This window comes from Phoenix dactylifera, chromosome 15 (genome assembly GCF_051530095.1).
Source record: "Phoenix dactylifera cultivar Ajwa chromosome 15, Ajwa_hap1_PhDact_Kaust_v1.1, whole genome shotgun sequence".
In the NCBI taxonomy this organism is placed as follows: domain Eukaryota; kingdom Viridiplantae; phylum Streptophyta; class Magnoliopsida; order Arecales; family Arecaceae; genus Phoenix; species Phoenix dactylifera.
In genome coordinates, this window is record NC_143204.1 from 11,983,021 (window position 1) to 12,055,109 (window position 72,089).

General features: G+C 39.5%; 2 protein-coding genes across 3 annotated transcripts; both read left to right on the plus strand.

Moving 5' to 3' along the window:
* Nucleotides 1–21,856: 21,856 nt before the first annotated feature.
* Nucleotides 21,857–25,878, plus strand: LOC148699868 (uncharacterized). The gene is made up of 2 exons (XM_088711502.2): nucleotides 21,857–21,990; nucleotides 22,766–25,878. The coding sequence occupies exon 2, from the start codon at nucleotides 23,798–23,800 to the stop codon at nucleotides 24,941–24,943; it is 1,146 nt and encodes a 381-aa protein (XP_088567628.1). The 5' UTR covers nucleotides 21,857–21,990; nucleotides 22,766–23,797; the 3' UTR covers nucleotides 24,944–25,878.
* Nucleotides 25,879–35,821: 9,943 nt separating this feature from the next.
* LOC120103777 (pfkB-like carbohydrate kinase family protein) lies at nucleotides 35,822–48,872 on the plus strand. Of its 2 annotated transcripts, none has more exons than XM_008780248.5 (9): nucleotides 35,822–36,067; nucleotides 36,156–36,281; nucleotides 36,459–36,561; nucleotides 36,649–36,696; nucleotides 38,262–38,359; nucleotides 38,495–38,609; nucleotides 47,167–47,249; nucleotides 47,369–47,936; nucleotides 48,469–48,872. In XM_008780248.5, the coding sequence occupies exons 1-9, from the start codon at nucleotides 35,984–35,986 to the stop codon at nucleotides 48,516–48,518; spliced, it is 1,275 nt and encodes a 424-aa protein (XP_008778470.1). In that variant the 5' UTR covers nucleotides 35,822–35,983; the 3' UTR covers nucleotides 48,519–48,872. The 2 variants fall into 2 exon arrangements, with proteins under 2 accessions (XP_008778470.1, XP_038974844.1); XM_039118916.2 differs by having other exon boundaries at nucleotides 35,843–36,067; nucleotides 48,454–48,872.
* The last annotated feature ends 23,217 nt before the right edge of the window (nucleotides 48,873–72,089 follow it).

Genomic DNA, 72,089 nt, shown 5'->3' on the forward strand with positions numbered 1-72,089 from the left:
TTGATGAACATACATCAGCATCCTCTTGTCCTCTGCTCCCTTCATCTCATTAAATTCGAAAGTGATTGTTTTGGTAAGCACTCTACCATTTGATTTGGAAACAAATTTTGAAGGTATAAGGAAATTTATCCATATAAGTTTGGGGGGACACGACTTTTTCCATGAATAAAAATTTTGTACATTTGATTGGAGGGATAGGTGCAAGAAATAAGTTTTTGCATTTAATGTTCTGGGTTTTGCAATGGTTTAGATTTTAATATAAGGACGAAATTATCCTCACGTTTTTATCTACTTAGAGAGTGGATAAGAACAAAAAAAGTAATTAGATGCAGATAGCTTTCCTCTATTCTATGGTATAAGGCAATGTCTGGTAGGTGGTATAACAATGGAATAACATACTTATTCCATGGTTATACCACCAAGCACCATTTTTTGGATGGCGGAATAGCCTTATACCGTGATAAGGGATAAGTAGGAGAGAGAGGATATAATTCTATTCTACTATTTTGGAGGAATAGACTTATATTGCAGAATAGGAGAAGCTATCCTCTCTAATTAAATTTTTACCATTATTCAATCCCTAAATATACAAAAAAAAGTAGGAGTGTTGTTTTATCCTCATGATAAAATCCAAATCATCATGAAATCAAATGTGTCCATGCACTTATTCTTTGCACTTATCCCTCTAAATAAATATACAAAATTTTTATTCTAGGGAACAAGTCCTATCTCTCCAAACTTGTACTAATAAGCTTCTCCTGTCCCTTCAAAATTTATTTTGTTAAAAAAATGTTACCTAGACCTATTCCATCAAAACTGTAGAATAAAATTATACCCTCTACCTCTTACTTATCCATGTCAAGATATGACATTATTCCGAGGTGTTCAAAATAGTGTTTGGTAGGATAAAAGTACAAAATAGGAGGAGGCTTCATACTGCCTGTCAAATAGGGTCTAAGCTTTTTTTCCTTCAACTTTTAGGGCTTGGTTGGATATTTCTATAGGAATAGAATGAAAATCCTATAGGAGTCAAGCCTGTTAGCCCAGCTAACTCACATCTTCTAAGGGATTGCCTAAATCCAGCTTTTGGGCTGCATGAAGTAAAAAAGAACAATGAAGCCTTTTTTTTCTTCTTCCCACAGGGTTGGGAGGTGTTTAGTTGATAGAGTAAATGAACGGCCTAATCCACAAATTTTACAAGAGTTTCAGACCAATCTCATAGGAAAATCCAAGCAGGCTCTTAGTTTTCTTGTTTGCTTTAAAAAAAAAAAAAAATCTCCTTGAACTTGTGCATCAATAGACGTCAATTTGGAAGTGTCACCAAAAGCCTAAATTTAGAGACTCTTTTGAACCTAAGAAATTAGATTATGAACTTTTCTACCACAGGTTTTATTTCTAATGCCTGCAACACAATCTGAAAAATCCTAAAATACCTAAACATGATTTGATCTTTAAAAAAAAAAATTGAAAAACATGATGTGAACTCATCATTCTGTCCAATAAAATTTAAGATGATATATCCATCATTCTATCGAGCAACTGACAACATACATTAATCAGATCAGTTAAAAAATCCAAGGGAAGGAGCTCTTCATATAGTCTTATAGATTGGGGAAACAAGGTCAAAATTTAGCAATGGTTTATACTAAATTTAGCTCGACAAACTGAATCTAAAAGGTATAAGAGGTATCTAATTTATGCATTTCCTTCTGTTGATTTTCTTTTTCAATGCAATACCATAGGTCAATGTCGAGCTAAAACAAACATAAGAGCCTAACCTTTGGTCTCTGGTAGGCATTTTGTAGTTTGATTGTGGCTGCTCTCTCTCTTCCCATCTCTATCTTTTTGCAATCATTCCTTAGGGAAAGCTCTATTTCAATTTTTTATTTCCATTATCTTTAGTTGTAAAAATTCGCTATGCATTTAATTTTGACCTCAATACACTAGATCTAATGATACAAGAAGTCAGCAATTATGCACAATATAACCACTATCTAGAAACACTATACTTGCACACTCCACTTCTGTATTTTAATCACCAATCTGCATAAGCATGGAAGTGATATGGACGAACATAAAGGTAACAAATGTTTCCATTCTTAAAATAGATGCATAGTGTTGGATAGCATGTCAAGGACATATATAATGGATGCGAGTATGGCATAAGATTACAGAAGGTACCATATTGATATGGTTGATTAACTTATTCAATCAGAGTTTAAACATGAAGAGGCTGCAGTAACATTTTATTAGGATAAAGATGTACAAGATTTCATTTGCTATTGTTGAAATGAACCTATCAACCATATGAGGAGTTATGGGGAGGCCATGATCAAAATATTGAAATGTGACAATGATTTATGGTAATGTATATTGCTTTGAAGTCCTAGATATTTGAAAAAATGAATTAAGAGAACCTGGTTCAGTAGAATAGTCAAACTTCGATAGGATCTGCTAGCAACAATTACTAATAATACAACAATTGCTAGATGGACCAGAGTTTGTTGATTATACAAATGATAAAATCCAAAAAAGCAAGCAGTCCATGATGGCATTGGCTTAAGTTTTATATACATTGTCTTTTATTTTGTTTTAAATCTTGTCATCTTGCCTCTTTGTTTACTCTTTCCAAGCCTAGAAGAATCTTCAAAAGAACTTGTTTAAACTTTTCACGTTACCTTCTCAATTTAGAATTACAGCTTTACTGCAAAGTCCATTTCGAAGGAAAGAGACCTCCATGATCCATTTCATTGTTAAAATCAAAAAAATATGCACAATATCTCTAGTTTATATCTTGGATACCAAATAAATTTGACAGAAAATCAAATAATTGGAGTACATTTTGGTATTAAAATTGAGGCAAAAGTAAAAGTCTACCAATCAGTACTGGAAAAGAACATCCTTGTGCACAAACAGTGCAGTTTTTGCATATAATTCAGTTCTGAAACTACTCTATATACCTGGCCATGGATGGTAGTTAGTTTGCTGAAGATGTATCTGTCTCTCCTCCTTTCATTGAAGGAGGTCTTTGTAATTTTTTTCGTTCTTTAATATATTAGGCAGGCTTCAGCCCTGCTGTTCCCCTTATTAAAAAGAAAAAGGACACTACTCTAAAGAGAATTGACAAAATTTTCTATTAACAACTTTAAAGCCAAAATGGATATTTATATTCTGATAAGTCTCTTGGAAACAAGGTATGTTCAGGTCCAGACTCCAAATTAATAATCCTCTATATAAGTTATGCCAACTAAATCACCAAATAAAGTCTAAACATCAAACTAAAACTTTGGTCACATGAACTGGATATTTTGTAACTTTATCTTTCCTTGCCATGATACAGACAATTGTAGTTGTCAGCTCATTGAAAAGCTTAAAAATCATGAGAAGTACAAAAAAGAAATCTGCATAACAAAAGCAAGATTCTTTCCCTTTTTGTATCTTAAAAAAGTATTAATAAATTAAGAAAAAAATTATTATATAAGGGTCCAGATCTTCTTTAAGTCGCTCATTATATTTGTGTAAATAAAAAACAGTACAATATGAACCATGTTACCAAGCCCTGCCCCAGCTTCTGATATGAAATTGAATGGATGCTAAATCATTTCAACGCTCTTTATGAATAAATATTACATTCCATATGCATAGAATATAGCATAGAAATGCAAAGATAAGGGAAAATAAAAGAAAATAAAGAGGTTTCATGCGTATATATTGCTAAGTGCCCTGTTAAATTGTCATACATAGGCCCTTAGCTGATGATTGGCTTTGGCCCACAAGTATGACAAAGAGCAAATGTAACCAAATATGTGGAGCTTAAAAAAAAAAGGAGTATGGTGTCATTGTTATCTGGTCAAAGATGCCACTTGATCATGGAGCCAAAGCATTCTACCAATCATATAAGTCGATTCCTGATTAAAAATAATTTATTTGTTTTACTATTGATGTCGACAAATAAAAGTAGGCTGTATCAGGGGAATCTGACAAGGCTTGCAGTGTCTCAAAGTAGATCTTTGTCAATCAACTACATCATCCAAACTTCTCCTACCATTATATTGTATGGTTTCATCACTATGCCAGCCCATGTTCATCTTCGTAACCCTGCGTTCTAGTAAGAGCTTGGATAACAACTAGCACTGATGAACTAACAAGATCATCGTTGTCCTTGCCTGTGGGATACTTATCCTCAAATTTGTAATATGAGCAATTCCCCAGATATCGATTTCAGTCTAAAATTTGATTAGCTTAACACATTCTCTTAAACATCACAGAAATTAGCATTATGCAATTTGTCTTTCAAAGAAGCGGCTGACGAAGAATAAGAGGCCTTACAATAAATAGAGGAACACTATATTATGATGCAGTAGCTAATAATCAGTTGCATATTTCTTGTTTAGTTCAGCAATTAGCATGGGCCCTCCCAAATTATAGAACAATATTCATCTGATCTAAATATATGCATGAGTGGAGCACATATACTAATCTCTAGTTTGTAATGATATGCATGATAAACGATAAACATCAAATCACATAGTTAACTTAAGTTTGGAGTTCAAAATTTCAATCAGATGACACACTCAACAGCTCATTTATGGACAACAGATTAAATTGAAATCATTTTGAAACCTGATATTGGTTAACAAAGTCTTTGAGAATTGAGTCAGCCTGTACTTCGTATCATTCTCTTAATCTGAGTTTGACTCCACCAGAACCTACTTTATGGTAAAAGTCCATCCATTTTCCAAGGAAATGTGAGCAGATAGATTGAACAAGGCTTGTAGGCGATGATTCTAGTTAGCATTATGCCATCAATCATGGACAACGATACAGTTTGTTGTTGAGATGTCATAAATGTGAGCTAGCTAAGACTGAATCATCCCAAAGAAGTTACTGTGAATAGTATCCACATTTGCTCATGAGTGTTCATACACCAACAGCCAGAGCTGAAAAGTATAATTGACTACCTATTCCAACAGGGCATTCTTTGGTTTAATTTGGCATTGTTTAAGTTCATATGATTGAGATATCTTATAAGTTTTGGGATAGTTTAACATATTTTTTACTTTTTGTATGAAACAAAAGGTTCCTGCTTATAGCACACTAGACTAGAACATTTTCGACTAATACTACCTTCTAAACGCTCTAATATAAATTTACTCACAATTCTAGATATTAGTTAGCAAAAAATATCAATAATGGAATATGATCTAACAAATAATTTGTATACATTTCTTTTATTTTTGCTAGAAAGGCCACAGGCTAAGCTTTTATGTTAATGGTCATTTGAAACAAAATAGAGCTGGGGTTAATGAAAACATGGTCCTTCAAATGTTAGAATCTCTATACCTATTAAATAGATAGGAGAGAGAAAGCACTACCCCTACTAAAATTGAGAAAAAATCCTAAAATCATAGAAATATTAACCATGCCCCATCATGAAAAGCCATTTACTTATCAAAATTTAATTTCAGGATTTCAAATTGATTGGACTCTTCTTAATAGGTTGTTTTTCTTTCAATTGAAAATTATTTCTAAGTATGCCATATGATCCAGGAGGATCACTAGATTTGATGTAGACTACTTTGACCACGACGGGTAGGATTGAACATTATCCGAGAGTGAGATTTGCCATATCATAAAGCCAAATCGTGAGTCAAACTGTCAGAGACCATAACTTAGCCATATGATGTACACTTGAGTTGAGCGAGATGAGAAAATTTTTTCTTCTATCCGATTTGATCACCATATATTCTATTAAAATGAGAAGGTTTATTATGGTCAAGTTTTTAATCATTCTGGTTTTCTCTTTTCTTTTCTCTTTTTTACTACAGTTGTACTAAGATCTGATCCTAGAGGTGGTATGGTACGTCAACTGCAAGTTGTTCAATGAGGAGCTAAGGAAGGAGAAGGTAGCAATGAGGAGAGGGCATTGGAGACAAGAACATCAGGGTGGTGCAAGGGTTGACGAGGAGGGAGATGGGGTGGCTGCCATTCCATCTGGTTGAGGATTCATCGTCCATTGTTTGATCAAAGCGCGAGAGGAGCCATGTGCTAATGTTGTGGAGTCGAGACATTATCTTTGGCCCCTAATGAAAGCTAGTGACCATGGCCCGCCATGGGTGGATGGTGAGATCCTAAAACTAGGGGTGGCAAAATATGACCTGACCCGCCAACCCGACCCGTGTTCGACCCGCCATAAACAGGTTTGGATTTGGCCTAAACAGGTTCAGGTCGTAAACAGGTCGACCCGTTTAACCTGTTTATTAATTGGGTCGGATACGGGTTTTAGATGTCTGACCCGTTTAAACTGTTTAACCCGTTTAACTGTTGGGCATGTTAAACGGGTTAAACAGGTTAAACGGGTTAAACAGATCTAAACAGGTTAAACGGGTCTAAACAGGTCTAAACAGGTCGGGTTGGGCAGGTTAAACAGGTTGGGTTGGACAGATTAAACAGGTCTAGACAGATTAAACAGGTCTAAACAGGTTAAACGGGTCAGGTTGGGCAAACAGGTTAAACAGGTCGGGTCGGATTGGGTAAACAGGTTACCTGTTTATTAAACAGGTTAAACGGGTCGGGTCGGGTTACCTGTTTAATAAACAGGTCAGGTTCAGGTTTGTAATTCCTGACCCATTTAATAAACAGGTCGGGTTCAGATTTATAGTTTTCTGACCCGACCTGTATTTGACCCGATCTGTTTATGTCTGACCCGACCCGATTGCCACCCCTACCTAAAACTGCACAATGAGCTTGCTATGTAGTACTATAATAGGTAGTAGTAGATAGTAGTTTTCTCTTTGCTTTCAGATTTTTTTTATTTTATATATCTCTTATTTATCAATATATTTTTATGCTTCTTTTTTTATATTTTCATGTAAATTACCAAAAAAAATTACAATTATTCTATCATTCAACATATCTCAAATAATATTTCTAACAAAAAAAATAATTAATAATAATGAAACCTTTATTTTTTTTGATTCCCCCATATATGGCAGGGTTATTTCACTAGTAACATTGATCCAAAAATCTCAACTAGATGAAAATTTTTTTCCTTCCACCCAATTTGATCATCATATATTTCCATTAAAATGGAAAGGTTTATTACAGTCAGGCTTTTGTTCATTCCAATTTTCTTTTCTCTTTTATTTTCTCTTTTTTATTGCAGTTGTACTAAGATCTTATCGTAGAGGGGGTATGGTATGTCAACTGCAAGTTGTTCAGTGAAGAGCTAGGAAAGGAGAAGGCAGTGATGGAGGAGAGTGCATTGGAGATAAGACAGCAGGGGTGGTGCAAGGGTTGAATAGGAGGGCGAGGGGGTGGCTGCCATTTCATCTGGATAACGATTCACCATCCATTATTTGATGGAAGCGCAAGAGGAGCCATGAGCTGCTAGTGTGGAATTGGGACTTTGTCTTTGACCCTTAATGAAAGCTAGTGACCATGGTCTGCCACTAGATGGTGAGACTCTTAAACTGCAGAATGAGCTTGCTATATAGTTCTATAGTAGGTAGTAGTAGATAGTAGCTTTCTCTCATTTTTGCTTTCAAATATTTTTAATTTTATATATCCCTTATTTATCAATATATTTTTATGTTTCTTATTTAATAGTTTTATGTAAATTACCAAAGAATTTTACAATTATTTTATCATTCGATGTATCTCAAATAATATTTCTAATAAAATATTAGTTAATAATTTTGAAACCTTTAATTTTTTTGATTCTCTCATGTGTGGCGAGGTTATTAACATTGATCCAAAAATCTTAACTAGCTACTAAATGAACAACTCTTGGAAGGCTGGTCAACTGGCTGATCGACTTCCCTCGACCCATATATTTGAAGCTCGTACATAGTAGAAGGCTGCGTACAGATCGTTTTCAGTGACTCAAAAGATATCTAGCAAAGGAATCACAAGAGCACAATGAACAACGTCTTTGTCATTCCTTTCGAGGTATCTACCCTCTCTCCTGCCAGTTTGAGGATCAAATTCAGCATCAAACTTTAGCTTAATATAGGGTTGGAGACGTTCATGAAAAAAGTGATTGTTTTCTTTTTTTATTTCTTTTTTTATTTTGATATAAAGGGAGGGTATGAAAATCCACCCATGAAAAGAGTGGATTGTTTTTAGGCAGTAAACTGACAATGCCCTTGGAAGCCAACCTAACTTAACTTCAGAAATACTCATAGCAATCAAGTAAAAAAATTATTTGTCAAGTTTAAGTCTGTTCTAACCACTTGGGTATTGTTGAAGTGCTGATGTCCAAACACTTTGTTCTTTCATGCTTCCGAATATCCCATGCAACAGCATACCATATGACAATTCTGATGCATGGCCCATCCATTTTGTTGTCCATAGTTGACTTAACGACACTTCAGTCAATGAAGAAAATGCAGATGCAAGCATCCGATTAAGAGTTCTAAAAAGAATCCAGCACTGTGTGCGTGTTAAATACTCAATTGGCAAAGAGTGTTGCAATGGATTCTCTTGGAGGGAGAGGTCTTGAAATTTTAAGAACCAGTACATCTACAGCAAGAAGAATTAGAGTTTGACATCCATCTCAATGATGCCATTGTAAGTTAAAGCACAGAGAAGAAAGGAAAAATTACATGGATACCCCACAACTTTTGATCAATCTTAGAGATATTTCCTCAATTTTAAAAATTTTCAAAGGACCTCTTAAGTTTGCAATTGATCCTTCAACTCCCTAAACAGTGGACGATGTTAGTCTGTCATTTTAATTGATGAAAATGCCTTCTTCCTACTTTAGCCTATTCCAACATCTTTTTAAGATTTGGGTAGGTGGATGAATAATCCAGATTATCCACTTTGAAATCTGTGTGCTAGGTGATCCAATGGTGATTCGCATGAAAAAAGGTGAGTCCTGACACTACTATGCGATGGGTTATTCCTACCATTGAAGCCAGAGTCTAGGCGTGGGCCTGCTTACTAATACTTACAACTAGAGTTTCGAATGAAAAAGATCAAAAGGTGCTCCGTTTCATTGGTAGAACCAACACCAATATTATGTTGACTCTCTCTCGTCCAATAACAATTTCCTAGAGTAAATTTCTTCAAATTCTCTCCACAATGGATCCTTTTATGATTCGTAAGGCAATTTAATTATTGTTGCTGGAATTTGGACCCGGAGGCGGCCGTCGGCTAAGAAGGAGGGAGCTCCGGCAAGAGATGGCGGGTGGCGGTCCGTCGGCGGGCGGCATCCTTCGGAGGATCTGCAAAAAGCTGGTGGCCGGGGTTTCCGGCAGAGCGCGGCCACTCGTCCCGAATCCCGACGGGGCCTTAGACCGGAACAGGAGATGAGCTTTAATGGATAAGCCCGCCCACGGAGCTCTATCTCCCCACCATAGGACCAAAAAAAGAAAGGCCCTCCGATGCTTAAGTCAGAGGGGGCAAGTGTATGAAGGAAGAGAAAATATATCCCATGGTTTCAAAATTTCCCCTTTCTAAGAGGGAGAGGTTTTCCTTTTATAGGAGGGATACAGAGTTACCTGTGATGTGACCGGGCGAATTAAATGAGTTACTGTCATGATTGAGTGTGGTCATCTGAATTAATGTGTTGCCCTGGCGGACGGGATTGGAGCAAATGAGTTGTTGTGGGTGACCGGACGTAGTTGAGTGAGTCGATAAGTTGCCGTGGATGACCTGATATTTTGAGTAACCCGGAGATCCGTGGAGACCATGCGCATTAATTGTTGACAGTCGTAGCAGGGTATGGTCCCTGATTGATGTGTCGTGGCGTGGCCGGCAAGCAAAGCACGGTACGGTGAGACTGCTATAGGGCGTGGCCGTAGCATGTGGACGACGAGCCCGGTCTTCTGAGCTCGGTCTTCTGAGCACGGCCTGCATGAGCTCGGCTCGGCCTGCATGAGCTCGGTTCGATCTTCTGAGCTCGGCTCGGCCTGCATGACCTCGGCTCGGCCTTCTGAGCTCAGCGTGCATGAGCTCGGCTCGGTCTTCTGAGCTCGGCTCGGCCTGCATGAGCTCGGCTCGATCTTCCGAGCTCGGCTCGGCCTGCATGAGCTCAGCTCGGTCTTCCGAGCTCGGCTCGGCCTTCTGAGCTCGGCTTGCATGAGCTCGGCTCGGTCCTCTGAGCTCGGCTTGCATGAGCTCGGCTCGATCTTCTGAGCTCGGCTCGGCCTGCATGAGTTTGGTCTTCTGAGCTCGGCTCGGCCTGCATGAGCTCGGCTCGGTCTTCTGAGCTCGGCTCGACCTGCATGAGCTCGGCTCGGTCTTCTGAGCTCGGCTTGGCCTGCATGAGCTTGACTCGGTCTTCTGAGCTCGGCTCGGCCTGCATGAGCTCGGCTCGGCCTTCTGAGCTCGGCTTGCATGAGCTCGACTCGGTCTTCTGAGCTCGGCTCGGCCTGCATGAGCTCGGCTCGGCCTTCTGAACTCGGCTTGCATGAGCTCGGCTCGGTCCTCTGAGCTTGGCTCGGCCTGCATGAGCTCGGCTCGGCCTTCCGAGCTCGGCTCGGCCTGCATGAGCTCGGCTTGGTCTTCGAAACTCCGCTCGGCCTGCATGAGCTCGGCTCGGCCTTCCGAGCTCGGCTCGGCCTTCCGAGCTCGGCATGGCCTGCATGAGCTCGGCTCGGCCTTCCGAGCTCGGCTCGGCCTGCATGAGCTCGGCTCGGCCTTCCGAGCTCGGCTCGCTGTCGGATTTGCATGCTTTAATTGTATTTATGGGGTGGTTCATTTTTCTCCCAACACTACCCCCCGACTTCCGAGTTCGAGCTGCTTTTTGGCTCGAGCGAAGGAAGTAGTCCAGTCGTCGATCATCCTGTAATATAGCCAAATGTCTATGGAGATGTACGTGCCAAGTAGGGTGTACCTCTCATGCAGTTGGAGCTAAGTGCTTCAGGTCGATTCAGCGGCCTTCTTTGGCTTGTGGTCGACTCAGCAGGGGGCCCCTACTCAGATTAGGGCGTGTTGGAGATGTAGATATCCGGAGACGACGGACCTTGTCTGTTGGCGACCGTGCGCCCCCACTCAGATCGAGGCGATGTTGGAGATGTAGATATCCGAAGACGACGGACCTTGTCCGTTGGCGACCGTGCGCCCCCACTCAGATCGAGGCGACGTTGGAGATATAGATATCCGGAGACGATGGACCTTGTCTGTTGGCGACCGTACGCCCCCACTTAGATCGGGGCGACGTTGGAGATGTAGATATTCGGAGACGACGGATCTTGTCCGTTGGCGACCGTGCGCCCCTACTCAGATCGGGGCGACATTTCGTACCTTAGGAGATTTTTGCAGGTCAGCTTTTGCCTACTCCGACCTGAGAATATATTGAATATTGAAATTATTTAAAGCCGAAGTGACATCTCGTACCTTTTGGAGGCATTTTGACAGCTCCCGAGCTTCGAAGTCCCTCAAAACTTGGCTCAGCACCGGCGGAGAGTCGTTGGAGACCCTTAGGGGGCAGGCGTTAAGTTCTGGGCTGCGCCACTGCCCCCCAAGGCCATAGAGTCATCGACATGCAGTATATAGGAGCAATATTGAGAGAGTCTTCTTCTCCATGTTAAGCTCGGCCAGCGGAGAACTGCACGAGGGGGTGGCAGATAGGGACCGTAGCTCGGAGAGCGCCTGGTCGGCCAATAATAGCGTTGAAGGTCGAGCCGACCTGGACTACGAGAAAGTTTAGCTTCTCAGTACTCTCTCGGGGCGCGCATGCAGCCATGATTAGCAGGCCGATAACCCCTTTCGCCGGTACGGGACCTTCTGTGAAGCCGGCCAGAGGGTTGCTCATCTTCTCTAGTTGTTTTACAACCATTGGAAGGCATCAAGAAACAAGATGTCCGTAGTGCTTTTATTATCCACAAATCCTTTTACGTCAGACTTTGCAATAAGTACAGCATGGCTATGAGGGGTTTCAACACCCTTTAGGTCTTCATAAAGGAGGCTCTGGGTTCCGTTCCTCTGGCTCCCTCCTTTTAGCTTGATCACGGACGAACCGACCCAGTCGACCTCGGTGGATGAGTGCCTCGATCTCGTCACGGAGCCGATAGCAATCTTCCGTGTCGTGGCCGTGATTTCTGTGGAAGCAGTAGTACTTCTTCGAGTGCTTCTGCAACTCTGACGGCCATGTTTTTGGGGGAGGTCGGAGGTAGCCCCGACCCTCAATCTCCATGAGGATCTCGGCTCGGGTGGATGTGAGAGGAGTGTATTCCTCGAATTTTTGGAGGAAAAACCTCTACCGAGCCGGACTTTTGGGCCGAGGAGGATTCTCCTCGCGCTTGGGGGATCTGCTGCTTAGTTGGGAGCGCTCCTCGGGGTGCTTCTTCTGCATTTTGGCAGGTCGATCGGTTGCTTCCCGCCGAGAGGCCATGGCTTCCTCAGCCTTGGCGTACTTGCGAGCTCGGGCCAACATTTCAACAAAGTCGGCAGGGAAGCTCTTCTCAATCGAGAAGAGAAATTTGTAGGACCGAGCTCCAGTCTTCAATGCTGACATTGCAATTGATTGGTCGAGATCACGAACCTCCCATGTTGCAGCGGTGAAACGGTCGATGCAGTCTTTAAGAGACTCTCCTTCCTTTTGCTTGATATCGAGGAGAGAATCCGATGTTCGTCGCTGGCGTCGGCTGGCAGTGAAGTTGGCAGCGAACTGCCTGCCGAGCTGCTCAAAGAAGGACACAGTGCTCGGCTTCAGACCAGAGAACCAAAGCCGAGCCGCTCCTCGGAGGGTTGCAAGGAAGGCCTTGCAGAGCACGGCCTCCGAGGACCCTTGCAGTGCCATAAGGGCTCGGTAGCTCTCCAAGTGGTCAAGGGGGTCTGTTGACCCTCTAATGGATTTTGATGAATACAAAACACTAGAGCATAATTCCCTTTATCTTAACAAGTTATTTGAGGATTTCAGTTGGTTAATTAAGAATATTGTTAAGAAATGTCTAGGCAAGTTCCCATGATTTTTAAGAACTTATTGAAGAATTTTTGAGATGAAAGAAAAAGTTCAGGGACAGCCGAGACGTCTCCGGGTTGTCTCCGAGACGTCTCTGGTACAAACAGGAAGAACTGGCACGTCTGGAGACGTCCCCGGTGTTGGAAATTATGTCCTAAATCCAATCAATTGTTGATTGTAAATGTATTTGAATCAATTATAAATAACATGGTATTTATTCATCACCAGAACATCTTCACAAACTCCGATGTGATGAAGTCCTTAGGATTGCTTTGTGTAATGAAATATGATTTTGTCACACAGGTCCTTAAATGTTCATGACCGTATGATATACTATTAATAGGACGATAGTATTATCGGGCGTAGGTCATTGTGTATCATATTTGTTGGTTGTCTTCCAAACCAAAGAGTATAGAGATACTAGTATGGTATACAGGTGAATGGTAGTGTACATTCACTGAACATGACCAATTGACGGACTCTCTCTTGTCAAGAGTTGTTCCGAGTGGATATGGGTATATGTATCCTTTAGACCTGAGATTGCAACCGGTGGCTTGCAAGCAACTCACTGTACTTTGGTGCCGGACTACCTGAATTTCTAATCCAGCGACGAAAGGTTTCTGGGTCCAGTCAAGTACTTGTGGTAGTCAGTTGCAGATCAAGATGGGATTGACCTCCCTTAGAAATAAGGGTGAATGCCTTGTGTTTTCAATTAAGTAGTACCCTGGCCAGGGAAAGTCAAATCACTATCACTTGACTTATTGAATTGAAACATATTTTCGGATGGATCGTTTCAGGGTAGACAGACTCTAAACCCATCCTGGGCATTTTCTGGTCAAGAGGATGAATTATGCAGTAACCATAGTCCATAGGTTCTAGAATGTTGCTTTGCATCTATTCGGCCTATCCGGTCGTCGGGTCCCATTGCTAGATGGTTACTTCGATTAGTGCAGGAAGTGTTCTTGTACTACCGGCTTAGGTTCGAACCTGTGAGGTCACACGCTTAGAAGTTTCTGAATTGATCAAATGGCTGATTGACGATTGAGAATCGTCTAGAGGTAAAATAGTCAATGTGATTGACTGATTGCCCTAAGCAATTGTTGCTTGGAGAAGTTAATTGGTGATTAGATCACTGATTAGACTCAATTTGATTGAGTAATAGAGATTGGGCTTGACCAAATTCAAATATGATTTGAAGTTGGTAAAACCGTAATTGACACCAAAATTGGTTTGGTGAAAATGTCTAATTTGCCCCAACCAAATCAGATTTGGCTTGAGTCAATTTGGATTAAAATCAATTATGATCCTAGTATGACTAGGACTTCCTTCCCTATGTGGGACCCACATACTGTATGTGGGACCCACGTCCTGCCTAGGTGGGACCCACATACTGTATGTGGGACCCATGTCCTGCTTAGGTGGGACCCACATACTGTATGTGGGACCCACATCCCGGCCACCTCACCCCTTTGCATGCGTGACACGTGGCGGAGCAGGACACCTCTTTTGCTTGCATGCGTGACACGTGGTGGAGCAGGACACCTCTTTTGCTTGCATGTGTGACATGTGGCGGGCCTGGACACCTCACACTCCTCCTGATGTCATCCATGACCTCATCTGCCTCATGAGGTCATCCATGACATCGCCCTCCAGGCCACCTCACCCCTTTGCATGCGTGACACGTGGCTGAGCAGGACATCTCTCTTCCTTGCATGTGTGACATGTGTCCTGGCAGGACACCTCACTGGACACCTCATAGGGACACCTCACCTTCTTCTTGGCCTATAAATAGGCCACCCCTCTTCCTTCTTCCTAACACATGGAGAGCACCAGAGAAAGAGAGTGAGAGGAGAGAGTAGTTCTGAAGGTGAAAGCCCAAGAAGGAGTTCTTGAGCTGTGAAGGTCCATCTTCTTCCTTCTCCCTTTCAGCCAACCTTCTGCCTCCCTGCGAGCTAGCACTCCCCGGGAAGCTGATCATTCCGGAGCTTCGCGTGGACGAGTCATCGAGGCCGGACGCTTGTGCGGCTGCGAAGCATCCTTGAAGGAACCTCCTTCTAAAGATAAGAGATCTGATCTCTTTTATGGTTGAGATATGATCTCAATCTTCAAATCACAAGAAATTGTGATTTATGCATATTGATTTGAATTACACAATCCTCGGGATCTGAGGGCTTTGTGATATATGGTGTCAAAGCAAAGGATTAGTGGAGACTATCCGATTCTCGGGAACTCTCACGCGTGATCGTGTGACGAAGCGTGGCTCTCCACCCGGGGGCTCATATGATGAGTGCTTTGATAGGCACGCGCGGGTGTCACCCTATGTATTGGGACTGAGCCTGCGCCACATGTGATGTGCAGTTGAAGACTGTCTTCGACTGGTACCAGAGTTAAAATATCTAAAATATCAAGCATGTTTTTGGTTAAAATGTTTAACCCGTTCTTTCCGCATAAAAATTTTCTGAAATTCATGCTTAGCCCTCTGCACGCACACCATCAGTGGTATCAGAGCCCGTCCAGGTTCTTTGTAATATCAAATATCTATGCAAGATGTGATCTTTTACATATGATGTAAACTAATTATATTATTTCATTATGTTATTCATATGATGAATGAACATGTTTGTTTGCATGATTAACTTGAATCTTAAAAGTGTTTTAACGATTTAAAGTTACGGAGCATGCAAAACAAAGATAAGACATGAATAATGTAATATACTTAATTATGAATTGAGTAATGATATAGATCCTAGACTTTAAATGTGATTTGAATGTCTAAGACATTGCATAATTCATGGGGTAATGGGTTAGCTAAATCAAATCCAAATGATTTGGACTCAATGGTTGAAATCAAACTTGGTAGAGTAGTTGATCTAATCTAATTAAAGTTGTTTCTTAGATTGGGTCAAGATTGCTCTTGATCTTTGCAATAGTTGTAGTTGATCAAGTCCATGTCTTTGATTAGACCAAATGGATGTTGATTTAGGCTTCGTGGTTGAGCTTGAGTTATGATATTGATCGAATTGAAATTGATAAACCAGCTGGTGTCAAAGGCAACTGTAATCAGTAGGTTTTTAATTGGGAGCTACTTGCTGGGTTTCGATCCAGTCAAGTTAATGGCATACCCTTCCGCTGATCTCACTTACCTGGCCATCTTGGTGAATCTCTTTTGATCAGATCTCTGATTGACTCTAATTGACCCATGCCTGTAAGAAAATCAGTTGGACTGATTTAGGTGCGCTGACTTGAATCTATTTCCTATGATACCTGACTTATGAAGTCAGTGGGAGGATTTGGATTGAGTCAGCTTTTTATTATAAAAATCCTCTAAATTATTAGGTCCATAAAATGATATGGTTAATGGAGATGACCACGTCATTGCCTCCCATTAGTTGTGTGATAATGAGTCCAATACGTCTATATACATTGGAGGCGCGTGCGCGCACTGGTGCGTATCGGCCATTGGAATTGTCATACAATAATGATGAATCGGTTGCAACTATTGGAATGGGTGGTCCGGTTGGATACCGGCCAAAGTCGGGCTTGACCATCTATTAGATAGTTTGCATTGATTGCTACATGTTAATGGTTGGACCTGACCGGGACTTTTAGTAGTGTCGATATACGCCTGCTGAAGTGCTTCCTGGGGCAGAATGATCACTAGAAGTTGTTTAGTTGAAGCAATTTGTTATGAACCTACCTTTAGGTGTATTTGGGTTGATACCGACCAAAGTCGGGCCCAGGTATAGCCTATTGGATTCTAGTGCCCACTAAAGAATTAAGAGTAATTCTTCGGATTAGAGGTAGAGGCTCCTGATTCGTATAAAATAGTGGAAGGATCTTTAGACTAAAATCCATGTCTTTAGATTAATTGATTCATTTACTAATAAGGCCATGGTTTTATCCTTTATGCAGAAATGTCCTCTTATAAGTTCCCCCTATCACTATTGGATAGTGATGAGCCGACTAGACCTTTGATTAAGAATCAGGCTAACTCGAGTGCTAATGAGAGAAATCAGCAAAGAGTTGCTGGTCAAGGTGGTTATATGATAACACCTTATAATTTCTCTGTATGTGATATGATGACTTGGGTATTGGATACCGGAAGTCCTTTTAATATCTGTAATACGTTGAAAGGACTGCAAGTCATTGAGAATTTCGGTAACAATGAGAAATTCCTAAATGTTGGAGATGGAAGAACTGTTCCAGTTCTTGCATTAGGTAATATTCAAATTGTTTCAAATTCTCACATAATTGCCCTTGGTGAATGTCACTATTGTCCTAGTTTCTTAATGAATGTCATTTCCGTTGGTCATTTGGCCTTAAACGGTTATGAAATTTGTATAAAGAAGGATTATTGTGATATCATTATGAATGGTGTTACAGTAATCAATGGACGATTAAACAATGGCATTTATGTATTGTCACAACCTGTTAGTGTAATGTACACTACAAGTAAACGCCCTAGATCTGATGATGTCTCTGATATCTACCTTTGGCATTGTAGGCTAGGTCATATTAACAAGAACAGGATCAACAGGTTAGCCTCACTGGATATTTTAAATATTAATGATTGTGAATCATTACCTACCTGTGAGTCTTGTCTTCTTGGAAAAATGACCAAGTCGCCTTTTACTGGAAAAGGTATACGAGCTGGTGCTGTATTAGGTCTTGTACATTCGGATGTATGTGGACCTATGAGCACTAGTGCAAGAGGTGGATACAGCTATTTCATTACATTTACCGACGACCTATCTCGGTATGGGTATGTGTTTCTTATGAAACACAAGTATGAATCATTTGAAATGTTCAAATTATACCGTAATGAAGTAGAGAAACAAACTGGACAGTGTATTAAGATACTTCGATCTGATCGAGGTGGTGAATACCTCTCCAGTGATTTCTTGACATATCTGGAGGAGAATGGGATTCTCTCTCAGTGGACCCCTTCCGGAACACCGCAGCATAATGGTGTGTCTGAAAGGAGGAATCGGACTCTGTTGGACATGGTCCGATCCATGATGGGGTTTACAGTTTTGCCCTTATCATTTTGGGGTTATGCACTTGAGACCGCTTGTTATATTCTTAATAGAGTTCCCAGTAAATCTGTGACTAAAACTCCATATGAGATATGGACCGGTCAAAAGCCTGTACTCTCTCACCTTAAAGTTTGGGGGTCTTCAGCCTACGTCCGTCGTTTGAAAGCAGATAAACTGGAAGCTAGGTCGGAAGAATGTCTTTTTGTCGGCTACCCAAAAGAAACCAAAGGGTATTATTTCTACCAGGTTAATGAACAAAGGTTGTTCGTCAGCAATAGAGCTGTCTTCTTGGAGAAGAAATTTCTTTGTGAAAGAACGAACAGCTCTAAGGTTGAGCTTGATGAAGTTCAACAGGTAGAGGATCAGACAACTAGAACTGAACCGTTAGAGTCTGATTTGATTGGATCAAACTCAGAACCCATTAAGGTTGCACCCGTTAGGCGATCCGGTAGAGTACCGCATCAACCGGATAGATACTATGGTTTTCTTGTCCGGGACGATGATCCCATTGGTCTCGATGAGAACGATGAGGATCCCGTCACCTATATGGATGCTATGCAAAGGTCTGACTCTGATAAATGGCTTGGAGCCATGGAATCTGAAATGGAGTCCATGAAGGTCAATGATGTATGGACATTGGTTGACCCACCCGAAGGATTTAAACCCATAGGGTGTAAGTGGATTTTCAAACGGAAAAGAGGCGCAGACGGAAAGGTGGAAACCTATAAAGCTCGTCTGGTTGCCCAGGGATTTCGTCAGCGTTATGGTATTGACTATGACGAAACGTTTTCGCCTGTGGCAATGCTGAAATCCATTCGGATCATGCTTGCGATTGCGGCCCATCTGGACTTTGAGATCTGGCAGATGGATGTTAAAACCGCTTTTCTAAATGGAGATTTAGAGGAACAGGTGTATATGATACAGCCTGAAGGTTTTATTTCTGCAGATGAGTCTAAGGTGTGTAGGCTGCAAAAGTCCATATATGGACTAAAGCAGGCATCTCGGAGTTGGAACATTCGTTTTGACAGGGTTATCAAAACTTATGGCTTCGTTAAGAACGAAGAGGAACCTTGCATATACAAATGGGCTAATGGTACGGTAGTCTTATTTCTTGTACTGTATGTGGATGATATTCTCCTAATAGGGAATGACATTGCTGCACTACAGGGAGTAAAAATATGGCTTTCATCACAATTCTCCATGAAGGATTTGGGAGAAGCATCCTACATCCTTGGGATGAAGATCTATAGAGATAGATCTAGGAGGTTGCTCGGTCTGTCCCAATCCATGTACATAAATACTGTGCTGAAACGTTTCAGCATGGAAAATTCCAAGAAAGGCTATCTTCCGATAGGTCATGGAATTACTCTTTCTAAAGGAGATTGCCCCACAACTCCCCAAGAAAGAGAGCGTATGAGTAGAATTCCATATGCCTCTGCTGTGGGATCTATTATGTATGCTATGACTTGTACTAGACCAGATGTGGCGTATTCACTAGGAGTAGTGAGTAGGTACCAATCTGACCCAGGAGAAAGCCACTGGAAAGTTGTAAAGACTATCCTCAAGTATTTGAGAAATACTAAGGATAAGTGGCTTGTTTATGGAGATACTGAGTTGAGACTTGTCGGTTATACCGATTCAAGTTTTCAATCAGACCGTGATGATAGCAAGTCTGTGTCTGGTTATGTTTTTACCCTGTATGGTGGGGCTGTCTGTTGGAAGAGTTCCAAGCAGACTACTATAGCGGACTCTGTGTGCGAGGCGGAGTACATTGCGGCATCGGATGCGGCAAAGGAAGCTGTGTGGCTGCGGAAGTTCATTGCTGAGCTCGGAGTTGCACCCTCCCTTAGTGGACCAGTCCTTGTCTATTCGGATAGCACTGGTGCCATCGCTCAGGCCAAGGAACCAAGAGCTCACCAGCGCACCAAGCACATTCTGCGCAGATATCACCTGGTTCGTGAGATAGTAGAACGAGGTGACGTTGATCTTCAAAAGATTGACGGGAAGGATAACTTAGCCGACCCCTTCACTAAGGCCCTCAGTGTAAAGGAGTTTGACCATCATTACTTGAAGATGGGTATACGATACTGTACTGATTGGCTTTAGTTCAAGTGGGAGTTGTTGGAAATTATGTCCTAAATCCAATCAATTGTTGATTGTAAATGTATTTGAATCAATTATAAATAACATGGTATTTATTCATCACCAGAACATCTTCACAAACTCCGATGTGATGAAGTCCTTAGGACTGCTTTGTGTAATGAAATATGATTTTGTCACACAGGTCCTTAAATGTTCATGACCGTATGATATACTATTAATAGGACGATAGTATTATCGGGCGTAGGTCATTGTGTATCATATTTGTTGGTTGTCTTCCAAACCAAAGAGTATAGAGATACTAGTATGGTATACAGGTGAATGGTAGTGTACGTTCACTGAACATGACCAATTGACGGACTCTCTCTTGTCAAGAGTTGTTCCGAGTGGATATGGGTATATGTATCCTTTAGACCTGAGATTGCAACCGGTGGCTTGCAAGCAACTCACTGTACTTTGGTGCCGGACTACCTGAATTTCTAATCCAGCGACGAAAGGTTTCTGGGTCCAGTCAAGTACTTGTGGTAGTCAGTTGCAGATCAAGATGGGATTGACCTCCCTTAGAAATAAGGGTGAATGCCTTGTGTTTTCAATTAAGTAGTACCCTGGCCAGGGAAAGTCAAATCACTATCACTTGACTTATTGAATTGAAACATATTTCCGGATGGATCGTTTCAGGGTAGACAGACTCTAAACCCATCCTGGGCATTTTCTGGTCAAGAGGATGAATTATGCAGTAACCATAGTCCATAGGTTCTAGAATGTTGCTTTGCATCTATTCGACCTATCCGGTCGTCGGGTCCCATTGCTAGATGGTTACTTCGATTAGTGCAGGAAGTGTTCTTGTACTACCGGCTTAAGTTCGAACCTGTGAGGTCACACGCTTAGAAGTTTCTGAATTGATCAAATGGCTGATTGACGATTGAGAATCGTCTAGAGGTAAAATAGTCAATGTGATTGACTGATTGCCCTAAGCAATTGTTGCTTGGAGAAGTTAATTGGTGATTAGATCACTGATTAGACTCAATTTGATTGAGTAATAGAGATTGGGCTTGACCAAATTCAAATATGATTTGAAGTTGGTAAAACCGTAATTGACACCAAAATTGGTTTGGTGAAAATGTCTAATTTGCCCCAACCAAATCAGATTTGGCTTGAGTCAATTTGGATTAAAATCAATTATGATCCTAGTATGACTAGGACTTCCTTCCCTATGTGGGACCCACATACTGTATGTGGGACCCACGTCCTGCCTAGGTGGGACCCACATACTGTATGTGGGACCCATGTCCTGCTTAGGTGGGACCCACATACTGTATGTGGGACCCACATCCCGGCCACCTCACCCCTTTGCATGCGTGACACGTGGCGGAGCAGGACACCTCTTTTGCTTGCATGCGTGACACGTGGTGGAGCAGGACACCTCTTTTGCTTGCATGTGTGACATGTGGCGGGCCTGGACACCTCACACTCCTCCTGATGTCATCCATGACCTCATCTGCCTCATGAGGTCATCCATGACATCGCCCTCCAGGCCACCTCACCCCTTTGCATGCGTGACACGTGGCTGAGCAGGACATCTCTCTTCCTTGCATGTGTGACATGTGTCCTGGCAGGACACCTCACAGGACACCTCATAGGGACACCTCACCTTCTTCTTGGCCTATAAATAGGCCACCCCTCTTCCTTCTTCCTAACACATGGAGAGCACCAGAGAAAGAGAGTGAGAGGAGAGAGTAGTTCTGAAGGTGAAAGCCCAAGAAGGAGTTCTTGAGTTGTGAAGGTCCATCTTCTTCCTTCTCCCTTTCAGCCAACCTTCTGCCTCCCTGCGAGCTAGCACTCCCCGGGAAGCTGATCATTCCGGAGCTTCGCGTGGACGAGTCATCGAGGCCGGACGCTTGTGCGGCTGCGAAGCATCCTTGAAGGAACCTCCTTCTAAAGGTAAGAGATCTGATCTCTTTTATGGTTGAGATATGATCTCAATCTTCAAATCACAAGAAATTGTGATTTATGCATATTGATTTGAATTACACAATCCTCGGGATCTGAGGGCTTTGTGATATATGGTGTCAAAGCAAAGGATTAGTGGAGACTATCCGATTCTCGGGAACTCTCACGCGTGATCGTGTGACGAAGCGTGGCTCTCCACCCGGGGGCTCATATGATGAGTGCTTTGATAGGCACGCGCGGGTGTCACCCTATGTATTGGGACTGAGCCTGCGCCACATGTGATGTGCAGTTGAAGACTGTCTTCGACTGGTACCAGAGTTAAAATATCTAAAATATCAAGCATGTTTTTGGTTAAAATGTTTAACCCGTTCTTTCCGCATAAAAATTTTCTGAAATTCATGCTTAGCCCTCTGCACGCACACCATCACCCGGTACCTGCGGAGTCGTCCCCGCAAGTAAAAAGCAGACCAGCGGAGTCGTCCCCTAGATAGCGGAGACGACTCTCTCAGAGAATTCCAGAAGACTTGTTTTTCCGAGATATAACGGCGGAGACGTCCCCGTAAAGCGCGGAGACGTCCCCGGAGCGCGGAGTCGTCCCCGAAGAAGCGGAGTCGTCCCCATGCAAAAAGCGCAAACAAGCGGAGACGTCCCCGTAAAGCGCGGAGACGTCCCCGGAGCGCCTGGGACGCGACTAACAACTTTTTCAGGTTTGATTTGAATTTCAAACGTCTCTTTTTTTGTGTCTAACGGCTATATTTGCTTTTAGGGCTATAAAAGGGACCTCTTAAGTGCTTCTCAACATCTTCTTACCAACCCAATACAAGATCATTCAAGAGAGAAGAGAGAAAAAGAGGTTCAAGAGAGTTAGTGCATTCAAGTGAAGAAATCAAGCGCCTTCAAGTTTTCCAACAGATTTCGTGCTCAACTACTCTCTCCCGTTTGGTATTCAAAGCTCACATTCAAGCCAACGCGATCCACATCGGAAGAACCATCATCTCCCACGCTTCCAACGGCTAAAAGGGTTCTTGCGGGTTCTAATTATTTATATTGTCATATTTGCTTGTTTAAGAAGCTTTGTTTTGTTTTATACTTTGTTTTAATATCTTGTAACTTGATTCAATCAAGGGATTGAATCAAGGGGTTAAGGTTTGTTGGTGAGCCAAAGAAAAACCAACGGTGTTAAGGTTTGTTGGTGAGCCAAAGAGAAAAACCAACGGTGATAGGTTTGTTGGTGAGCCGAGGGTAAAACCAATGTGTAAGGGTTTGATTGTGATCCCGGAAAAACAATCGGGGAGGTTCTAGTCGGTGAGCCTGGGAAAACCGACCGAGTTCGTTGTGCGCTCGTAAAACAACAAGTTGGGTTGTGAGCTTGTAAAACAACCGGCTGTAATCGGTAGGATTATAGTGAAATTCCCAAGAGGTCTTGGGGAGTGGATGTAGGTGCTGGGGTGCACCGAACCACTATATGTCCTTTGTGTTTGTAATGCCTCTAGTTATTGTCTAACTAACACACTTACTTACTTAGATAAATTGCTTGCTTAATTCTTATCCGCACATCCTTTAGTTGCAAGCATATTTAATCAAGTCGAAGTCTATACATCAAATCCTTGCTAAGTTTAACTTTCACTATGCATCTATACAACTTAGCATAGTTAATCAAAAAGTTTTAGAAGTAGCATAAAAGTCTTAAAAGACCCAATTCACCCCCCCTCTTGGGTTGTATCTACTGGGCAACAAGTGGTATCAGAGCAGGTGCTCAAATATTATTTGTAGTCTTAACCGACTAGAGCCAAAGATCATGACAACTCAAATAGATAGTTTTCTAGGAGAAGGACAATCAATTGATACACCACCACTATTTAATGGCATAAACTATACACAATGGAAAATACGCATGCGCATCTTTATTCAATCACAAAACTATTATTTATGGAAAATCATAATAAATGATCTTCACACACTCTCTCAAACTTTTAATGAAAAGAATTTAGCACAATTGAATGCTGATGCCATGAACCTTTTATATTGTGCATTAGATAGGAATGAGTTTAATTGCATATCTTCTTGCATGACTGCTAAAGAAATATGGAATATGCTTGAAGACAAATATGAATGCACTAACAAATCTGAAACATCATGTGTAGAAGGAGAGCAGTATCATATTGAAAATCCATGCTTGGTGGCACAAGAGGTACATGCTGAAACTGAAAGCAATTTTACATTTGATGAACTCCATGATGCCTTTTCTGATTTGTATTTAGAATATGAGAAACTTATTTGTAAGAACAAAAACTTGAAGATTGAAAATCAAATTCTAATAGATGAAAAACTGAAACTAACCAGTAAAACTGAAATCTTAATTAAAGAAAATCAAGAACTAAATCAAAGAGATCAACTTCTCACTGAAAGTCATGATAAACTTAAGAAAAACAATGAGTTACTTTCAGAAGATAACAGAAGATTAACTAAAGAAGTTGACAGATTAAAACCTGTTGTTAAAAGATTTACCCTCAGCTCTGAAAAATTGAACCTAATGATAAATAATCAAGGAGCTGAATTTGATAAAGTTACATTAGGATATCAACCTTGGTACACCCAAAAACCTTTTAAGAATATGTTTGTTAAAACAGTTTTTAATTACTCTAAAACAGATTCTTATAAACAAAAGCTAAGTAAAATCTCTTCTGTTGTTCCTAAATCTATACATTACAAATTTGATAAACCAAAAAGGGAGAAACAGAAAATTAAAAGTTTTCCTACTACTCATGTTCGATCTAAGTTTGTTAAATTCAACAAGAGGATACAGAAATACATCCCTTGTAATCCTAAAATCTGTAAATTCATGGACAAAATAGCTATTAAGAGAATATGGGTTCCAAAAGGAACAATTATAGCTAACCTACAAGGACCCAAAAGAGCTTGGGTTCCTAAGTTGAAAATATGATTATTCTTTCAGCAAGCATGTCTAGCTATCCAAGGTTCTAATGAAAAATGTTATCTAAACAATGGGTGCTCTAGACATGTGTTAAAGAATTGAATTTAAAATGTAATTAAAAAGAATGATTTAAATGAAAGAAAGGATGAAATAAGTAATTCTTACATCTTCTCGTATTGAAATTACTTTATTAGTTGATTAAAACATAACTTGAAAGTATTAATCATTTTTGTGATATAAGTGATATTTGTCTTTTTGGGTATGAAAAGAAAATATATTCAAATCACTTCATTTTTTTTTGTATGCTCCACTCACTATTGGATAAGTTGCTAAATGATTAATTAATTCATTAAAAATAACTCTATGAACCCTCTATATGCTTGATTAAGAATTTTTATCCATGGCATTATTTTTATTGATCATCAATATGATAATGTGTACTTGGTATGCTTTTGAATATATGCACTATGAATACCAAGATTAAAGAAACCATCCTTGGCACATAGAATCAACTCATGCTAGTATGTACTTAATCTCAAAAGACCTTGCCATAGGCTTGCTTAGATTATCTACTTAAAGGTCAAAGTTTTGCTATGCATGCTAACTAAGGAAACAAACAAAAAACATTTCTAAATTTAAAGATGTTGTTTCCATCTCTAAGTCTTCAAAAGCTTACATTGGACTTGTTCTTGGAGAATAAAACTGAAGTATTTTTCTGTATTTACTAAATCTTGTAGAAGCGTTTCAAATGAAAAAGGTTTCCAAACTGTGAAGATCATGGCACAGTGTTGAAAACCAAAATCCAGATTAAGGTTATACAGAAAATAGTATTAAATTCAATTATTTCAGCTCCATGGACATCATAAGTAAAAAGGGGTTAATAGAATTCTTGAAGAAATGAAAAAGACAATTATGTATGATAGTCATCTACTTAAATAATTTTTAAAAGACTATCATCACTGCTTGTCATACATATAATTTCTATTAGATCTATTTCTGATGAAAATTTTGATCTTCTGAAAAAATGAAAAATGAACCATTGCATATCTTTCATATTTTTCAGTCGTACATGTTATGCTTGATATGCTCTTATGAAAATAATGCCAAATCTGATAGAGATATGTCTATCCTTGGATATCATTCATCAAGCAATGCATATAGAGTATTCAATGAAAAGTTTTTAGTTGCAAAAATATCAAGGTATTTTATTCTTTATGAGACTAATGATTTATTATCAAGATACTAAAATTAAATTATGTATGTATATGGTTAATCTTTTACATATAACAATCTGAAAAACTTGTTAATAATTAGAACCAACTTGGATTTTTCAGATATACACTTAATGATGACTACTAAAAGATTAAATCAAGAAAAGATGAAATAGATCTTGATAAGATTCTTGCATGACTAGAAGTAAAAATCACCTTTATCATTTGTTTGCTTTATAAACGTTATATTCTATCAAATGAGTGTGTAGAATGGACTCCTATGTGCTTACTTTATATATGTTAGATAACCACCATATTTGAAAACACTCATTACAAATATGATAAAGCATTATATGATTTGAAACAAGCATCAAAAGCATGATATAAAAGCTTAAGCAACCTTTTTGATAGAAAGTAATAATGATAAATCTATGTATCAAAAGGAAGAATTTGTGACATTATTTTTGGTTCTACTAATGAAGATTTATATTTTTACTAAGCTCATACAAGGTGAGTTTGAAATATGTATGAGGAATGAATTAACATCTTCTCTCAAACTCCAAATTAAGACAAACAGGAAAGGGGATCTTCATTGACCAACATTAGTCCACAAGAAAACTCTTATAGAAGATTGGCATGAAGAAGGTATATCTATGACCCCATCTTGTAGAGTTTGAAAAGGATGAGCAAAGTAGATCTATTGTGTTAAAGCTGTATTGAAGCATGATAGAATAATTATTTTATCATACAGCTAGTAGACCAGATTGTATGCTCATTATGTAACCGTGTGCAAGACTTCAATCTAACTTTAATTAATCATATTTTATTGATAACAAATAAATCATAATCTGAATTTTGATAGAAACAATTGTTTAAGATAAATTGATTAAAACATAGTTAACATATCTTATTGATAATTATCTTAAGCAAATAGAATCAAAACTAAATTGACTTGAACTATCTTGGTTAATGAATCTATCTCTTTAGTTCAAATGATATGTGCTTGCTTATATTTAGGCAATCTCTTGAGTAAAGTGACTCAACATGCAACTATTGTCATATCTCATATTGAGTCATCTAATTAAAAAATATATATATGTTGGATGAATGCTTTGTATCTTAAAGAAACTAATGACCTTCCTTCAAGAAAGAAAAATGAGAAATTTCAACTTGAAGGATATCTTCATGTAAGATACACTAAACATTCACATGCAAACAAGAGAGAGGATCTTCTTCAGCCAAAAGTTCACACATAAGAAATCTAGTTTGGCTTGAAGAACATATAATGAATAGGTAATTTTAGATACCTTTCTCACAAATTAATTGAGCAAAGTCAATAACTTAAATCCTATTATGGCATGATTAAATTCTTTAATTATTAATTTTTGATATCATGTCTATATGTGTATTGACTGACTTATACTTTTAGAAATTATTTCATGGTTTGCCTAAACTAAAATATATCTTTGCCTATGTCATAACCATGAAATACACAAGTATATGCTTAAAATCTTGATGTAAAATAATTTGTGAGAAGTTATGAATCCTTGAGCACAATGAAAATGTTATTTGCATAATATACATCTATATGATACATAAGATTATCTCTTTATTCTACTCTTTCATGTAAATTACTTGAGAATGACAAAAAGGGAGAGAGATAAAGAAAAGAAAATGGACATTGTTCAAGAGATGAAAAATCTGAGTAAAGGCAAATACTCCAATCTTAAGGAAAAGCAAAACAAACATAGTATACTCGGAACATTTGTGAGACGTTTGGAAGAGATAAAATCTGTAACTAATTACACTCAAACAGGGAAAGTTAGAAGTGAACATTTTAACCTTTCTATATTGCTCATCATAGAGATGGTGCCAATGGGGAGGCTAGTGGTAGTACCCGGCACTATTTGACCCAACTATTCGGTGTAGGGCATATTAGGGACGGCACAAGAGGGAGGCTAGTGGTAGTACCTCGTGCCCCTTCCCAACTCCACCGGATAGGGAGCAAATAGAGTATAGAGCATAAGAAAATAAAAATGAAAGACAAAGTAAATGAAAATATATAAGAATAATCAAGTCAAATTTTTAATTACTTGAAAACACACTTTAAGGATGAAATCAGTGCAAAATTATATAGAGGGAGTTTATCTGAAAAGAATTGATTTTGATCCTTGACATTCTTTTTCTTATTATTTTAATGCATGACTTAACACATAATATATTTTGCATGTGGCATGATGTCTTGAATTATGGGTTCTCAATATTTTTGTAATGCCTCATACTTGGACAATTTGATTGAATATTTGAAATACTACATAACATCTTGTGTTTGGTTTTATTGAAAAGAAATTTCAGATTTGTCGTTCACAATCATCGTTAAAATCTGAAAGTTAAATAAATTTATAAAAAGGAGAAGAGAAGGATATCTCTATTTAGGCAAAATGAATTGAGTGTGTTTTATCTTTCAACTTGCTTAACTTTGGTATATAATGTGCTAATTCATACCAAAACTCACATTAAATACAAAGATTCTGAATATGCTCTTATATATTTGAAATATAAGTTTTCAATCGTAATGATTTAAGATGAGTTATAATGTGGAAGATACATATCTCAAATTATGACCTTGAAAGGCTCTATTGAAAATCTTTATGAAATTCAGAATCTGATTTTGTATAAAAGCTTAAACTCATATGATTTCTAAATAAAATCTTAATATAAGAAAAATAGAATTAAAATTTTGATGCCTTGGTTGATTGCTCCGATACGCATCCGAAACATATCATTTCTTATCTTTAAAGTGTACTAATATTGGTCCAAATGATGTGTCTTTCGATGATTTTGATTGCAAACAAAAATTTCTAAATATATGATCTTATCTTGATATTAAAAAGATTTATTGTGTTTCATATATACATTGGTGAAAAACTATGATTAAGAAATTGAGTTCTATAAATATATATACCTCAATGATCATCTATATGTTTTTCTCTCCTACATTCTTAAAGACTTCCATCAGAATATATATATAGAGTGAATGATCTTAAAGCTAGAAATATTTCAGCTCACTCAAATGATTCTTAAAAGAAAGAAAATGTAAATGTTTTTGAAAGAAACTGAGCTACAAATGAATCATTTTCTGATTAATATTTCTATACATTTTCTCTAAGATTAGGAGAAAGCATAACTTGTGCTTAAAAGATTAAAAAGGGTGATTGCTATAAATTTTGAATAATTCTTGATCACTCTACATTCTCGATATCATAGAATTTCAGTTTTATTCACGCTTGTCATTAAAATCTGAAATTCAACAAAAGAAAAGAATGATTGAAGAGGAATGCATCTTTTGAGGGGGAGCTTTAGATATCTTATCCTAAAGTTACTTTAATTTGATGCATACCTTGATTTTTATGGATTGATTTTGATGAACATCCTTATATTGCAATACACGCTTTAATTATAAGTTTATACCTTAAGATGAGTTCTATAAAGGTTGTCTTATCTCAAACCTTGAGTCTTATGAAAATAAGCTGAAACTTATAGAAAACATATTTTTGAGATTGACAATTTTATTGAACATTATCTACAAATTCTAAACTCTTAAAATGGAATGATCAATTAAGGGGGAGAAAGAAAATTTCAGAAGGAAAGATCTTATGGAACTTAATCGCATAAATCTATAACTAAAGGAGAGGGAAAGAATACTAAATGAAAAGTGATCCTAATACTCTCCAATATGTATCATCTGAAATTTAAATCTGAAAATCTTTATGATACACCTTGAGGCATGTTATTTGGTTAGTATATCTCATGCATCACTCTTGAACCAAATTGCAAATTTTAAGAGCCTCTAATTTAATGAAAAAGGGGGAGAATAATGTGTTAAATTTTCTTGAGTATCTCTTAGAAAATCTATTTTTGAACTTCACTAATGAGTCCTAATTGGCTTGCTCTTTAGAACTTCAATTTTGTGCCAATTCATTATTTTATGTATCAAATTGTGCTTATTCTCTAAAGAAATAAAAGAAAGTCTTTAAAAGAGCTCTAAGATGTATCAAAAATTGCATGAATTCATATTTTGGTATTTGTGCCCCAATGCTCTTATTATCATAAAAGAACTTTGAAGTCATTAAGAATTAATGATCCAACAGGATGATATGTCTTTCAAATATATAAGTTTTGATCTTTTACTCTGAAAATCAATTGAATTGCTCTCCTATTGATAAAATACTTAATAGATTGGGCAAAAGGTCTTAAATGAACAAGCTTTCCCACTTATTATTGAAGAGAGGTCAAATTTCCATTCGTGCTTTCCTTGAATATCATTTGTGGTACTTCTTGAATTAACCTAAGGAAGATTCCACCTACACTTGATTAGAAAACTATCTGTGGTATCAAATTAGAAAATTTCTTGAAATCACATTCGATGTGTTCTGCTCTGGAATTATCTTAATTGGCTCTGATCTATGCTCATTAATCTTTTTCTAACATTATTGCCTTGAGTTATATGATTCATATTCTTGCAATAACTTGACATGCAAATCAGAGTACAATAAGAAAAAGAAATATTTGAGTATTCTTATTGTTGCTGGTGGTCCAAACCGAGAACGATTGGCACAGCGGTGTGAACGGGATTCCGTCTGAGCTGCCTTGGTCGATGTCGATTGTGCTCCACCTTCCACCGGAAAACCTGCAAGCAAGCCTCGCACCACCACTGGGGTAGTGGGGGCCCTCCGACGATCAAGTCAGAGGAGATTGGAGGAGGAGGAGAGATGATAATAGCAAGCAAGAGAGTGCTCTGGAAGATATTGCTTACCCCCCCTTTCTCCCCCCAGCCGCATATATACCTGGCTGGGGGGTCTCTCAGGGGGGTTTGCCATCGTGGGGCACGATGGAGTGGCCACTGACATGGCCGTTACAGGGCGTCGTGGAGCAGCGCTGGGTACGGCCATGACAGGGCGTAGTGGAGTTCCGCTTTGTACGGCTGATACAGGAGATCGTGGAACAGCATCGGATACAGCCGTTGCAGGGAGTAGTGGAGCAGGAGGCCTCGGCGTGCCTCTGGAAAGCAGCCTGTCGTTATCAAGAGATCTCCGACTCGGGGTCGGAGTGCCGGATCAGGGGGCAGCCGACTCGGGGTCGGGCTGCGGTGCTGAGGATATCCGACTTGGGGTCGGATTGCTAGATTAAGGGGCAGCCGACTCGGGGTCGGGCTGCGAAGCCGAAGATGTCCGACTCGGGGCCGGACTGCTGGATCGAAGGACAGCCGTAGTCTTCATGGGCGCGCGTGCCGGTCACGTGGAGCATGGCGGCTTAGTTCCCCCGTAACACTTATCTTTGTGCTTAATGTTCCACTATCTTTTTGATGTTGTCAAAAAGGGGGAGAAATATCTAAGTATATGCTCATAATGCTTTGTATTTTATATTGAATACCAACTCAGCTTAAACTGAAATAGGTTGATTGTGTTAAGCTGATTAAATCTAAAGCATTATCATGAAGTATGTTTTAAATATTTATGTTTTCTACTTCATGCAACTTAGCTATGCATTAGTCCTAGAACACAATATATTTTATATTGCACATACTCCAAGTTTTGTCATCATCAAAAAGGGGGAGATTGTTGACCCTCTAATGGATTTTGATGAATACAAAACACTAGAGCATAATTCACAAGTTATTTGAGGATTTCAGTTGGTTAATTAAGAATATTGTTAAGAAATGTCTAGGCAAGTTTCCATGATTTTTAAGAACTTATTGAAGAATTTTTGAGATGAAAGAAAAAGTTCAGAGACAGCCGAGACGTCTCCGGGTTGTCTCCGAGACGTCTCTGGCACAAACAGGAAGAACTGGCACGTCTGGAGACGTCCCCGGTACCTGCGGAGTCGTCCCCGCAAGTAAAAAGCAGACCAGCGGAGTCGTCCCCTAGATAGCGGAGACGACTCTCTCAGAGAATTCCAGAAGACTTGTTTTTCGGAGATATAACGGCGGAGACGTCTCCGTAAAGCGCGGAGACGTCCCCGGAGCGCGGAGTCGTCCCCGAAGAAGCGGAGTCGTCCCCATGCAAAAAGCGCAAACAAGCGGAGACGTCCCCGTAAAGCGCGGAGACGTCCCCGGAGCGCCTGGGACGCGACTAACAACTTTTTCAGGTTTGATTTGAATTTCAAACGTCTCTTTTTTTGTGTCTAACGGCTATATTTGCTTTTAGGGCTATAAAAGGGACCTCTTAAGTGCTTCTCAACATCTTCTTACCAACCCAATACAAGATCATTCAAGAGAGAAGAGAGAAAAAGAGGTTCAAGAGAGTTAGTGCATTCAAGTGAAGAAATCAAGCGCCTTCAAGTTTTCCAACAGATTTCGTGCTCAACTACTCTCTCCCGTTTGGCATTCAAAGCTCACATTCAAGCCAACGCGATCCACATCGGAAGAACCATTATCTCCCACGCTTCCAACGGCTAAAAGGGTTCTTGCGGGTTCTAATTATTTATATTGTCATATTTGCTTGTTTAAGAAGCTTTGTTTTGTTTTATACTTTGTTTTAATATCTTGTAACTTGATTCAATCAAGGGATTGAATCAAGGGGTTAAGGTTTGTTGGTGAGCCAAAGAAAAACCAACGGTGTTAAGGTTTGTTGGTGAGCCAAAGAGAAAAACCAACGGTGATAGGTTTGTTGGTGAGCCGAGGGTAAAACCAATGTGTAAGGGTTTGATTGTGATCCCGGAAAAACAATCGGGGAGGTTCTAGTCGGTGAGCCTGGGAAAACCGACCGAGTTCGTTGTGCGCTCGTAAAACAACAAGTTGGGTTGTGAGCTTGTAAAACAACCGGCTGTAATCGGTAGGATTATAGTGAAATTCCCAAGAGGTCTTGGGGAGTGGATGTAGGTGCTGGGGTGCACCGAACCACTATATGTCCTTTGTGTTTGTAATGCCTCTAGTTATTGTCTAACTAACACACTTACTTACTTAGATAAATTGCTTGCTTAATTCTTATCCGCACATCCTTTAGTTGCAAGCATATTTAATCAAGTCGAAGTCTATACATCAAACCCTTGCTAAGTTTAACTTTCACTGTGCATCTATACAACTTAGCATAGTTAATCAAAAAGTTTTAGAAGTAGCATAAAAGTCTTAAAAGACCCAATTCACCCCCCCTCTTGGGTTGTATCTACTGGGCAACAGGGTCAGTGGTCCCGTTGTAGGGCTCTATCTGAGGTATTTTGAACCTTGGTGGGACCGGCTCATCTTCGATCTGGCGGAAGAAAGGTGACTTGGTCATGAACTCAAAGTCATCTTCACGCCTTACCTTCTGGCTGTGGAGCGCCTCGATCTGCCGCTCGAGTTCTCAACCTCTCTGCCGAGCTCGGGTGGAACTCCTGTTGCAGCTCGGCATGAGGCAGGCCCCGCCTCAGATGGGTGCTCCCGGGCTCGAGGTGTCAGGCTTCGGCGCGAGCTCGCGGGATAATGGATGCGCAACAAGCCCTCCCGGCTCGAGGGTCGAGCTCGGTGGAAGCTTTGGTGGTGGCGACGCTCTACAGAAAAATGACGTTGCGAGCGGCGTCCTGAGGACTCATCGTGAGGAGAGAGTAAAGATTGGTCTTCTACTTGTTGTAGGCCTTGAACGGCCGCAGTGAGTGCTTGGACTTGTTGAACAAGCAGGTTGAACTGCTCTGGTTGAACTTGGGGGACTGGATCCGTTGGAGGCCTTGGTGATGGGTTCTGGATTGAGTATCCAGGACTTGGTACGCGATGCCGGGAGGCGTTAGAGGCTCCCTTACTCCTTAGCTTCATGGCCACGACTCGGGCCTTTCCTCTAGCGTCAACTGTTGCTGGAATTTGGACCCAGGGGCGGCCGTCGGCTGAGAAGGAGGGAGCTCCGGCAAGAGATGGAGGGTGGCGGTCCGTCGGCGGGCGGCATCCTCCGGAGGACCTGCAAAAAGCCGATGGCCGGGGTTTCCAGCGCCGGCCCTCCGATGCTTAAGTCAGAGGGGGCAAGTATATAGAGGGAGAGAAAATATATCCCAGGGTTTCAGAGTTCCCCCTTTCTAAGAGGGAGAGGTTTTCCTTTTATAGGAGGGATACAGGGTTACCTGTGATGTGACCGGGCAAATTAAATGAGTTACCGTCATGATTGAGTATGATCATCTGAATTAAGCATTGCCATGGAGGATGGGACTGGAGCAAATGAGTTGTTGTGGGTGACCGGACGTAGTTGAGTGAGCCGATGAGTTGCCATGGATGACTTGAGATTTTGAGTAACCCGAAGATCCGTGGAGACCATGCGCATTAATTGTTGACAGTCGTAGCAGGGTATAGTCCCTGGTTGATGTGTCGTGGCGTGGCCGGCAAGCAAAGCATGGTACGGTGAGACTGCTGTAGGGCATGGCCGCAGCATGTGGACGACGAACCCGGTCTTATGAGCTCGGCCTGCATGAGCTCAGCCTGCATGAGCTCGGTCTTCTGAGCTCGGCATGCATGAGCTCAGCTCGGCCTGCATGAGCTCGCCTCGGCCTTCTAAGCTCGGCTCGGCCTGCATGAGCTCGGCTTGCATGAGCTCGGCTCGGCCTGCATGTGCTCGACTTGCATGAACTCGGCTCGGTCTTCTGAGCTCGGCTCGGCCTGCATGAGCTTGGCTCGGTCCTCTGAGCTCGGCTCGGCCTGCGAAGCTCAGCTTGTATGAGCTCGGCTCGGCCTGTTGAGCTCGGCTCAGCCTGCATGAGTTCGGTCTTCTGAGCTCGGCTCGGCCTGCATGAGCTAGGCCGGTCTTCTGAGCTTGGCTCGGCCTGCATAAGCTCGGCTCGGCCTTCTGAGCTCGGCTTGCATGAACTCGGCTCGGTCTTCTGAGCTCGGTTCGGCCTGCATGAGCTCGGCTCGACCTTCTGATCTCGGCTTGCATGAGCTCGGCTCGGTCCTCTGAGCTCGGCTCGGCCTGCATGAGCTCGGCTCGGCCTTCCGAGCTCGGCTCAGCCTTCTGAGCTCGGCCTGCATGAGCTCGGCTCGGCCTTCCGAGCTCGACTCGGCCTTCCGAGCTCGACTCACTGTCGGATTTGCTTGCTTTAATTGTATTTGTGGGGTGGTTAATTTTTCCCCGAACAATTATCATATAATTTTATGTTATAATATGATGATCATGTGTTAACGGAGATGAACGATGAGTTTGAAATAGTTTACAAATTTGAGGGCTCTGTTTGAAATTTTTTTTAAAGTTGGGAGGTATCTTGGAGATCGTCTCAATCTAATTTTTTCGGGAAGAGATAAGGAAAGAAACTAAATTGCTGGCCCGCGGGCCCAGTGATACAGGCTTAGAATCAGACTATTGGGCCAAATCCTGTTGTTAATACGGGGAATGCTGGGTGCATACGAATAATTTGCCCTCGAAGCCAGCGTCGGATTTGCTTGCTTTAATTGTATTTGTGGGGTGGTTAATTTTTCCCCGAACAATTATCATATAATTTTATGTTATAATATGATGATCATGTGTTAACGGAGATGAACGATGAGTTTGAAATAGTTTACAAATTTGAGGGCTCTGTTTGAAATTTTTTTTAAAGTTGGGAGGTATCTTGGAGATCGTCTCAATCTAATTTTTCCGGGAAGAGATAAGGAAAGAAACTAAATTGCTGGCCCGCGGGCCCAGTGATACAGGCTTAGAATCAGACTATTGGGCCAAATCCTGTTGTTAATACGGGGAATGCTGGGTGCATACGAATAATTTGCCCTCGAAGCCAGCGTCGACTTCTCCCCGTCGTCTGCAACTGAAGATCGTCGGCGCGTGGAGCTTCTCCTGGGGCTTGAGCTCCACCGTGGCCATTGGAAGCCCCTCGACGGTGCTCTCTGACCGGAATGGAGAGCTCCGCCCGGCGGCGATTGGAATCCGTTGCTCGCCACCTCCTCCCTCCCGAAATCCTTGTCCGAGACCTCTATCCGGTAAATATAATCCCATGGATGTTCTGCTCTCCTGATTGGCCTAATTTTTTCTCTCGCTATGATGTAGTTCTTCTCCTCCTGGTCTCAGAATCCACTCAGCGCGGAGGAACTGAGCTCTTGGGATTTTGCTCCTGTGATTATTGGGGGAATGGTGATGGACATCCATGCTAAGCCTTCTGCTCATCCGATTCCTGGAACCACCACTCCCGGAAAGGTAATATTTTGAGGTCTTCTTGCCTTAAAGAATCAGAGTGATTGTTTTCAGCGGATGATTGTTCTGATATTTGATTTTCAGATCCTGTGGTTGGTTTGTAGCAAACAATTGCGATTTTCTGATAGATTACATGCATGGGTTGTTCAAAGATTGAAACTTTGAATGTTACATCTTCAGGTTCAGTATGTAAGTGGAGGAGTAGCAAGGAATGTCGCTGAATGCATGTCCAAGCTTGGAAATAAACCTTTCATGATTAGTGTTGTAGGACATGACATGGCAGGTGATTCCAATTCTTTTATGCATGGTTTATCTGCTGACACCTTATAGTACCTTTGTGAATAACAATTATTTGTTTTTCCAAATAAAGGAGATCTGTTATTGAAGTACTGGAAATCTGCAGGACTTTCTACAGAAGGTAATTAGAAAGATCAGCTGGTTTGAACTTATTGATTCTTCATGTGAAGATTACCTAGGTGTTGATCATTGCTTATCTTCCTTTTTGTTGTTTATGTCATTGGTCTTCTTGTTATTGAGGTGTCTTAAAACAACTTTAGGAACTCATCAGTGGCAGAGCCTCATGACTTGTATTCAAAACATATCAATTTGGCAATTTAGCATCATCATTTTTCGTTTCATTCTTAATCCTATCTTCAGAATTTTATAATTTGGCAGGCATGCATATCTAACAGGTATTTGTGCTTTATAGAAACACTAGGACACTTGCATGATTATCTGGATCAATTATTTCTTCATCAACTAGATTATTCAGTGTCATTGTTTTTCTCTTCTTCTTAATTCCTAACTAATTAGGATGACAAGCATGTCTAACAAGTATTAATTCTCTATAGCTTAGAGGTGTAGATATATGCTACTGTATATAGATTTTGGAGAATGCATCCTTAGTGGATATCCATAGGCATAGTTGTGCGCCTTCAATTTCATCTTGTCTAGATTATAAGAATTTGACAAATCACGTCGTGCACTTGAATTTGTATCAATGTTGACCATTCATTAGGGGGAAAGGTTCGTCTATATATTAAAGCTAAAGTTTATATTGCTCCATTTCTTCCATGTGTTTCAGTCTGTAACTTCTTTGCTAGGGATGCAAACAGGCTGAGTTACCTGAAGATTGACCAGGATCCAGACCAATTCAGACTAAATCCAACCCGACCATTTTTACCCATTTAGGTGTTATCAAATGCAGATCCAAAAATTATTCAATTCCATGTCACATTTAGGTCTTGCATGAGCTTTCCGATCCATGTGTTGAATTGGCCCTAAGCAGGTAATATTTGGACACTTGGACCTCTTGTGAAGGCAGTAATATATTTGCTACCTGCTACTTGCAGCATAGCATTGGCATCTTCGTTATGGTGATCGCAATTTAGAGAACTTTGGCAACATCTTACTGCCTAAGTAAAGAACAATGGCTTTATCGTTAGTTTAAAAGTTTACAGAATAGAACTAGAAAGAACAGAATTAGTTTTGCAAGACCAATTTATAGATTGAAAGAAAGAAAGGGTGCAAGACTTGGTTGATTATAGATTTAGGCTGATATGTTGTTTGAATGATACTACATCCACTCTGACACTCCACAGAAACCAGAGGAAAATAGAAGCTTTTGAAGTATTATAATTCAGTGCTTTCCCTCCTTGATTTAACTCCAACACTAACATGAACCCAGATATTCAATTATATGCATTTAGATTATCATCATGGTTGTTGACTCTATCAACCTGATTTTTAAAGGGACTGAACAAAGCTCTTATGCTAACTGGCGCTTTTGTTGCCCCACTCCTTGCTGACCATCCAGACTGTGTTCCATGTTGCTAATAGTTAAATGTTTTCAGTTTTTCGATCACTGCACCCTCCATAGGCAGTATATAGAAGTCTCCCAGTATTTGCTACAATTGCCACTATTTCCTCCAATCTGAGTTGTTGACCTTCTAATGCTTTTCGTATGATATCATGTTGATGTAGGAATACTGAAGTTGGAAAGTATTACAACTCCTGTTGTATCAAATATGTTTGACTCCAGCGGGGAGTTGGCTATGGCTGTTGCAAGTGTCGAGGCTGTTGTAAGATGCTGTAATTTTATTTTATTTTATTTTATTGCTCTGATTTATATAAAAAAAATGTCTTAAGTTGGTTCCTTTGAAGTGTAAATTTATTGCTGAAGTCTTTAATATGTAAATCTAATGCAATGGTCACAGGAAACATTTCTCACTCCAGGTTGGATACAGCGATTCCAGCGTAATATATGCTCTGCACCAATGTTGATGGTTGATGCTAATTTGAACTCCCCATCTCTCAAAGTTGCTTGTCAAAGTATGCTGCATAAACTCAGCATTAGTTCCAACTTTCTTGTACTAGCAAATTAATTAATCAGTGAGCAATTATTCTTAATCATTTTTAAACTGCACATAGTTTAAAGTTCAAGTTGAAACAATACTGTAGAAATTTTCAATTTTGTAGTCTCATTTTTCTCATTCCTGTTTCTGCAGCCAATTAGCTAGTAGCTAGGTGTTAAACCTTGGTTCGGACTGACTTCTCCTTGCATTTCTCTGAATTCTGGCATGTCTTTACCTAAAGAAATGAACTGCAGATGGAGAACAAGTGACTAACAGAAACCACATTAGAGAAAGAAGTATTTTCTTTCAGTTCACAAACCTAACATTTTGTTGTCATTGATATCAGAACATATTGATGATAGTTATCAATACCCATTCACTTCCATGGCATCCTGTAACCATACTTCATGGAGTTTTAGTTGTGTCATAGAAACTACTGGAAAGGCTGAGTTCTTTCTCCACAATGCTCTTTAGGACTGTTCTTGATGAGTTAATGTCATCAACAGCCTTAATATTTTTATTCTATTTCACATGCCAGTATAATCCAATTATGTCAATTTAAGATCATCTCTAGCCATGCCTCATGTAAAACATGAAGGTTTTATACACATACAAACACACACATACATACATATGTATGTATATACGCATACATATGTACATACAATAGATGCACATACGCGCCTGTATATACATGTATATATATATATATATGAATGGATGGATGGATGTATGGATGCATATTAATGGCCTCACAATGTTTCTAGGTTGTGCTTGCTCTGCGCATTTAAGATATGTAGCATAAAAAGCATGTCAAATCACACATACATGTATGTCTGTATTATATATATGTATATATGATAAGTCACATGGGATGAATTAATAAGAAATGACTTAATATTTTGAAATCTTTCAGAAAGTATGGCCTTAAACCTAATAGAATGGAGGAAAAAGATTCATGTAGCCGACCCCAACTAGTACCCCTTCCTGCATATCCATACAAGACCCGAGTAGGCGGGTCGAGGTCCTACGAGGTTTGGGTTTGAGGCTTAGTTGAGTTGAGTGTATGTGTGTATCTGTATATCCACAAATAGTTTCTAGATTGTGGTTACTGTGGTAATTAAGATATATAACGTGAGTAGCAAGTAAAATCAGATTATTTGGGGTCATCTCTATATCCTTCTTCACCAATTGACAGTCTTCCAAAATAAAAATATCTCCAGAATTATTTTTCCACTATACTCATCCGAGTCTTCTTTCGTATCTCATATTTTGCACTGATTGTTCAAGTTTGATCACTAGGGTTATCTCTGGCCAATGATGTACAACTCCATATCATTTCTTTTGTTCTTTCCTCGTTGATTCTACACCTTCCATTCCAATCAGTATTCTTTGTGAATGTATTCTCTTTTTTTTTTTTGACACCAACATTATCCAATTTAACCTTAATTGTTCACTTTGGCATGTAAGCAGTCCAAACTGATATAAATTGGCCAGAATGGGCCGAAACTGGTCGCAAATTGGCCGGTTCTGTGCTGAACCAGTGCGAACTGTCCAGCTCACACTAAGTTGAGCGGGTTCTGAACTGGCCCCGCTCCCCCTCTTTCTTTTGTTTTAAAGAATGGTTGGGAAGGCCCAAGAAGTTTCTCAGGCCTTCCCAACCTTCGGATAGGTTCCCTTCCCCTTGTAAACTGATGAAAAATACACTGATTAAGCACGATTGAAGGAGGATCCAACCCTAAATAAGGTATCGTTTCTCTTTTCTATCTCATTTCTTCTCTTTTTTTTGGACGCCAAAAAATACATTGAAATTTGCAAAATAAGGAGAGATTATGCCAAATTTTTTGATTTTGGCTTGATTTTATAATATGTTATAAATTTATGGATAACCTCCACGATGCCATAAAATTTTTAATTTTCAGATTACATATAATTTTTAAAAATTAAAAATATATTTTCAAAATTTAAATATAAAAATTTAAAATAAAATAAATTTAAAAAAAATATAAAATCAGAAGTGTAGGCATGCAAGCTACTCTTCAGCTAAATTTGGTGTCTATTAATTCAAATTTTGATGCGATTATGCAATTTGAAAAAAAATTGAGAAATAAGTGGCCTTTGATGCATGCCTACGGACCTAGAAAAATATATGTAGCATCCATTGTAGAGTTCAACTTGGAACTAAGCTCAAATTAATTTGTTTAAATATTTATATTTAAAATTATTTTTTAATTAAAAATAATTAAATATGTATAATTATAGTAAAAATTATGAAAAATTAGTAGTACGTAATACATATTTTAGACGTATTTCTAAAGTAAAAAACATATTTTTTCTAAATTTATGATATTTAAACAAATTTTTTAATTTAAAAATTAGTAAAAATAAATAAATAAATAAATAAATTGTATTATGTATTAAAAAATTAGATGTTTTTTCTGAAGTAAAAAATACTATCTTTATCATAATAAATTTTTTGCTATTTTTAAATAATTGATAAATTAACGTATTTGATAAACCTGCAAGAATGGAACCGTCAAAGAAAAATGAGCGAGAGCGTGACATTGGTTGGAATTATAGACAAATACACTCGAATAGACACCATTGAAAGTGCAACTAGTGCAACACAAAGCTCAAGGAAGAAGAAGTAACTAGGTTGAAGCAGCACTTAGCTGGTGACTACTCCGACGTATCTATGTGCCGAAAATGCTTACAGAAGGTTCGATAGTTGATGAAGCACTTCACTGATTTTAAAGCAACGAAGGAGAGGGTTGCTAAGAAGAAAGCGAAGGTGGACCATCGAGCGGCAGAGTCACCTTTTTATCACTTCAAAAAGTCAGAGGCGTCCGCTCCAGATGACGAGGCACAGATTCAGATTGCCATTTAGGCAAACTTGGATAATCAGTAGCAGCAGGATGAAATGGCGAGGCATATAGCTCGATTTGGGCCCTCATACTACGAGTCGGGCTCCGATTCTACAAGCAGCAGGACAGATTCAGAGTTCAAGAAGACCTCCTCAGTCAAAAAGGCCATCAGCAGAGGCGGTGGCCGTATTGTATTTATGCTAGAGAATTTTGGTAGCAAAAAGAAGTCATCCAAGAAGATTTCAGTAGGAGTCACTACCCATAATTTAGATCTACATGCATTTTTCAGAAAGAATGTGAAGTAGCAGAGGATTGGCACGATGCTGAAAGAGAATAAGAAAAAGGATATGTGGCGAGCTATTGGATCCTAGTTCCACTTTAGCCACATTCCAGCAAATATGGCAGACAATACGTACTATAGGTATGTTATTTTCTCAATACAGGTTGTCGGTCTCGGTGTAGATTCTTTAGGACCGAAGGATATCTACGGTGAACTTTTTGACAATAATAAGGGGGAGCTAGAGGAGTGGATTGCCTCATGCAAGAGCAAGTGGCCTTTATATGTACTGATGGTGATGTGTGATGGTTGGACCGGTGTTACCATGCGGAGCATTATCAACTTTTTGACATATTGGAATACGAAGACTTTCTTTCATAAGTCGGTTGATACTTCCGATCAAGTGCACAATACCATATACATCCTCAGATTGATGGAGGCGATGGTTGATTAGGTAGGAGAGAAAAATATCATGCATGTCATCACTAATAATGGGACATAACATAATGTTGTTGGAGAGATCTTGATGGAGTGGCGATCACATACTTTCTGAACTCTATGTGCTATGTGATGCACATTGTATCGACTTCATGTTGATGGACATTGCGAAGATTCATAGGGTGCAGCAAATAGTGGAGACAACCTAAACCATCACCTGATGTATTTATAATCATATATGGGTCCTATCACTAATTAGGAGGTATGCAAGGGAAGAGATCTTGAGACAAGGAGTGACACGGTTTGCTACCAACTATGTTGCACTTGATAGCCTTCTTGAGAGGAAAGTGCCCTACGTCAGATGTTTGTCAATGTCGAGTGGCAGAAAAGTAGATTTGCGATGGTCGACACTGAAAAAGCATTGTCTAAGACTTGGTGACGAGATAGACATTCTGGCAATGGGTTGAAAAAATAATGAAGGCTATTGAACCATTGTACGAAGTGTTTCGAGCTGTGGATAGCGAGAGGTACTCTAGATGGGCTTCTTATATCATATGATGGAGATGACAAATATTCAAATCAAGGAGGCAAATCGGATATATGCATAGGAGTATATCGACATCGTTGAGCGGCGGTGGGACTATCAGATGGGTGGAGACTTGCATTTAGTAGGTAAGCAAGAATATTGAAAATTAGATTGCTTCCGTACTTGTACAATTTTGCTAATACAATTATGAACTCTTTCTACAACATATTATTTAAAATCGAGGTTGCAGTACACCGTACTTAAAATCGATATGGATGACGAACTTTGCCGCTCTGCATAATGTGATTTACAGAATAGAGCCTGATCCAAAAGTCACGACCCTGTCTAAAAGAGGTAAGTTAAGTGACATGTATAAGTTAACCAGTATCTTCAATTATTAATATATTATAATATGATTTTTTTTATAAACCAAAATATTTAGAGATGACATTGATAGCTTTGGAGACTCGGCAGCTATCGTAAGTAAAAAAAGTATGAATCCAAGTATATTATACATCAGGAGGACGTTTATCCGATGTTAGATGGTTACTAATATGATATTATCTTATATGTAATTTTTTTCAATATTTTTACAGATGAATGGTGGATTTATTTTGGTTTGTCCGCGAGAAATTTTAAACGACTAACTATCCAAATCCTCTTCCAGACGGTCTTCTCGAGTGGCTATGAGCGCAACTAGTCCACCTTCGTCCTCATCCACAGCAAGTAGAGGAACTGTCTGATACAGAAGCGCCTTAACAACCTTATATATATTCACTACAATCTAAGGTTGAGGCTGAAGTGCATACAGGAGAAAGTGGAGCTAAAGTAGATAGATCCGATCCATGGTGCTTTCGTTAACGATGAGGATCCTATGATCGGTTGGCTTATAGGCCAACAGCAGGAGCCGGAGCTTGATGAGCAAGAATCGCCGTCATGATTGGCCTGTTTCGTAGCCAGCGAGGCTAGGATCGATGAAAGACAATGGGCAAATCGCAATATTCCATCCATTATTTCAGCTGATCAACCATAGCCACAGGAGTCCCTAGGGAGTCGGTAATCACATGACTTCTTGTCCGAGACATCCTCTCAGATATATGATCAGGAGATGCCTAGACGAGAGGGTGATATCCATCCTCCCAATGTAGCTAGACAGAGAGGGGCACGAAGGATAAATGATAGCTGCTCAGCACACTAAAAAAGAAAAAAAAAAAAGGCACCTGCAGCCTCCATAAAGAAGCCAGTTCTCTCAAATTTAGAGATTAGGAGTAGCAACGATGACAGTTCTAGTGGTCATGGATCAGCTGGCCAGAAAGAAAATGGAAAAAATGGGACCACCGTTTATGAGACAGCTGCAGGGTGGTCTTTAATTTACCGATGAGTCTCAGTTTACGCATGCTACATAGGATAGGGACCATAGTGTACGATCTGCTAGAGCCCGCGAGGATACGATTGCATATAGGAGACGGGCTCCTCAATATCATTTAGGATCTTTAGACGTATACTGGATTCTATTATTTGCAGCCACAGGCAGCTTATGACCCATACGGATATGGATATAGTATGTTTAAGGCATCGTCTTCCTGCGGATACTATCCTATGTAACTTGGAGTATCTTATGGGTCAGATTTTATAGCCGGCATATTCGGATGGGCCCTTCCACAGTCGTATTATTAGCCAAAGGATACTTTTTAGAGACAAAGCTTCAGCGAGAGATTCGAGAGAGCTTGTAACCCAAAGCGTGTTCCTTATGGGATGAACATATAAGACTACAACATCGCTTGGTTAGAGGGGTGGGTTAATATGCCTCTTGACTATGTTAATGATCCGAATATCTGCAAAAAGCATCGCCACTTGACGAGATTTTAAATATCAATATATATATTGTATTTTAAATATATGTAATTGATTATATTATTTATATTTTTTTATTAGTTGCTTTTAGGATATTTTATATTGCTTCTTGTAGCATGCGACATCTCACTAATTATTTTATATTTTGTATTACTTTAAAGCAACAAGATGTATTATTTAGGTTAAACCGGGATCATAGAAACATCAAAAAATATTAAATTATACTTAAAATCATTGAAAAAGTTGAAAAAAAAATTGATTACAAATTAATCAAACTTAAAAAACTTAAAAGAAAAATTGGACGTGTCGGAACTGGCATGCCCAAGCATATCGTGTCGGAATATTACCGACCTTGATTGTATGTCTACAGCAGCACGTAGCTGGTTGTATTGGAAACTCAAGATATTGGTAAAACTTTTCCACATACTCAATTGTTCCTTCTTCATGTTATCTCTCCCTCTCTTTAATTTCAAGATTTCACTAAGCTATGGTAAAGAAGATGGCTGTAGCCACCGAGGTGGTAGCACGGTGGGAACGGAGCTTTGATTCCATCGGAGTGACCCAAGTTCGAAACGTGCGGGCGTCGATTAAATATGGGGACTGGATGCCTCCTGCTTGGTTTACTTGGTGGAATTGCTATTTGGTCCGCCGGTACTAAGGTAGCGCTGGGGTGACGTACTCACACGTGGGTGTTGATCCCAGTGGGGGGAGCCCACGGGTCGAGAAAGGTACATGGAAACTTGCGGCCTGTATCGAAGATTTTCTGGTGGAAGGGGGGCCCAGTAGGGGCTGCTATGTGGGTGAGGTTCTTCTCTACCCCCCTCCTATTTTTTCACCAAAAAAAAAAAGATGGCTGTAGGTGATCAGCGTGGGCTCTTATAAGCATGTTGATCCAAATACCAAACCATGCTAGGGACCAGCATAAAGTCAGAAATAGGATACCTAGTGACATTTAATTTTGACTGTTGTTTCATTTATAATATGAATAATATATATTTCTTTTTCAAATTTACCTTAACCCTGTTTACAATGATAAATGAAAAAGAGTTTATGATCCACAATGATCTTCATGATTTGTGTACCCACTCCTGACATCGCTGTTTAGGATTTCTAAGTGTGCCTTCTACAAGCTGGTGTGGGATAAGCTTGCCCCATTGGAACTGCTAGTGCAGACCATGCAACTTAATCATGTTCTTACCTAGAAGAATCTCAATGATTGTTGTGGAAACCTGCCTACAAAAATATTGCCCTAGCAATTGGATTATGAAAAGGATGTGGGTCATCCTCGCACCAGCTGCATTCTTTCTCGTGCCGCATGGCATCAATCTTTGTTGCATCCCTCAACCTGGGATTGCAGCTCTGTAGGCTGCCAATGACCCCTTTACCAAGTATGGGACAAAAAAGAACAGATGGTACTAATAAGGTGTGCTATATATTTACATCAAGAGATCTGAAAAGTTCTGGTATAAGTTGACAACTATATTTAACCATATGATTCATTGGGGTCTACATTTGTGCCAAATGAAGAAATGTTAGTAGAACTTGAAATAACTGAAAGACATTTTGCAGGATATTTGCGAAAGCTCATTTGTCTGGTTCAAGAAATGAAGAGTTGGCAATGCATGAGTGTTGCTTAGTCTGGTTGAGCAGTGGCGTCGTACTTAACTTTTATTCCCTTATTATCTTTTCTTTCCTTTTACATGTACGTGTTGTACCTCTTCGTGTTGTCCCCTGTTTATTGCTTGGTAGCAATTATATGATTTGGACTACTTAGGGAGGGTGGGTTTTATATCTGCCTCCACTGTCTGCCCTTGTTTTTATGTATAAGTTTACGTGTAATGCCCTCCATTTACTCTTGAAAGAATGATTTTATAAAATGTTTGTCCAAGTCTCAAAGGCTTTTGACAGTTGCATGGCACCTCACCATTCTTTAATCTTTTCTGGACATTCTTATCCATCTTAGATATTTGTAACATAATCAAGGTTCTAATATTCCTTTGTCTGGGAAACTTTCTGCTATCCAATCCCATTCATATTCTTACCATAGTTGCACTTCATATCCTCTAATTTGGAGTGTCAAGATATTTCACTTTCAACCTGTTAGTGAATCTCTATATTTTACCATGATTTTGGGACCTGTTACATAAATTAAGGGAATATTAATCATAGGTCATAGAATTTATAGATGTCTTAACATAAGGTTCATTGCAGCTTTCACTGTGTGATTTGCTTCTCCAGATCAAAAACAATTCACTAATTTCAACCTTTTAAGACTATCCTGTTTCCAATTATATCAGGTCATTGAATTGGGATCGGGCAACTTCATGTTATAGAAGTCCTGTCATTTCATTCTCTTTCATATTTAGTTAGTTTACTATCGTCATAGATATGATTTGGTCTTTCAGTCACTCATCGGATGTCCCTGGAGTCAGAGAATTTTTCTAACATTTCAGTATGCACTATAACTAGCTAAATCATTTTCTCTAATTCAAACAGAGAAGTAGCTGGTTGTTTATGAATATTGTATTTCATTAAACCAGTAGAATTCTCATAATTTCTTTGATTAAACTTTCAGTAGCAGCAGGATCTGGCATCCCTGTGTGGTTTGAGCCTGTCTCAGTGACAAAGTCTAGAAGAATTGCATCTGTTGTAAATTATGTGAGTGCAGGTCATCAATAAAGTAGTTTTTAGCAATGATACTCATTATTATCCGATATGAAATATTAGAATACTAATTTTGACTTCCCCTCTTACCGGCTATTTGACTGTTTGTGCAGATAACATGTGCTTCCCCTAACGAAAATGAACTTGTTGCTATGGCAAATGCTTTATCGCCGGAAAAAGAATTTAGTTATATTCAACATGAAGCTGCAGAAGGGAAAGGGCATTCTGTGGAATCTTTGTTTGAAATGCTAAAACCAGCAATGTGCTCGTTGCTTCAGAAGGGTATTAAGCTGCTAGTTGTGACACTTGGTTCACATGGTCTATTCTTGTGTTGTAGAGAAGGGCTAAGCTTCATGAAAGATAATTTAAGCAGCAGGGTTGGCAGTTTCGGAAGACAGCTATATGATCTTGTAAATGAAAGTTGCTCTTCAAAGAAACACATTAATTTTATCAAGTCTGGAGAGAGAGCCTCAAAATTTTTTGCTTTCCATTTTCCTGCACTTCCTGCATCAGTGGTGAGCCTTGTAGGAGCAGGTGACTGCTTGGTTGGTGGAATTCTTGCGTCCATTTGCAATGGTTTGGATGTGATGCAAAGTGTTGCCGTGGGTATAGCTGTTGCAAAAGCAGCAGTGGAGACTCAAACAAATGTTCCTGCTAAATTTTCCCCTGGAACAGTTGCAGGTATGGGTGCTAAGACCATAAAGAATTTCTACAGCTAGTAAATTGGTCCTATGCTAGAAATTAAAACACAAAAAGTCATTTCATTGTGCATGCCGGATCATGTCATTGCTAACTTTTAGATAATAGCTTGCAAGGAGACTTTAACAGCAATTATGTGGTTGTCTAACATGTATGCATGTGTAAGGATGATTAATTGATAATATTTTATTGCTGATAGGATATATTCATAATGCATAACTCAATGCTATCCTTTGTTTACGAGGATGTACCAACCCTGAGTTTGCTCTTTGCGTCACATATTTCATTTTGCACTGCATTGGTACTGACCAGTGACCATGTTCGAACTATTTAATGCCATGTTTGCTTTCTGATGCTTTGTTTCTTTTTTATTTTTATTTTTATTTTTTTTGGTGATTGTTTTCCTTCTTGTATATATAAGTAGTTTGTGATGCTATTAGCAGTGGACAGTAGCTGACTTTATTACTTTTTGAACGAGCTGACCATGTAAATTTATTAGCATTTTGTTTTGCAGATGCAGCAAAGCAAATTTTGTCGGCTGCCAAAGTATTCCAGCTTGAATAGAAACGTGGGGTTTGTGTAGTTTGACCATTCATAGCAGTGTCCAGGTTCACATGTTGCATGCTTCTTGTTTTTTCTGTATTCATTTCAGTCACTAAAAGAAGATTTACTTAAATGCTAGAGGTCCTAAGATTCGACAAGCAACAGGTTTCTCAGTGTTGTTGATTATCATGTATCATTTAGTGACATTTCAAGTGCATTGGTTGAAGCCTGAAGAGTGGCAATGTTTAATCCGTTTAATCTGTTTAATTTGATTCAATCCTTCGTGGATCGGGTTATGTAAAGTTGTTTAATAAAATGTTCAAGTCGGGTTTAGATTTTTGACCTGCTTAGTAAAAAGGTTGAGTTCGGTTGAAATATTTTTGTACTATCTGGTCCGACCTGATCTAAATGCCACCTCTAAGCCTGAACCTAAATGGAGGATGCTCAACTACTCTGCATGTCACTGAATATTGGATTCTTGTGGTGATTGTGTTTAGGCAGCCCTCTTTCAGGGGGTTGGTATTAGGAATTATTATACTAACAATTAGATACTACACAGTCATAATATGATTTGTTTGTAGATTTATTCTTTTTTGAATGAAAGGAGGAACTGGGGTTCCCTTCCCTTCATTAAGAAAATGAAGAGTATAAATATGAAAGCACGAAGAACAGATGAACCCAACAACTCAAATAAGCAGCTGTACAAAACGTCCAGTTAAGGCTCCAATCTCAAGATAAGATGTAACACACAAAAGATTCTCCTTAAATCCTCACCAGCTCTGGGTCAGAAAGAGTGAAAAAAATTCGAAGAAAAACATTGACTCAACTCATGAACACAAGGATGATGCGAGCAACCAAGCAAGGCCTTGGCCTCCAATCAGCAGGGAAACAATTGTGCTCCCAATACTTGCAAATAGCGCTAATCAAATCCTTATCATATAGGGGTGGAAAGTATTCCACAATATTCAAGGGTGTCAAAGCGAACATCATCACCATCGTGTGAGCACAGCAGAACGAGGGTTGGAAAACCTGGGGAGCATGCTTAGAAAGAGAGGGCATATCTCACAACATCTAAGGATGTTTGGCAAAGACCGCCACTATAAGAAGCGAAGCGAGGAGAGCAAACCGTGGATCAAAAAAATGGGGGAGAACGCATCTAAAGAGGGAGAGGTTGGGGCACATAAACAACAAAGTCCCATGTGGGATGGCAGGGGGGGGAGGGATTGAGGGAGAGAGAGAACGAAGATACCTGCACAAAGAGAGGGGAGCAAAGAGGGGCGGATTAGAGGGCACATCCTTGTAGAGATAGAAAGGATGCATGGACAAGAGGGGGGAAGCAGTGGTGCAGAACAAGGGGCATACATCCAGAGAGCAAGAAGCAGGGGGAGTGGAGGGGGTGGAAGGAGAGAGGAAGAGAGGTGCCGAGCAAGGGGCAAATGAAGAAAGGAGAGGGAAACCCAAGATAGAGGGTTGTTGGCCCGCTTTTTGTCTCGTCCAGATGTATCGCAGGACTTGCTAGCGAAGTTTCGTTCAGGTGTGGCAGCGGAGAGTGGAGATAAGTTATATGGCGAGGGTTAGCGCATGCAGGCGTGCTACTGGTATCAGATCAGTCAAAAAGTTAACGAAGGAAGGATAGAGATAGCATGGGTTGAAGTGTCTTAACCTTCAAAAATTTTTGCCATCGTCACACCACCATTAGAAGGAGATGAAAATGGATAAAAGTAGAGCACTAGGTTATACTAGAAAGATGTAGCATTGTGCTATAATAGAAGGGTGTAATCCTGACCTATGGTAAAAGGATATATCACCGGGCTACGGTAAAAAGCTAAATTACACCTACTTCTAGGATAAATGACTAAAATAAAGATAAAAGATAAAGTGATTAGATTGATTATCGAAAGATTCCTTACAAAGTATTAATTTTATTTATTTATACCAATACATGATAACTACTCATAATTCTCATAACTATCCACTTCGATGGTTGCTTCTCACATCTGGTCTCGACTCTTGGCGGCTATAATAACCATCGTTAAATGTCTCCCGACTATGCACAAGCATGATCATTCTGCAACTCATCCTAACGTAATTTGTGCTGACTGCCTTCCCTTATTCGACCTACAAGAGAATCATCTGTTCTTGGAAATCTAAGATTGTTATGATCGCCTCAGTCTTCAACCGACCATCTTTTACTGCCAATACGTGATCTTTCAACTTGTTAATTATGGTCGAATTCTACCTGTTCGGCCCAAGTCTCTATCCTATGTGATCTTCTTAACTGAATTTTTAGCAAGAGTCATATGATTCTCACCTACTTTAATTCGATCAAATGTAATCCATGGAGTGTTCGTTTCTAGCCACTAGCTAGATTGTTGAGATATAGTATAAATAATGCCCCCATATCTCGTTGGGTGAAGATCATGAGGTTAATAGGATGTCCGTCATCATTTCCTCGATACCTATAGAATGGAAATCCCAAAATTATGATTTTGATCCGCTGACTGAGGCTACTCTTTCATCAAAGTACCTTCCTTTTGCGATTTGCATATATTTCTTCTGATTTCTTCGAACCTTCTATTTTTGTCACGTTTCTGTTTATGAACTATTCTTGTATATCAAAAAGGTCCTCAAATTACTTGAAAGATCTTTGATATTTGTAGGAATCCGATTTTACTATCCATATTGATAAAGATTTGATTTATCTTTCTTTGGAGCATGTCCTTGTATAAGTAGGCCTTGTATCTCTCTTTGGTACTCATTCTTTCTTATGTCTCCACCTGATATTCCTTTGATCGCCAATGTGAATATTACCAGGTATTGGCCGGAACAAGTTATATGTTTCATTCCTTCAATAATGTCACAACTTGAGGTATTATCTCACATGGGTCTTGTTGCCAAATTGCCAAACTAGGATACCATCATTTTCAATTTGTCAATGCAGCAAGTCAACCTTTTCATCGTCGCCCTTCAGTTGATCCTGTATCCTTACCTTTTTAGGGCTGGCTTAAGTAGATTTTTTATATTTTTGCCCTTATTAGAAGCATTCACGTCCAAGCCCCCAATCTACAACATTCGTCTTCCCCCTCCATTATCGAAAATATCATGATGGGTAGAATGCTTTGGCGCTTTAGCAGGTCAACGATGGTGAAGGATTCATCATCCTCAAATCAGAGTGAAATGAGCACCTTGTGTATCAACCTATTTGCCCCATGATTAACTGAATGTAACAAAATGACTGGCCTTCTTTGCATACTTATTTTCTATCAACACTTATCCTATCCCTCAACGATATCGGCTAATGATCTTTTAGACTGGCCAAAGTTGTTATCATTATCAATCATTGGCCAATCCGAAGAAATTAGATTAGATCCTTTGGAGCAAGGTTGACTGATGTCCATAAAGTATAACTCTTGGGAGAAGAATAGATAAAGGTTTAATACAACAATAAGGAGAAATATGGTCCCGGTGCAGCACGAATTCATGACCTTCTTCCACAGGGTAGACACATCCAACCTAATATCACGAGCTCTTTAAGTGTAGTGGGAAAGACTCAAAAGAGTTATGAGAGAATTTTAGATGGAAATAGGGCAACACTTTTGTATCAACCTCTTGGCCGAAATTTATTAGAATGTACTTTTGCCTATAATACTATTATTTATTTTGCTTTTGAATTGAATTCACCACTTCTTCGTCTTCTAGCAGTTATTTTGCATAGCATCAAGATCCATACTATCCATAGTCCATATGAGGATCTTTGATCACTCGTAATGTCGTATTCTAGGCAAAATCGGTCCTTATGTTGTCATGTTGCCCCTTGACATATGGGATATACACCATATAAGAAACTTTTAGAAGCTCTTTTTAATAAGGTTGCCCCCTAGGCCTTATGATGTTCACGACCAATATCATGAGGCCACTATAATTTTGCCCTTCACACCTTGGCAAATGATCATGAATTAATGTTGGTAAGAATTTTCCGACTTCACCAGCGATCCTTTAACTTCTCTATGACTGACACTCTCTAGTTTCTACTAGATATTGACCAAAACATCTCTTGATGTTTCAGTATGTCATAACTTTGCTGGCGTAACTTTTGCGATACCTCGATCAGTAGGATATGAGGTCTCGATAGTATAGTCTTCGATTGTTGCCTCTTAATGGGCCAAAGTTTTCAACTCTGGTTACTCATGCACTATAGTACTTTCACAAGCTGGCCAGTAAGCCAATTCGTCTATCACAAGGATGGGCATGATTATTTGTTGCCTAAGAAGACAACCCAAGAGGGGGGGGGGGGGGGGTAAATTGGGTTTTAATTAAATATTGACCAATTAAAAATAAGGTGAGTGATTAACTAAATCTATTGCAAGTGAATTAGTTAGATCACTAGATGCAATGAGTGAAGAGAGAGAAACAGACAACAACCAATACAAACACAGAAAGGTTATAGTGGTTCAGAGCCAACTCTTGCTCCTACGTCCACTCCCCAAGCCGCACTTGGGAGTTCACTATAATCTCTAGGATTACAGCCGCTTGTTTTGCAAGCTTACAACCTAACTTGTTGTTTTCACAAGGTTACAACGAACTCGGTCGGTTTTGACAGGCTCACCGACTAGAACTACTCGATTATTTTTCCGGATTTACAATCAAACCCAGTTGGTTTTTTCCGGTTCACCAACCACAACCTTACACCGTTGGTTTTATCTTTGGCTCACCAACAAACCTTACAACCCTTGATTCAATTCTCTGATTGAATCAAGTATACAAAATAAGAGTTTATAGTTCACAAGAAGAAGCTTCTAAAAAAGCAAATATGAAACAATATAAGCAAGGTTGAGTTAGAAATCCTCAAACAGATTTGAGATGAGAAAGTGGGGCTTCTCGATTTCTGAGTCTCCTCTTGAATGAGCCGAAGGATGGAGAACAATAGGTAGAGCCTAGAATGCGAAGGAAGCCTATTGGGTTTGAGTTTAATGCACTTCTTTCTTCTTTTGTTTGGATTCACTCTATAGAAGCTCTTGGTGGTTGAAAACCTTTAATGATCAAATGAAATAACTCTTTTGTTGTCTACTACTATTCACTCTAGCTATTTAAGTGATCCTTTTGAAAAATAGCCGTTAGAAAGTGATTTGGAGCCGTTCTGACCCGTCTGCACAATCTGACAATGTATCTGTTGGGATCGGAGTCGACTCATACGATCTGAAGTCGACTCGTCTGTTACTGGAGTCGACTCGCGCTTTACTGGAGACGACTTTGCCACTATTCCAGATTTGAATGAAAGTGCATTCCTCGTCCTGGGGTCGACTCGAACCAAACTGGAGTCGACTCGCCAATCGCTGGAGACGACTCAGGCACTTAGGGTCGGCTCATTCTCAGGGTTCTAGAAATCCAACTTTCTGTTTTTCTTCCTCGAGTCAACTCGGATTTACTTGAAGTCGACTCGGCTGACTTGAGAGACGACTCGAGATCTTCGAGAGACGTCTCATTCTCAGAAACCAAAAAATTGATTCCCTGTCTTTTGAACTGATCTGCCTCGGAGTCGACTCGGACCTTGTTGGAGTCGACTCGGCTAACTTGGGGGTCGACTCTGAAACACTTGGAGTCGACTCGTTCACAGGGCCTCCGAAACTGAGTCTCTGCCTTTCAGGCTGCTTTCCTCTGGGAGTCGACTCGGCTGATATGGGAGACGACTCGAAGTCTTCAGGAGTCGACTCGCTGACAGGGTCTCAAAAACTAACGTTCTGTCTTTTTGTCAGTTTTATCATGGAGTCGACTCGGGACCATCCGGAGTTGACTCGGCAAACATCGAAGTCGACTCACAACCTTTTGGAGTCGACTCATTAACAGGGTCCAAAATTTATCGTTCTGTCTTTCTGTCTGTTCTCAGTCGGAGTCGACTTGAAGAGTTCTGGAGTCGACTCGGGCTTATACTAGAAACTTCAAGTGTGCAGAAGTCGACTCATAAGGTTCAGGAGTCGACTCGTGATGCAGACTTTGGTTCAACTAGAGTTCAATACTTAACCAAAATACTCTGAACCAAAGCTCAAGGTACTTAGACAGAATTTAATAAAGATTTTTCTGAAATATTGGATTGAATTCATTAGAACAACATAAGACATACTCAAATGTTTTGAGCTCATTAAAATTAATTAGAGATTTACTCAATCACTCCACAATCTTTTCCTTTTTGATGATGACAAAACATTGAGTATTTGTAAAGTGAATTACTCATTCAAGAAATGATTCAAGGTAAGGTTTTAAAATGAATTCAAATGTCTAGTTATTTAGTATATCCAAAATTGAAGGGTATGAGTCAGTAAATTCTGAAAATTAAAGCTCCTCCTTTCATTTGAAATTATATAAGCCTTCAAATCATACAATCAATTGTTTGGCTTATATGTCTTTAATAAATTTGCTTTCTTAGAATTTCAGATTCTTCTCCTCAACATGTGAATTCAATTTTGTTTGAACTTTGTTCAAGTTTTCTTAATTTTCTTTTAATGTTGTAAACTTGAACTTAAGTTCTTAATTATAGAAGAAAAAATCTGACGATTTGTTCTTGAATATGATTCAACTAATTTTCGAATATCCCATGAATAGATTCTGGAGATTACTCCTTGAGGAGCCCCAACGGAGGAATAATGAACCTTCGAATCCACTAAGAACAAATCACATTTTGCTTAAAAATTTTCTTGTTTAGTGATTCCCTTTACTTGCAATTTTATCATATGTTCTCCTCCTTTTTGTCATCGTAGCAAAAAGGTGAAATATCAAAGAGTCAAAAACATATAAGAGTCATAGTTAATGAGACAAAAAAATATGGTTTTCATTCATTGTAAGCTTAAATACATAAAAGATGTTCAGAAAGTACATAGTACTCAAAACACAAAAGGCACAAAATGCACAAGTTCTTAGAAAGACTTTTCAATTCATTGCAAGTATTACACAATTGAGTACAATGATTGAAAGTCCAAAAGGACTTCATATGATTTTCAAAAAAAAATACAAGTCTAGGAAGGTGGACGTCTAGAAGAAGATGAAGCTCCCAAATTTCTTCGCGGACACTCCAGAAGCAAACGAACTCCGTCAAAGATATTTCCCAGTTGCTGAATAATTTCTGAAGTAGCCCTATTGTGGGTTTGGGTCAGCTGGTTTACACCGTCTATGTTCGCGTCAAGCTTATAGATAACAGCGTTTGCTACTCTTTCAGCTCCTTGATTTAGACTCAGCAGCTCAGATCTTACTGACTCTTGCATCTGCTTTGTTTCTTCCTTAATTTCTGAGAATCTCATATATTGACCCTGAATAAGACTTCTCAGACTAGATAGTTCCTCCTTGACTTCAGCAATCATCACACTGCTACAGTGGAGGGGGTCAGATCAGTGGAGGGTGTACTAGTGGTACTCCTGAGTTCTCTCAAAATGTCATCCCTCAGAGCTCTAAGTTGCTCACCACTAAGCCTAATCTCAAAGGGCTGCTGAGATGGTGGCACAGTGGATGAGGGTCCAGCAGTGGATGAAGGGCCAGCAGTGGATGGGAAGATGGAGGGATCTGCAGAGATATCCGGTTCAGGTTGAGAAGTGGGAAAGTGAGGAGCAGTGGGGTCAGATGGTATGGTAGAGGAACTCTTTCTAACCCAAATACCCTCAACCTTGTGGAAATCCATTCGGTGGAGAGTCCCCTCGTTCATATAGTCAGTGTAACGAAGTGAACGAGAGGGTTCTCCCTCAAGGATAGGAACCTCTAACTCCCTAAGGATCAAGGTGAAGAGCATACCATAAGGAAGACTCAGTCTAGGTTTATCTAAAGGTTCACAAATATAACTGCAAATAAGTTTAGGAAAGTTGAGAGGGATGTCATGTAGGATGTTGAACATGATAGCTAAGTCTTTCTCAGAAATAAAGTCAAATCTACCCGTTTTAGGAAAGACAGTGCAAGAAATTATACTAAGTAGGAGGCGCATCTCAGCAGAGAGCTGATTTGCGAAAACCTGCTCAATGGGGGACTGGGGTGCTCTCCCTAGAATGGCCGTAAGGGCCTCAGACCTATCAGTAGGGTGAGTGGGAGCTATACCCTCACGAGAGAGGTGGAAGACTCGTGCAATGAGGTCCTCCGAGATGGAAATAGTGTTGGGAACCCGCCCATGCCGCTGATATTTCAAAATTTTTTCAGATGGCAGCGGAATCGGCATGCACGGGTTCGATGTTCATCGCATGAACGTTGTTTCGAGACCTTTCGTAATTAGGTAAGAATTAAAACTTTTAAAACTATTAGGAAGATCAAATCTTCACCTTGCGCGGGTAGATGATCATCGCAAATCTGAATTCGTGGTTTTGGAAGAGGGTTCGCTTGAAGCCGTTCAAACGTCCGGCCTCTACGGGTATCCACACGAAGCAGGATCCGATCCAAGCTCTCTATCTCACCGGGGTGCTAGCTCCCTTGCAAAGATAGCTTTGATGGCTGATGTCCTCCTTCTCAATCAACTCTTGATTGTGCTTAGAAGGAGGAAGAAGAAGGATGAAGAAGAGGAAGAAGATGATCCCCTACGCAGCCTTCTTTTGTTCCTTGCGTTGGATGAAGGAAGGGAAGGGAAGGAGGCCGCCAACACTTGGAGATCTTTTCCCTTGCTTGCGGCTGAAAACACCAAGGAAAAGAGAGGGCCACGGCTTGGAGGAAGAGAGGTTTCAATGCATAAGGGGGGCCGGCCCTAGTCCTCCTTTTAAAGGGAGTGGAGCTCCTAACAATTAGGAGCTCCATGACAACTTACCAAAGAAGAGGGCGCCGGCCCTAGCTCTTCATGTCGCCCTAGCCAAGTGAGAGGGGCTGATGTCCCTCTTACTTGGTTAACCTAATCCTCTTCCAAAGAGGATTAGGTGCCTCTCTCATGGTTTAATCCCAATCCAATTAGGATTAGCCAATTGGGTTCAATCTATGCTAGTCCTAATCCAATTAGGACTTGAATGAACCATGACTCAATTGAACTCTTCAATCCTAATCCAATTAGGAGTCATGTTGATTCATTAGATTATTAATTAATTTAGACTTAAGGAATCCTAATCTAATTAGGATGTATTTAATTTCAGTCCTAATCCAATTAGGACTCTATTTGAATCCAAAGTCCTAATCCAATTAGGATTTCTAGGAATCCTACTCCAAGTAGGAATCCAATTTTGATTTAAATCTCCTAATCTCATTAGGATTGAGGAATCCTATTCCAAATAGGAATCCCAGTCCTACTCCAACTAGGATTCCCAGTCCTAATCCAATTGGGACTCTAGGAATCCTATCCGAAGTAGGACTCTTGTTTTAAGTCCAATTAATTCCCTTTGTTCCTTCTTCAACTTCTTTATCAATCAAATTGATTACTTGTGATTCTTAATCACGATTTCAACCATCGGATCGGTCAATACTTCTAGTGTGTGTGACCCCATAGGTTCTATTCTGACTGGTAGTGAGATATATTGTGATCTCTATCACTATATCATTGAAAACTCCTTTCAATGGGTTGGAACGATTCCAACTCAACTCATTAGGGTTTATCGATCATCAAGATAATCCCTATGAGTCCCACCATCCACCAGTGACACCTAGCAGCATGTAGTGGCTACCCAGCAGAATGGAATGATGAACCTCTAGGTGCAGTTAACATGTGATACAGTCCTACTATCGTGGATCCCTACAGGACGAAGGTCATGGACAACTCGTCAAACCCCATCGTCTGTCATATGTCAAGATTCATTCGACTCGAGTTCGATAGTGGAAAACTCTTTCTCCACTTTATATTACTGCCCTGGCCAAGGTCTTAGAACTCAGTCTAACAAATCACATAGGATCACTCCTCTTCTATCAAGGTCGATAGATTCCTTGTAGGTGCATACCCTACTCCTACAGTGAACCTACTGCAGCCAATCTACACTGCATGGACCCATATGGCTAGAGACCATGTATGTGTGCAGTCAAACTACAATAACCTCACTGTGAGTAGCCGAAGCACCGCAGGTCAAAGGACCAGTCACACTACTGCAACATCAAGCAAGTCACTGACGAGTGAATAGACATCCAAGTGACTTCTTGTCTTGGTCACGCTCAGTACCCTTGTTCTCTAACAAGCACCTGCACTATCACTTCAGTGTCCCTACACTGTGGACTCAAGTCTCGTCCATCCAGAAGGAAAGTGATCTGTGCACTGATCGGATCGATCACCGTCCTCGTGATGATCCATTGATCAGGAGCATTTAGAAATTAATCACCAATGATACATGGCTCAAATTCTCAACTCTTGAGAATATGTATCATCATCTTATTAATTTCTTGGACGATTCATAGACACATAAATAATATGAATGAAAAGATGCCTTTTATTTATTCAATAATAAACAGTCAAGTACAAAATTATGTCCCTAGAATCAACAATGTGTCAGCCAAATTGGCTTCTAGGGCATACATCTAACAAATAGGGACATTGGCTACCCTCCCTTGTATACCGCCGCCACCCCGTGTGACGGTGCCATAGAATTTTCGGACTAACCCTGGGTATGTAGGAAGATCAAGGGAACAAAAGTAATCTAGACCTTGAGCCCTAAGATGATGCCCTAAGGTGAACCCTTCTTAGGAGAGGAAGTCAAAATCGACTTTCCTTCCGGTAGAGACAACTCTCCCGGCGCACCAGCGCGAGAAAACCGACCGAGGCGGGGAGGAAATCGAAGGTGGTGATCTCACGGGTTCATTCCTCATCTTGGACTGTCTCTCGGCGCCGCTCGCAACAAGAGGCCTCTTCCGGCAAGGTACAGTGGCTTTCCTAGGCATCCCGACCTACTAAAAGAAGGAGAGACGTGAAATGGGAGGAAAATCGGAGGACAAGTGAAGGGAGGAGGCGGAGACGACCGGGGGAGACGACTCGAGGGTTTTGGAACACTAGCAGCCAAAAAGAAAGATTTGGAAAAAATCATTTCGTTTAGGGTTAAAAGACGGATACCCGACCTCGAGTCGACTTTTGAAAATTCGTGAGTCAACTCGCACACGAGTCGACTCTCAGAATCATCCGAGTCAACTCGAACTCTGGCACATAACCAAAATCTCAGTTAATACCGTGCCAAAAGAAAGATATGGTAATCTTTAAAGCTTAAGGAATGATTTGATGATCATAGATGTGGAATATTATATCAAACGTAAATTAATGATTAAAATCAATGAATGAGAGAAAAGAATCAAAGAAATGGATCAATCACTCCTAACCCTCTTCTAAGAGTACAAAATCGATCTTCACTCAAGGGTTTTATAAAGATATCAGCAAGTTGATCATCAGTACAAACAAATTCAAGCATCACATCACCATTAACACATGATCTCTTATGAAGTGATGTCTTATCTCAATGTGTTTAGTTCTTGAATGCTGAATTGGATTTTTAGTTAGATTTATGGCACTTATATTATCACAGTTTATAAAAATCTTATCTTGCTTAATGTCATAATCTTCAAGGTGTTGCTTGATCCACAAGATTTGAGCACAACAACTCATGGCAGCAACATATTCGGCCTCTGCCGTAGATGTTGCAGCCGAGTTTTGTTTCTTGCTAAACCATGAAATTAAGTTTTCTCCTACGAATTGACATGACCCGCTGGTGCTTTTTCTATCAAGTTTACAACCAGCAAAGTCAGAATCAGTATACCCTATTAAGTCTATACTTGATTCTTTAGAGTATCATAACCCTATATCTTTTGTTCCTATTAAATACTTAAAAATTCTTTTAACTGCAATTAAGTGTGATTCCTTAGGATTAGATTGATATCTAGTACACATGCATACACTAAACATGATATCAGGTCTACTTGTTGTAAGATATAATAATGATCCGATCATACCTCTGTACAGCTTTTGATCTACTGACTTACGTGATTCATCTTTGTCTAGTTTGCATGATGAGCTCATGAGGGTGCCAATTGACTTGTTTCCATCCATATCAAATTTCTTTAGCATTTTCTTGATGTACTTAGCTTGATTGATGAAAATTCCTTCCTTAGATTGTTTGATTTGAAGTCCGAGGAAGTAGTTCAACTCTCCCATCATGCTCATCTCAAATTCACTCTACATTAATTCAGCAAACTCTTCGCAAAGACGATTGTTAGTAGCACCGAAAATAATATCATCTACATAAATCTGCACTATTAACATATCTTTATTTTTCTTTTTCAAAAACAAGGTTGTATCTGAAAGTGAATCCTAGGTTCTTCGGTGTTTAGCATGCTGAATTTTTTTTTTTTTTTGAAAACCATGGCTGAACCTGATTGGGTTGCCTACGTACCCCTTCATAAGGGGGATCAAGCCATACGTAGTTCTTTTTAAGTTTTAAAACGCAGCGAAAAAACCGAATCAAACAATTTAATTCATGCATGCTTACAAGATCAAATCTAGAAATCAGCACCTTAAGAACACATAGGATTATGCCGGAATCGTTTAAACAATTATGCTAAAACTTTTATGCATGATTAACTATCAGATCTGAAACTTAAGAACTCTATTCCAATTAATCTCCGAATATCCATCGAATGGATTCTGGAGATATCTCCGTGAGGAGCCCCAAAAGAGGGTAAAACCTCGAGGAATTGGACCTAGACCTTTACACCATAATAAATGATTAATGCTAGATTAATACCTTTTATGATGGATGAAAGTTGTGAATCTGATTTTTGACTTCGCAGCCACGCACACGAATGGCCTCTACGAGAAGTACACGCGAAGTCCTGAAGGATCTTCTTCCGCAACAGTGCTAGCAGCTGCAGAACACTTGAAAGCTGAAATCTGCCCGCCGGGATTCAATCAACTCTTGATCAATCGTCTTGAAGCAGATAGAGATGAGGTTTGTAAGGGAAGTAGAGGACTCAGATCTGATCTTGAATCTTCTAGATATTCACCCTGAAAACCCTATCTAAAATGGAGAAGAAGAGGAGGAGGAGGCGGGTGAGGAAGAAGGCTGCAATGGATGTGTTTTTGGTGCCCATGTTTGACCCCTTTTAATGGCCTCCAAATTTTCATTCAAAATTCAAAATTTATTTTCAGAAAACCTCTTTTAGTTGGCACATGCAAAGGAATAGGAACAACCCAAATTAGATCTCAACCAAATCTGATTTAAATTCAAATTTTAAACACATGTGCAAGAGGGAAGGAATTTGAAATCCATGCAGCAAGGTAAAACACTTCATAATTTCGAAATCACCTCTTGAAATTCGAATTTAATCCATTCAAAAGCTCAGACGCCACCTTGGCTGATGGTTTGAGTGATTAAAATCATTTAACACATTGCTTAATGTTTGAATTTAAATTCAAATAACAAACAATGTCGCCATGTGTCAAGCAATGGGTCCATGTGCCATGCAATAATTTTGGTTTATTTAAAATTCATGAAATCCAATTCCATGTCACCAATAATTGCCACATCATCTGAGCCTAATCCCCTTGGGTTGCACCTAATCAAATTTGGTCAAACCCGAATTAAAACAAAGCAATTTGGTTGAACCCAATCTAATCAGGTCAGACCCTGATTGAGCTCAAATTGAATCCAATTCAATTTTGGCTCATGCAAACTCAATCAAATTGAATTATTACTTTGTGTTGGACCTAATTCAATTAGGTCAATCCCCAATTAAGAACAAATTAATTTAAAATTAATTTGATCAGCTTAAGTCCTTTTTGGTTCTGACCTAATCCAATCAGGTCAAAACCCTGATTGAGCCCAAACTTGAATCCAATTCAATTTGGCTCATCCTTAGCACAATTACTCAATCAAATTGAGTTTATTAGTAATTTAATTACTAATTAATCCTTCAATAATTACTTTAATTATTTTATAAGATAATTTGCCAATCAAATTGACCAAATTACCCCTGAATGATTCTTAATCATTCATCAGCTTTCTTGATCAATCAGGAATCTTCTATGCGTGTGACCTCATAGGTTCGAACCTAAGCCGGTAGTATAGGAACAATTTTCTACACTAATCGATGTGACCATCTAGCAATGGTACCCGACGTCTGGATAGGTCGAATATATGCGAAGCAAATATTCTGGAACCCTGAACTATGGTTACTGTATAATTCAATCCCTTTGACTCCTAATGCCAGGATGACTTAGAGCTCACTGTCAACCCTATAATTAGTACATCCATTATGTGATTAACTTTAGATATCCCGTGACTCCTCACTGGGATTACCCTGGCCAAGGTTTTGCTAAATTAATCACAAGACATTATCTCCTGTTTTTAGGAGGGGTCAATTCCATCTTGACTCACAACTGACTACGCAAGTACTTGACTGCACCCAGTGACCTTCCGTCACTGAATTAGAAATTCAGGTAGTCCGGTACCAAAGTACAGTGAGTTGCTTGCTAGTCACAGGTTGCGGTCTCAGGTCAGAGGGCCAAACTTATACCCATATCCACTCGGAACATCTCTCGACAGTAGAACATTCCGGAATTGGTCACGTTTAGTGAAATGTACTTCTACACTTCACTTGTGTGGCATACCAGTGTCTCCACACTCCTTGGTTAAGAGGACAACCAACGTATATGTCACACAACGACCTAATCTCGATAATGTTGTCGTCCTAGTAACAACATATCATTTCGTCGCAAACAAGTTTAAGGACTCAAAGATAAATCCTCCTTTATCATAACATAAGTCCTAAGGACTTCATCATATAAGAGTTCATTTGAAGATGAAATGATGAATAATGCCAAATAACACTTTATTAATTTGTCAATTCATTTACAAAATTCAATCATCAATATGCTGACGATTGACATTTAGGATACAAATTCCAACAACTCCCACTTAGCCTAATGCCAATCGGCACAGTATCTAATACCCATCTTCGACTTGTGTTCGTCGAACTCTTTGATGCCGAGGACTTTGGTAAATGGGTCAGCCAGATTTTCTTTTGTGTCAATCTTCTGAAGATCAATATCACCTCGATCGATGATCTCTCGAACCAGGTGGTAGCGACGTAGAATATGCTTGGTCCGCTGATGTGCTTTGGGTTCTCTTGCTTGAGCTATGGCCCCAGTATTGTCACAAAATACAGGCACTGGACCATCAATGGAGGGTGTCACTCCAAGCTCGGTGATGAACTTCCGCAACCATACAGCTTCCTTGGCGGCATCAGATGCTGCGATATATTCTGCTTCACATGTAGAATCTGCCACTGTATGCTGCTTGGAACTCTTCCAGCAGATGGCCCCACCCTTAAGAGTGAAGATATATCCTGACACGCTCTTGCTATCATCTTGATCTGACTGAAAACTTGAATCAGTATATCCCTCAAGTTTTAAGTCAGAATCACCTAGACAAGCCACTGATCTTTAGTATTTCTCAAATACTTAAGGATGGTTTTTACAACCTTCCAGTGGTTGCTACCTGGATCAGACTGGTATCTGCTCACTACTCCTAGTGAGTATGCCACGTCTGGTCTAGTACATGTCATGGCATACATTATAGATCCCACTGCCGAAGCATATGAAATTCTATCCATACTCTCTCTTTCTTGAGAGGTTGTCGGACAATCCCTTTTAGAGAGGTTAATTCCATGGCCCATCGGAAGATAGCCTTTCTTAGAATTAATCATACTGAACCTCTTCAGTATAGTATCAATGTATGTGGATTGGGATAATACAAGCAATCTTCTAGATCTATCTCTATAGATCTTCATCCCTAGGATGTAAGATGCTTCTCCCAAATCCTTCATGGCAAATTGAGATGATAGCCAAACCTTTATTCCTTGTAATGCAGGAATGTCATTCCCGATTAAAAGAATGTCATCCACATACAAAATAAGGAATATAATAACTGAACCATTTGCCCATTTATAAATGCAAGGTTCCTCTTCATTCTTAATGAAGCCATATGTTTTGATTACCTTATCAAAACGTATATTCCAACTCCGTGAAGCTTGCTTTAATCCATAAATGGATTTTTGAAGCTTGCACACTTTAGACTCATCTGCAGATGTAAAACCTTCAGGTTGTATCATATACACTTCCTCTTCTAAATCTCCATTTAGAAATGCGGTCTTTACATCCATTTGCCAGATTTCATAGTCTAAATGTGCTGCTATCGCAAGCACAATCCGAATGGACTTGAGCATTGCCACAGGAGAAAACGTCTCGTCATAGTCAATACCATAACGTTGACGATAACCCTTGGCAACCAAACGGGCTTTATAGGTCTCTACCTTTCCGTCTGCACCCCGTTTCCTTTTGAATATCCACTTACACCCTATGGATTTAATTCCTTCGGGTGGGTCAACTAATGTCCAAATATCATTGACCTTCATGGATTCCATTTCGGATTGCATGGCTCCAAGCCATTTATCAGAGTCATATCTCTGCATTGCATCCATATATGTGATCGGATCCTCATCGTTTTCATCAAGTTCGATAGGATCCCCATCCCGGACTAAGAAACCGTAGTATCTGTCCGGCTGACGTGGTACTCTACCCGATCGCCTTAATGGTGCATCTAATATGGGTTCTGGATCTGATCTAATCAAATCCGACTCAACTGGTTCAGTAGATGGTGTCGGATCTTCTACATGTTGAACTTCTCTAAGCTCAACATTAGAGCTATTTGTTCCTTCACCAAGGAATTCCTTTTCTAAGAAAATTGCTCTATTGCTTACGAACAACTTTTGTTCTTCAGCAAAGTAGAAGTAATATCCTTTAGTTTCTTTAGGGTAACCAACAAAGAAACATTTGTCAGACTTGGGTTCAAGTTTGTCTGTCTTCAAACATTTGACGTACGCCGGACACCCCCAAATCCTAAGGTGAGAGAGCATCGGCTTACGTCCAGTCCACATCTCATGTGGTGTTTTATTTACAAACTTACTTGAAACCTTATTTAGAATATAGCAGGCTGACTCAAGAGCATATCCCCAAAAGGATATGGGCAGATTAGCAAACCCCATCATGGATCGAACCATGTCTAACAGAGTTCGATTTCTCCTTTCTGACACACCATTATATTGTGGTGTACCAGGAGGAGTCCATTGGGAGAGAATCCCATTTTCTCCTAGATATGTCAAAAATTCACTAGAGAGGTATTCACCTCCTCGATCTGATCGAAGAGTTTTAATACTCTTCCCAGTTTGTTTTTCTACTTCATTACGATATAATTTGAACATTTCAAATGATTCAGATTTATGTCTCATTAAATAGACATAACCATACCTAGAAAAGTCGTCTGTAAACGTAATGAAATATGAATACCCACCTCTAGCATCTGTGCTCATTGGCCCACATACATCAGAATGTACAAGGGTCAATAAATCACTGGCTCGTTCACCTTTTCCGGTAAAAGGTGATTTGGTCATTTTACCAAGAAGACATGATTCACAGGTTGTCAATGATTCACAATCATTAACATCAAGGATTCCCTCTTTACTTAACCTGTTCATCCTATTCTTGTTAATATGACCTAGCCTATGATGCCAAAGGTAGACATCCGTGACATTATCTATTCTAAGGCGCTTATTAGATTTATACATTACATGAACAGGCTGTGACAAAATGTAAATGCCATTACTCAGAATTCCATTCATTACAACAACACCATTCCAAATGACATTGCAATAATTCTTTTTATTGATATTTCATAACCATTTTTGGCCAAAAGGCCTACAGAAATGATATTCAATAGAAAACTTGGACAATAGTGACAATCACTAAGGACATTTACATGAGAGCTGAATTCAAGTTTAAGAATTCCTAAAGCTAGAACTGGAACTGGTCTTCCATCTCCAACATTCAGGAACCTTTCTCCTTCTTCAAACCTCTTACTGACTTGGAGCCCCTGCAACGAATTGCAAATATTAAAAGAACTACCGGTATCCAATATCCAGGTCGAATTATCACAAATAGAAAAATTGCAAGGTGTTATCATATAAGTACCTTGATTGGCAACTGATTGCCCACTTTTCTTAGGCCGGTTCGGATCGAGGGATGCAATGTAAAGAGGACAGTTCCTCTTCCAATGTCCTTGCTTCTTGCAGAAGAAGCACTCCGCCTTGCTCTGATCAGCCTTTTTATTCTTTTTCTGATTAGGCTGAGCATGGTGCACCTGTTTCTTTTGGATTTTATTTTTCTTTTTCCCTTTCTTAAACGAGCGACCCTTGGATGAACCTCCCACTAAATTCACCGTCTTCTTAAGAAGTTGGTGATCATTCTCAAACGTCTGTAGTAACCCCAACAATTGGTGATAATTCACTACAGATTTCGTCATACGAAAATGAGTGAGAAAAGGACGGTATGATCCAGGCAATGAGTTTAGTATGGCATCCTTCCCCAATTGATCATGAAGGAGAAAGCCAAGAGAGCTTAGACGCTCGATCAACTCAATCATGTACAGTACATGATCAGTTACCGAGGTTCCATCTTTCATTCGGGCGCTGAAGATGGCACAACTAGTTTTGTGCCTCTCAACGTCGTCAGGAACCCCGAATGATTCATTCAACACTTGAATGATATCTTCCGGCTGCGTATTCTCAAAACGCCTACTAAACTCATCACTCATTGCTGCCAACATGATGCATCGAACAGTGATCCGGTCACTGAGCCACTTCTGATAAGTGTCTCTGGCCGATCTTGATGCATTAGCAGCGGGCTGCTCAGGTGCTTGATCCGTTATCACATAAAGGATCCTCTCATGCTCTAGCACTATTTTCAGTTTCCTATGCCAATTATTGAAATTTGGACCAGTCAACTTGTCATTGTCCAACAATGAGCGAAGTGATAAATTAGTGGCCATTTCTGCATAAAAAGAAAATTTGGCTATTAGTATATGAATTGACTAAACACAGTAGACTTGGACTTTAGTCTAAAGATATTTTCACTATTTTATACAAATTGGTAGCCTCTACCTCTAATTCGAAAAATTACTCCTAATTCTTTAGTGGGCACTAGAACCCAATAGATCCCATATAGGCCCGAGTGTGGCTCGGCCAACCCATATGCACCTATTGGTAGGTTCTTAACCAATTGCTTCACCAAGCAACTTCTAGTGATGATTTTGCCCTAGGTTTTCCGGCAGGCGTGTGGCGCCTCCACCGAATACCCTAGTCAGGTCCAACCATTAAATGATAGGGTTAAGTCTAATCAACTAATAGACGACCAAGCCCGAGTGTGGCTCGGCTCACCTGACCGCCTATTGAAGGTACACTTAACTCATCATATATTGAATGACAATTCCAATGCTTGATAAGTACCAGGCGTGTGGCGCCTCCAATAATTATCAAAACATTGGACCCATTATCACCCAACTTAATGGGAGGCTATGACCTAGTTATCTCCATAACCATTTCATTTTAAGGACCTAATAATTTTAGAGGATTTCATAATTAGGATAGATGAGAAGATCCGGTTAGTCTAATTTCTCCCACTGACTTCACCAAATCAGATTAGACTCAAACCGGTTAAGGAGACACCTAAATCAGTCATACTGATTTTCCTTAAGGCATGGGCTAACTCGAATCATTAAGTGATCCAATCAAAATGTGATTGACCATGTCGGCCAGGTAAGTAAGATCGGTGGAAGGGATATGCCATTAACTCGACAAAGACGAATCAGTGCGAGTAGCTCCCAATTAAAAACCACCGGTCAAAACTGCCAAACTTACCTTAGACACCGACTGGTTAATCAATTTCGATTTGATTACTCAATTGACTCGGGCTACACCTCTGAGCCTAAATCAAGTTCCATCTTGGTCTAATCAAAGACATGGAATTGATCAATCTACAACTATTGTATTTAACCTAGAGTTTCCTTGACCTAATCTAGTTACTATTTAATTAGATTTGATCAATTAACTCTAATTAGACCATGTTTGATTCTAACCTTAGGTCTAACCCAATCCTAAGAACTTGATTCAAGCTAACCCATATGCCCAAAGAATTATGCAATGTCAATTAATTGAGTTACAATTCTATTTCATAACACTTAATTCTCAATTAAGTTTAGACTTATGAAAGTTTTGATCATTGCATATTTCTTTTTAATTACATATTAATTACAATCTTTCAGTTCTTAAAACACATTTTCAGATCTGAGTTTTTGTAATTAATCACATGTAATCAGATTTAATTCATGTTTAAGTCATTATGTTTTATGTTCATGCATCACATATACATAAACAACATGAATTAATACAAACAACATACATCTTATGTATTTGTTTTTTCACTTTTATTTTCAGATCTGATTTGTTCATTAAAATCAGAGATCATATGAATCATAAACTTTATTTAGATCTAATCTAAACAATATTATGATTTCAGATTTATTCATGTTACTAATCCTAACACAAACATGCATCATATGCATCCAAAATTTCAGATCTACTTAATCATGCATAATCAGCAATTAAATCAATCATAAAAAGCACTTTAGATCTAATCTAAACATGTTAATGATTTCAGATTTAATTGCAAGAATTAAAACATAAAAGTTTAAACATAAACCCGGCTCTGATACCACTGAAAGTGAATCCTAGGTTCTTCGGTGTTTAGCATGCTGAATTTTTTTTTTTTTGAAAACCATGGCTGAACCTGATCGGGTTGCCTACGTACCCCTTCATAAGGGGGATCAAGCCATACGTAGTTCTTTTTAAGTTTTAAAATGCAGCGGAAAAACCGAATCAAATAATTTAATTCATGCATGCTTACAAGATTAAATCTAGAAATCAGCACCTTAAGAACACATAGGATTATGCCGAAATCGTTTAAACAATTATGCTAAAACTTTTATGCATGATTAACTATCAGATCTGAAACTTAAGAACTCTATTCCAATTAATCTCCGAATATCCATCGAATGGATTCTGGAGATATCTCCGTGAGGAGCCCCAAAAGAGGGTAAAACCTCGGAGAATTGGACCTAGACCTTTACACCATAATAAATGATTAATGCTAGATTAATACCTTTTATGATGGATGAAAGTTGTGAATCTGATTCTTGACTTCGCAGCCACGCACACGAATGGCCTCTACGAGAAGTACACGCGAAGTCCTGAAGGATCTTCTTCCGCAACAGTGCTAGCAGCTGCAGAACACTTGAAAGCTGAAATCTGCCCGCCGGGATTCAATCAACTCTTGATCAATCGTCTTGAAGCAGATAGAGATGAGGTTTGTAAGGGAAGTAGAGGACTCAGATCTGATCTTGAATCTTCTAGATATTCACCCTGAAAACCCTATCTAAAATGGAGAAGAAGAGGAGGAGGAGGCGGGTGAGGAAGAAGGCTGCAATGGATGTGTTTTTGGTGCCCATGTTTGACCCCTTTTAATGGCCTCCAAATTTTCATTCAAAATTCGAAATTTATTTTCAGAAAACCTCTTTTAGTTGGCACATGCAAAGGAATAGGAACAACCCAAATCAGATCTCAACCAAATCTGATTTAAATTCAAATTTTAAACACATGTGCAAGAGGGAAGGAATTTGAAATCCATGCGGCAAGGTAAAATACTTCATAATTTCGAAATCACCTCTTGAAATTCGAATTTAATCCATTCAAAAACTCAGACGCCACCTTGGCTGATGGTTTGAGTGATTAAAATCATTTAACACATTGCTTAATGTTTGAATTTAAATTCAAATAACAAACAATGTCGCCATGTGTCAAGCAATGGGTCCATGGGCCATGCAATAATTTTGGTTTATTTAAAATTCATGAAATCCAATTCCATGTCACCAATAATTGCCACATCATCTGAGCCTAATCCCCTTGGGTTGCACCTAATCAAATTTGGTCAAACCCGAATTAAAACAAAGCAATTTGGTTGAACCCAATCTAATCAGGTCAGACCCTAATTGAGCTCAAATTGAATCCAATTAAATTTTGGCTCATGCAAACTCAATCAAATTGAATTATTACTTTGTGTTGGACCTAATTCAATTAGGTCAATCCCCAATTAAGAACAAATTAATTTAAAATTAATTTGATCAGCTTAAGTCCTTTTTGGTTCTGACCTAATCCAATCAGGTCAAAACCCTAATTGAGCCCAAACTTGAATCCAAACTTGAATCCAATTCAATTTGGCTCATCCTTAGCACAATTACTCAATCAAATTGAGTTTATTAGTAATTTAATTACTAATTAGTCCTTCAATAATTACTTTAATTATTTTATAAGATAATTTGCCAATCAAATTGACCAAATTACCCCTGAATGATTCTTAATCATTCATCAGCTTTCTTGATCAATCAGGAATCTTCTATGCGTGTGACCTCATAGGTTTGAACCTAAGCCGGTAGTATAGGAACAATTTTCTACACTAATCGATGTGACCATCTAGCAATGGTACCCGACGTCCGGATAGGTCGAATATATGCGAAGCAAATATTCTGGAACCCTGAACTATGGTTACTGTATAATTCAATCCCTTTGACTCCTAATGCCAGGATGACTTAGAGCTCACTGTCAACCCTATAATTAGTACATCCATTATGTGATTAACTTTAGATATCCCGTGACTCCTCACTGGAATTACCCTGGCCAAGGTTTTGCTAAATTAATCACAAGACATTATCTCCTGTTTTCAGGAGGGGTCAATTCCATCTTGACTCACAACTGACTACGCAAGTACTTGACTGCACCCAGTGACCTTCCGTCACTGAATTAGAAATTCAGGTAGTCCGGTACCAAAGTACAGTGAGTTGCTTGCTAGTCACAGGTTGCGGTCTCAGATCAGAGGGCCAAACTTATACCCATATCCACTCGGAACATCTCTCGACAGTAGAGCGTTCTGGAATTGGTCACGTTTAGTGAAATATACTTCTACACTTCACTTGTGTGGCATACCAGTGTCTCCACACTCCTTGGTTAAGAGGACAACCAACGTATATGTCACACAACGACCTAATCTCGATAATGTTGTCGTCCTAGTAACAACATATCATTTCGTCGCAAACAAGTTTAAGGACTCAAAGATAAATCCTCCTTTATCATAACATAAGTCCTAAGAACTTCATCATATAAGAGTTCATTTGAAGATGAAATGATGAATAATGCCAAATAACACTTTATTAATTTATCAATTCATTTACAAAATTCAATCATCAATATGCTGATTTTCAAAACCAAGAGGTTGTTCTACATAAATCTCCTTATTAATATACCCATTTAAGAAAGCACTCTTTACATCCATTTGCAATAATTTGAAATTTTTAAAATATGCAAATGCTAGTAACAGTCTAATTGCTTCAAGTCTAGCCACAGGAGCAAAGGTCTCATCAAAATCTATACCTTCTTCTTGATTATAGCCCTTTGCTACTAGTCTAGCCTTGTTCCTAACCACAACTTCATTTTCGTTAAGCTTATTTTTGTACACCCATTTAGTTCCAATTATTGAGTATTCAGAGGGTCTTTCAACTAAGTTCCATAAATTGTTCCTTGTAAATTGGTTAAGTTTCTCTTGCATAGCGTTTATCCAATTTACATCATTTTCAGCTTCTTCAATGTTTTTAGGTTCTAAATATAATACAAATGAAAGATGATTATTTAAGTTCCTAAGAGAAGCTCTAGTTCTAACAGGTTGAGATAGATCATCTAAGATTAACT

Coding starts and splice junctions, on each gene's coding strand:
- LOC148699868 (XM_088711502.2), top strand. CDS start 23,798: ATGACAACTCAAATAGATAGTTTTCTAGGAGAAGGACAATCAATTGAT.
- LOC120103777 (XM_039118916.2), top strand. CDS start 35,984: ATGGAGAGCTCCGCCCGGCGGCGATTGGAATCCGTTGCTCGCCACCTC. Junction 36,562..36,648: donor TGTAGGACATGACATGGCAG/GTGATTCCAATT, acceptor TTCCAAATAAAG/GAGATCTGTTATTGAAGTAC. Junction 47,250..47,368: donor TTGCATCTGTTGTAAATTAT/GTGAGTGCAGGT, acceptor CTGTTTGTGCAG/ATAACATGTGCTTCCCCTAA.